The sequence below is a fragment of the Archocentrus centrarchus genome, chromosome 24, assembly GCF_007364275.1.
Source record: "Archocentrus centrarchus isolate MPI-CPG fArcCen1 chromosome 24, fArcCen1, whole genome shotgun sequence".
Classification (NCBI taxonomy): domain Eukaryota; kingdom Metazoa; phylum Chordata; class Actinopteri; order Cichliformes; family Cichlidae; genus Archocentrus; species Archocentrus centrarchus.
Window position 1 is genome coordinate 17,659,153 of NC_044369.1, and position 71,312 is coordinate 17,730,464.

General features: G+C 40.0%; 4 protein-coding genes across 10 annotated transcripts in view; 2 read left to right on the forward strand and 2 right to left on the reverse strand.

The window, feature by feature from the left end:
- Nucleotides 1-5,168: 5,168 nt before the first annotated feature.
- Nucleotides 5,169-10,898, reverse strand: fam167ab (family with sequence similarity 167 member Ab). Of its 4 annotated transcripts, XM_030721787.1 has the most exons (4): nucleotides 10,737-10,898; nucleotides 8,619-8,702; nucleotides 8,132-8,510; nucleotides 5,169-6,041 (listed from the first exon to the last, which is right to left on the reverse strand). In XM_030721787.1, exons 3-4 carry the CDS (start codon nucleotides 8,504-8,506, stop codon nucleotides 5,778-5,780), a joined length of 639 nt encoding a protein of 212 aa, XP_030577647.1. In that variant the 5' UTR covers nucleotides 8,507-8,510; nucleotides 8,619-8,702; nucleotides 10,737-10,898; the 3' UTR covers nucleotides 5,169-5,777. The 4 variants fall into 4 exon arrangements, with proteins under 4 accessions (XP_030577647.1, XP_030577645.1, XP_030577648.1 ...); XM_030721785.1 differs by having other exon boundaries at nucleotides 8,132-8,702; XM_030721788.1 differs by lacking the exon at nucleotides 10,737-10,898 and adding an exon at nucleotides 8,995-9,129 and having other exon boundaries at nucleotides 8,132-8,702.
- Nucleotides 10,899-12,415: 1,517 nt separating this feature from the next.
- lca5 (lebercilin LCA5) lies at nucleotides 12,416-18,252 on the reverse strand. Of its 2 annotated transcripts, none has more exons than XM_030720860.1 (9): nucleotides 18,086-18,252; nucleotides 15,972-16,381; nucleotides 15,569-15,810; nucleotides 15,068-15,373; nucleotides 14,651-14,788; nucleotides 14,447-14,543; nucleotides 14,153-14,289; nucleotides 13,897-14,059; nucleotides 12,416-13,787 (listed from the first exon to the last, which is right to left on the reverse strand). In XM_030720860.1, the coding sequence occupies exons 2-9, from the start codon at nucleotides 16,354-16,356 to the stop codon at nucleotides 12,907-12,909; spliced, it is 2,349 nt and encodes a 782-aa protein (XP_030576720.1). In that variant the 5' UTR covers nucleotides 16,357-16,381; nucleotides 18,086-18,252; the 3' UTR covers nucleotides 12,416-12,906. The 2 variants fall into 2 exon arrangements, with proteins under 2 accessions (XP_030576720.1, XP_030576719.1); XM_030720859.1 differs by having other exon boundaries at nucleotides 17,968-18,252.
- A 2,184-nt stretch (nucleotides 18,253-20,436) lies between these two features.
- Nucleotides 20,437-30,866, forward strand: sh3bgrl2 (SH3 domain binding glutamate-rich protein like 2). Of its 2 annotated transcripts, XM_030721483.1 has the most exons (5): nucleotides 20,437-20,704; nucleotides 24,535-24,720; nucleotides 26,307-26,387; nucleotides 28,204-28,221; nucleotides 28,658-30,866. In XM_030721483.1, the coding sequence occupies exons 1-5, from the start codon at nucleotides 20,660-20,662 to the stop codon at nucleotides 28,670-28,672; spliced, it is 345 nt and encodes a 114-aa protein (XP_030577343.1). In that variant the 5' UTR covers nucleotides 20,437-20,659; the 3' UTR covers nucleotides 28,673-30,866. The 2 variants fall into 2 exon arrangements, with proteins under 2 accessions (XP_030577343.1, XP_030577344.1); XM_030721484.1 differs by lacking the exon at nucleotides 28,204-28,221.
- Nucleotides 30,867-53,683: 22,817 nt separating this feature from the next.
- Nucleotides 53,684-71,312, forward strand: part of LOC115774703 (deleted in malignant brain tumors 1 protein-like) — a 23,314-nt gene continuing 5,685 nt past the window's right edge. Inside the window, exons 1-11 of one of the 2 annotated variants that reach the window (XM_030722087.1) lie at nucleotides 53,684-53,793; nucleotides 54,772-54,849; nucleotides 55,162-55,188; nucleotides 55,295-55,606; nucleotides 59,275-59,565; nucleotides 59,682-59,996; nucleotides 60,080-60,367; nucleotides 63,726-64,040; nucleotides 65,448-65,747; nucleotides 66,887-67,186; nucleotides 68,388-68,702. In XM_030722087.1, the coding sequence (XP_030577947.1) occupies nucleotides 54,798-54,849; nucleotides 55,162-55,188; nucleotides 55,295-55,606; nucleotides 59,275-59,565; nucleotides 59,682-59,996; nucleotides 60,080-60,367; nucleotides 63,726-64,040; nucleotides 65,448-65,747; nucleotides 66,887-67,186; nucleotides 68,388-68,702 (2,515 nt within the window). In that variant the 5' untranslated portion in view covers nucleotides 53,684-53,793; nucleotides 54,772-54,797. Of the gene's footprint in view, nucleotides 53,794-54,561; nucleotides 54,657-54,771; nucleotides 54,850-55,161; nucleotides 55,189-55,294; nucleotides 55,607-59,274; nucleotides 59,566-59,681; nucleotides 59,997-60,079; nucleotides 60,368-63,725; nucleotides 64,041-65,447; nucleotides 65,748-66,886; nucleotides 67,187-68,387; nucleotides 68,703-71,312 lie in introns of those variants that run through there. The other variant, XM_030722086.1, reaches the window with a different exon arrangement.

The window sequence follows — 71,312 nt, forward strand, 5'->3', positions numbered from 1 at the left end:
TTTTTTTGGACATTGGCTGCTTTTTCACCCATTTTCAGGCCATTCCTGGTACGTGAACATTTTTTTTTTTTTTAACCACTTAAAACTAACTTATGAATCACTCAAACATAAAAAAGACACCTAACTCAAGGAATGAACCACTCTTGTGCCTACACGTAACAGTCAACTTAGCACAGAACAAACTTTAAATGGTATCTTAAGGCACTTTGTTACTGGCAGACTGTTGCAAAAACACGACTGAATCTGCAAAAGCTAACTGACAGGCATAAAATGGTATTTTTGCACCAACAAGATTTCTAGAGAGCTATTAGGCATTATTGTGACATATACAGTGCATCCTTTAAAAAAATGGACAAGTGGAGGACAAAAGCAGTGGCAACCTTAAAAACTAATTAAAGCAGATGAACAGCATCTGAAATTTGTGTCCTTAAGAAATAGGAAAGAATTCAGCAAAGACCTGACAGGACCTGAGAGATGCATCTGGCCTGTCAGTTGATCTACTGTTGACTGAAGCCTCATCAGAAGTATTGGACTGAAGATCAGTGGCAAGAGGTCTCATGGAGTGATGAATCCAAATTTGAAATTTTTCATTCAAATCATTGTCAGTATGTACAACTGAGTTTTATGGCTATCGGTAAAGTACTTGGAGGCTCTCAGGGTTTGGGACTGCATTTCAGCCAGTGATGTTGGGGATCAAAATTAATGGAATTATGAACGCAGAAATGTACAGCCAGATTTTGATCTGGCCAATTTTTTAATTATTCAGTTTTGTCAATTTACTTACTTCAATTAACCATAAAGACATGTATAATGTTTTATTTTATATGCTTAATTATTTTTTTTTTTTTTGGGGGGGGGGCATCACACCAATAAGTACTTGCTGCCTCCTATACTAAACCAATGGGAACATGCAAGTACTATGGCTTAGCAAAAACAAAGGTTCTCATTTACATTGATTAGATGAAATGCCCCTTCAACCTCACATCCCAATCATCCTTAATTCACTTGTTCAAGAAAATTATAATTCTGAAAAAATGTAAAAGTTTCTAACTTCTATTAAATAAAAATAATGACATACTAAAACCAAATAATAACCATCTTAGAAATTTAATTTATAATCCCAAAGCTTTTAACACACTCACCCATTCATATGAATGGGTGAGTGTGTCCAAACGTGTGTGTGTGTGTGTTTATACTGTAAATAAGGGTAACGGGGTGGATATGTTAAACTTTAACACATCAGTGAACCATTTTGAAGCATGGGGGGGAAAAGACTGATGAAATAGTGATCTTTACTCTGGTTCTTGTAGATGATTTCCTTCAAAAAAAAAAATTAAATAAAATACACAACTCACTTTAGTCATGTATTTGGAGGACCAATGAGGGGCTCGGGCAAATCAGGGACACAAATTATTTCAAAGATTTTAAACATTAAAAATGTATAAATGAAAAAAAAAACAGCATTTGGTGTGGAATATTACAAATAAGGCTATGCAACAGTAATGAAAAGTAAAAAAATGTTTTAAATGTTTACAACTTATATTTGTAACTGAACTCAAACGAAGGTGAACATGGCATTTTAGGCTACTTGTGCTAAAAAAAAAAATAGTGATTGTTGTAAAAATTCATAATTTTGGATACATAAAACTGTTTTCTATTGCACATGGGGGTTAATGGTGTAAGGCAGGGGTGGGCAACTCCAGGCCTCGAGGGCCGGTGTCCTGCATGTTTTAGATGTGTTCCTGAGCCAACACACCTGAATCACATATAGAAGTCATTAGCAGGACTCTGGAGAACTTGACTGCATACTGAGGAGGTAATTCAGCCATTTGATTCAGATGTGTTGGATCAGGGACACATCTAAAACCTGTAGGACACTGGCCCTCGAGGCCTGGAATTGCCCACCCCTGGGGTAAGGCATATGCAAATAAACTATTTTCTGTCATGGGAACTCAAATGGCACCAAATAGTAGGAATGATCCTGCTTCATTTTTCAGCTAACACACTACCACTGCAGTAAAAGCATACCTGGATAGAAAAACGCACAACTGAACACCATCAGTCATGCATTGGCCTCCCCAGAGTCTGAACCTCAGCATTACTGAATCAGTGTGGGATCATCTCGACAGAGAACAGAACAAAAGGCAGCCAACATCCAAAGAAGAGCTTTGAATGTCCTTCAAGAAGCCTGGAGAGCTACGTGGGTTCGAATAATGTCCAAGTACACATTCATTCTCATGCCACTAACAAGCACTTGCAGTATAGTTGTGCTGACTGGTGATAATGTTTTCATACAGAAGGGGAGCACTTGAACTGTTTTCTCACAGTAGGTGGAGGAATACTAATTGGCCTCCTGTAAATTCTCATCTTAATCCAATTTGTATTGAATAGTTAATTACTCAGGACAGCACCTCATTGAAGCAAGTAATTATTAAATAGATCAGCTGGTCTAATTAAGTCATTAAGCGATCCCATGCTGTTTTATAAAGAGTTTGCCAATTAACTGCACACAATAACAAAAGCCCCTGCGGTGCCTCTGTCAACCTTACCACATATAGAAAAATGAGATGATCGTAGTCATAAATAAGTATCCTCAACTTTTCAGTTTTGGTTGATCGTCTGCTTGATCATTCAATATTTTTTTATTATATTATTTAATTTTTTTTCCATATTAATAAAACATGATGACTGATGAATCCACTGGAAACTGCTACCAAACTTTGTTAAAGCAAAGTTAGGATTCTTTTAAGCCAACCTTCAAGAATTAAAAAAAAAAAAATCTTAGAGGGAGATTTTCCAAAATTAATATTCCACAAAGGAAACTGCTCCTGGACATGTTTTATACATACCTCAGTCCAAGTGTTCCTCTGACAAAATCCATGGATTTATTAATGCGGTCAAACTTAAACCCAGTTAGTGTGCCCTGCTACTCATCAAAACCACCTGATTCAGCTCTTACTTTGGCACTATTCACTAGTAAAAAAAATATCATTACTTGCTAGATATTTCCAGTAAATCTGTTAAAACAAAGTTTTTTCAAGTGTCAAAGTAACTAAATGGGACTTACATGTCATGCAAGTACTTTGAACTGTCAGCATCCAAAGAAAGAGTCAAATTGATGGCTAACCCATCATTTCAAAGACTATATTCCCTGTTAAAGCCGCATACTTCACTGGACTGTGGTGGTTTGAAACCATCTCATTCTAACAGTAAATCTTTGAGATGAAATATACTTAGACACTCCTACACAAAGGCTCAACATGAGATGCAGTCTGGGATTCGTGCCAGTCTCGCTCTGTGGTTCACCTTGGCGAGATCTCTCTTAGCTGTTCATGCTTGAGCGTGCAGTGACTCTCTGCGGTGTCACATCTGTTACGTCCATAGAACAGGATGGCGGCAGTTCTGATAGAGTCACTCCTCTTCGATATACATAAAATCAAAGTCGAGGAAAGGATCACAACTTTCTTGAAGTAGAACAGAGATGAAACATCTATCGCAATCATTCCAAAACAGCAGATTATTTAACCCTCAGTGTGGCCTACTTTTTTACTACATCCCACACTGGGTCTTTATACTTGAGATTTTATGCTTGTCAGACTTATAGTGAATGATTATATGCCTGTCATTTTGTCATGCAAATGAGATGGTTTAGGCATGAAATTATTAAAAAAAAAAAAAAGGCCAAATCTGGGGACAGCTGTTGCACAGAACTCAAATCCATCCATTTTCTTCAGCTTGTCTGATTCAGGGTCGTGGTTGGAATGGAGCCTATCCCAGCTGTCATTGGGTGAGAGGCGGGGTACAGCCTGGACAGGTCACCATCTCTCACAAGACTAACACAGAAACAGAAAAAAATTCACACCGACAGCCGATTTAAAATCGCAAGCTACCCTAACATGCATGTTTTTGGACTGTTGAAGGAACCTACACAGACACAGAGAGAACATGCAAACCCCACACTGAAAGGCCCCCAGCAGCTAGTGGATTTGAACCCAACACCTTCTTGCTGTGAAGTGATGGTGCTAAACTCCAACACTGGACTATTTTTCCCCTCTGGATCCAACTGTGTTATTCATTTGTTTCCAGTATTTTACTTAAAAAAACACAAACTATGGCAACTATTAAAAAAGTCTTGGATCACCTTGGTGGTCAGGAGCCTGTTAGAAAATACATGTGATGGCCCTTTTGGCAGTCTTTGATGCAGAAAGAGTTGTGGCTTTCATCTGCAATAATCCCTAATAAAGCTGGAGCTCATGCATAAAAATCTCAGGCTCAGCACAGTCAATCATGACGTGCCACTTCACTCCCTTCAAAAGGAGAGACACGGGGCCCAGGGAATGGTGTACATTGACTCTCACATGCAGAACTCATATGATCCCATTGATCCTTGTCTTCACACATACCATTAGGTGGCAGAAGGGGATTTTTGAAGCAGTTAAAAGAAAGAGAAATTTTAATAAATACATTTTCTGGCAGCAATCGATGAGAAACTGATACCATTCTCAAAGCTGCCTGTTAGCACAAGGAGAGGAAAAGGCAGGCTGGCCTTTTCAGAAGATAATTTTTGTAGCCTGTGAACGGACTAAACAAATCCAACACATTAGATGAGGTAATGAGGTGAGAAGGTGCTCCTAGGCACAGTCAGGCCTTATTTCCTTCCTTCCTTCTTTCAACTGTTTTTTTTTTTTTAAGTAAGGCTTGACATGAGTAGGTTTGTAGCAGAACATGGAGTTCTGATACTTTCTTGAGTCAAGAATCAAACCCCTCAGACACCTCACACTGCTGCTTAAATAAAGGCATCAGTGATGTAAACAGCATCCTACCTCCATCTGGTTCACTAGGTTTTGAAGATGGGTCTTACAAGAAAATATAAGATGCTACTGGTGAGATTTTCTTGTGAAGGCAGCACATTAGATGGTGAAAGAATAATGCACTCAGTGCATCCATCTCTTGATGAATTACATCTTTCCAGCACATTGTTCAATGGGACAAAAGAGTATTGAGCTAATCTCAGCTGTAGTAGACACAGTGGTCTTTTTCATAAATTCAGAGGTAATCTGTTCTACTAGTGCTACTGCTGTAGACAAATTAAGGTAAGGCACATGAAGAAATGAAATCTCTGATATTGTGTTTGTAGTATATCAGAACCATAAGAAAAAAGCAGCCAATGAAAACAAAGCATGTTTCTGTTTCAGACACACAAGAGCAACTGACATGGTTACTATAAGAGCAAAGGGCAAAGCTCCAGTCAGGTGTGCAAGACTAAGCTCAGAAATGAGTGCAATTTGACAATCATTATAAAGAATAAGCAATTACATCCATGATATTCTACAAACAAAAGCTGCTCACTCCACATAACCACTTGCTAAATCAAAAAAAAAAAGGCAGCGGCCATAGAGTGCACAATCTGAATAATATTAAGGCATCTTTTTGAAAACAAAACAAACAAAAAAAAAAAAACATTCGGGGTAAGTTACAGGATAGAAACAAAATTATTGTCTGCTGAAAATGTCCTCCAGAGATCTGAATTAAATAAAACCATTTTAAATATCAGATCTGTGCGTGATAAATCTTGTCCTATGGATAGAAATCATGAAAGTCCAAGAAAGCAGATGATACTACTTAATGTAATCAGTACTGATATGGTTTTAAAAGACAGAAACATGCCTGAGGCTGCTTTACATTAGTTCAAAAACTGCAAAGTTTGTATTAAAAGAATGTTTTGTATTCAGGGTTTATTTATTTAATTATTTTTGCCTGAAGCGCTATCATAACCACTAGCACAGCGAGAATCGGCGTGAGTTAATGTTCATCTTGGTCACTCCGATAAGTCTCAGTGGGGCAGAAAGGCCGAGGCCCGGGGTGACCGGGCATTCGCACAGCAGGTCTGAGAGCTCGTCCCGTTCCTCGAGGCCGAAGGTCGCATCGTTGAGCATTCGGCGATGCAGATGGCACGCCTGCTCAATCTTCAGCTTGTTGATGTCACTCCGAACCCGCATGAGCTGCCTCGCAAGCTGCTGGTCCTGCAGGCGCATATCTGTCTGCAGAAGAGAAGGCAACAGTGAAGGGAGGGAAGGGGGGGTTGTTACTTTTAAACTAAGCTGAACGGGCAGGTCAAAGTGGCATTTTCCTAAAGATTAAAAGCTAAAACTAACCTATTCTAAACTTAACTATTCTTCTCATTTATATGACGGATGACTCAATTAGAACAACATACAGTATCATATGTAGTCCATATGTCAGGACTGACCAGAGGTGCTTCTGTGAGGTCCCTTTTGTCAAAAGAAAGCTCACGGTGGGATACCGTGATACTCTTCTTTGGTCCACTGTTTGTGTCCAAACTTCTGCACAGAGATCACAATCATCTCTCTTGTTTGAAGCCACATACTGTGGGTCTGCCTTTTATCAGTGCCTCTTTGTGTGCGCAGTCCAAGCATATGAACCATGGCTGAATGTGCAGAGTAATTGAGCAGAGTAAAAATGATTACAGTGGCAGAAATTGCATGCAACAAGCGCCAGAATCTATTGCCTGGGTCACAATCAATCTCGCTCACCAATAAGAATGAATGGGACTCTTCTGCCCTGTAATTAAACATCGCGTGTATTGTTAAACTCTAATTAGCTAAGAAGCCTGAATTTTCTACTTGAACTTCAAGTGTAGAACAATAGCTCCTGAACTATGCAACCAAAAACAAACATATAAGAGAGAATAAATAAACAAAAATGTAAAAAACAAATACTGCATTTAGGGCCATAATTTGTGAGACAAAGACATTTTTTGCAGTTTTGCATTTGTGCACCACCACTGTGGATTTTAAATCAAACAGTCAAAGTGTGATGTAAGTGCAGACTTTCATGTTTAATTCAAGGGGTTTTTACAAACATTTTGCATTAATTTTTTTTGGAATTACATTTTTATACACAGTTCCTCATTTTCAGAGACTGAAAATTAAGTGGCCAGTTGACTGACTGACAAGCAGTATCATGATCAGGTGAGGCCTGTTCCCTTGTTATTCCAGGATAAAATGAAGCAAACATAACATCTGAAGCTGATTCAAAGTGTTACATTTCTATTTTTTATTTTATTACAATGAAAAGCTATAAAATAGAAATGTAACACTTTGAATCTGAAGCTGATTCAAAGTGTTACATTTCTATTTTATAGCTTTTCATTGTAATTTTAAATATGAAATGTCAGACCAAGTGATTAGGATGAAAAAAATGAACCTATCAGAGAGACAACAAAATCCTTAAGAGTGGCCAAATCAACAACTTGGTCCATTCTTAAAAAGAATAAATGCATTGACCTGCTCAGCTACACCAAACAAACTGAAAGACCACAAAAAACAACTGAAGTGCATGATGAGAGAATTATCCATGGTAAAGAAAAACAACATGTAACCCAGTCAAGAACACTCTTGAGGAGGTAGGCGTATCATTGTCAAAGTCTACAATCAAAAGATGCCTTTAAGACTGGAAATGCAGAGGATTTGCAACAAGTTGCAAACCACTGGTAACACTCAAAAAACAAGAAAGCCAAACATGATGGAGGCGATGTTATGGCATGAGCATGTAGGATTGCCAGTGGAACTGGAACACTATTGTTTACTGATGATGTGCCTGCTGATAGAAGTAGCAGGATGATATCTGAAGTGCACAGGGCTGTGCTTTCTGCTCAGATTCATACAAAGGCTGCAAATGGATAATGATCACAAGTTTCTTAAGGCAAAGAAATGGGATATTCTTCAATGGGCAAGTCAGTCACCTGATCTCAACCCGACAGAGCAGCTTTTCAGTTACTGAAGACAAAACTGAAAGCAGAGAGCGCCTCAAACAAGCAGCTACTGAAGGCGGCTGCAGTAAAGGCCTGGCAGAGCATCTCAAGGGAGGAAACACAGCATTTGTGATGTATGATGTCCACGGCTTCAGGCAGACACTGACTGCAAAGGATTTTCATCCAAGTATTAAAAAAACAACCTTGTATTTAAAATGATGCTAATTTTTTTCCAATTAATTTTTGTAATGTGTTAGTACAAAAAACATGCTGCTAACCGATTACACTGTAACTCAGAGTATTACTAAAAATGTCTTAGAAATTAGCAAAAAATGAAGAATTTAAAAAGTGCCTCACCAGTTCTCTTCTGAGCCACGTGAGAGCTTCGTCAATGCTTTCAAATCCCTGCAGTCCACCTGAAGGCAACTTGCACTGAATCACATCTGAGTCCGCTACACTCACAGTCGCCTTGGGCCTAACTGCTTTCCCTTTGGGCTCAACTGTGATTGGTTCTTCCCCATTTTCTGAGTCTCCCAAGTCATCTGCTTCTAGTCGGGCTTGCCACTCCAGGTAGGAGGGCCTCCTGGTCTCCAGTCTTAGTTTCTCTGTCAAGGCCTTCAAAGACATCAGATGATCATCTGTATGCAAATCTACATCTTCCCCACAGTCTGCTTCCTCCCGGCCATTTGCCCTGTTAACCACAATCTGTGGAGCTGAGTGTGCATTCATCATTAATCTGTTAAATAAAAAAAAACAAACAAATAAAATTGAAATAAAACACTATCTGGCCTCTTTCATTGTTGTAAATGACCGCAGTCATTCATTTTGTCCACCCAGCATTCACTTTTCTGCCCTTTATATCCTTCAGGAGATCCAGTCTTTAGTTTTAAGTGGAATCAGGCGTTTCAAATGCAGAATATCTTTAGATCTGTAGAAGGAAAAAGGACACAGGTTATGAACCATTTGCTGCCAGTGACAGGACAAAAGTACCAACAGAGAGAAAAGCTTCCCCTCAGTTTGGCCTCAATAAGATTAAAGTCTAGAAAGCCCTTCATTGCATTTCTATAAACAGGATTTAGCTGAAGCATGTGGCCTCTCTAATATCAAAAATAAGGCAACGGTACACAGAGGCAAAACACCTCCTGGATTTTCATTTAACAGAAACAAACTGTTTCCATAGCAACAACAGAGGTGCTATAAATGAATCAGCAATTTTCAACCTCTTGTCCACAGTGCTTATTGCCTTAATAAACCTGAAGTCACAGTGGACGTGGACAGGCTTCTTCAAACCTTCTCTACACCTGTAGAGTCGGGATGCAAGACCAACAAAAACTACTCAGGAAATAAAGTCACCAATGTAACCCAGCCTTTCAAATGATGCAGCACATGCACACATACTGGTACAAGGGGCAACAGGCAGCAGAAGCAGTCTTTGTGCTCAGCGTCCTATCGAGTCTATAAGCACTCAATGAGCAGTTAGTGCGCAGTTATTCCATAATAGCAGCAGACCAGCAGTGAAGTCCCTGCTCCTGTATATAGTCAGCTTGGCTGTTTTGCAGTGGAAAATTGACCTCTAACTGTGGAGCTGACTTGGATGCTGTCTTTATTATCCACAGGAATCAGTGTATCGCTGCAGACCGCACTGTTTACAGAGGGCATTAAAGCTGGAGGCAGGCATTTTTAAATACTTTGTAAAGACTGTGCATTTGCAGCGAGGAACTGTTTAGATTGTGAATAGGAATTGCTGAGCTAGAAGATTTACAAGGATGTAGAAAAAAGTGTGTCTATATTATATAACGAGCAGTGATCACAATTATAATGAAATAATGGGTTTTTAAAAAACCCCAAACCCTTCTTTACTGGCAGGTCTGGTGAAGCCAGACACTTTTGAATAGGCCAGCAGGAAATCTGCTTCTCAAGGAAGCCAATTTTTACATCCTGAATATCAAATTCAGCCAGGGCATCCAAAAACACTGTCAAATGTTGGGGTGGTGGGGGTGGGGGTACCATCTGTCCCTATTATCCAAATGTCCTAAGTGAATCACCACACATCACCCATACATTCCTCTGGTTTCAAACTCCAGTTGCCACACTAATAAAATAGATTTTGTGGTGTTGGACTACTATGAGATGCCAAAACCTGGTCTGGCTGAGCAGCTTAGGAAGTCTGGCGCTCCTATCTGGAACATGAGGTCATGTCTACATAAGAAACACAACCACAGAGTAACTAAATAAGGCTTTAGTGTACAGCTCTCCAATGTATAATATAACCTGCCCGAGTCATTTACACGGTTTTCAGTTTCAGCATTGCTACTGTGCATATGAGAATACCAGAATACCAGCATAATCGAAAGAAATTAAGTTCACGTTAGCAGTGTAAACACTACTGCAAGCTTATTGATTCCCCTCCCCCCAAACCACCCTGTTGTGGCAACAGAAGCCTAATAAAACAGTGTGTAGATCAAAGTGAACTAATCTTTACATTATTAAACAATTATGAATATAAACAAAACCCCAGATTAGATATCAATGCATATTTTTGTTCTGATTGGATTTAGAAAAGCCATCAACTTGATTAAAACACAAATTTGAAGGGAGATACAGAATCTCATCAAACATAATTACACCATCTTAAAAAAAAGAAGATAAAACAGGGCTTGTTATTGTAGTACTTTTTTTAAAAATGAGAAATTAACCCACTTAACGTTCTCTCAGCATAAAGTTAACTACTGTGTCTCTCACTGGTTTCATCTGAGGGGAACAAGCAGCTTATGTAAACGAGCGAAATTTTAGGAAGCATCAATTTTACTTCTTTTAATCCCGGTGCGCATCTTGCACGGTGCTTTATTTTGCATGTGATTCATTTCAGCCCTTTCCTGCTTTTCTGGCAGCGTGCTGCAAGGTGACACCCTAAGGGGATCACCTGAAAACTCGGCTCCTACGTAGGCTATGACTCGTTTACCTTGCGGGAATCTCCCAGCGGCGGTCCAACTTGCCATGCTTTGAATCCTGGCAGCCACACCGGTGCAGACCATCGCCGCCAGCCTCTCTCTGGTAAGCTCCCCTCTACCGCTCTGCGGCGCACTTACTTTTGAGCAGGGAGCAACCGGAGGAGGGGCGGGAATGTTGCGTCAGGCTGTGGTTGCTTGGAGACGTCCAAGGAATCTGACTTCCCGCTGGATGAATATTACTGCAAGTGCGCCACAGTCTGATAACCAGGAGACAGCGCCACTGTTGTACAAACCTTTTTTCATTTAACAAAATAAGCTACGACAAACTTTTTTTTTTTTTTTTTTTAAACGATACAAACTGATAATAATCACAAAATGTAACTGGTTACACATTTCATATCGAATAAGCTTTATGGAATAAATACAAAGTGTTTCACAAGTAAATAGAAATATTAACTTTAGACAGACTGAGGGTGCCAGCTTTGTGCCACATTTAGAAAGTGCGGTGTGAATGTAGTCTAAGTTTTTAAGAACTCAATATATAATAAATAAATAAATAAATATTAAAGGGGCATCACGGTGGTTAGCACTACTGCCTCACAGCTAGAATGACATCTAGAAGGCCTGGGTTCGATTCCACCTTGGCCCAGGCCACTCGCTATGTGGAGCTTGCATGTTCCCCCTGTGTCTGTGTGAGTTTCCTCCCACACTCCAAAGACATGCAGTTACTGGGGTTAGGTTAATTGGTCACTCTAAACTGCCCATAGGTGAAAGTGGTTGTCTGTTTCTCTCTGTACCCTGCCTCTCTTCCCATGTTAGCTGGGATAGGCTCCAGCCCCCCTGCAACCCTGAACAGGATAAGCAAAAGAGGATGGATGGATGGATAAATATTAAAGTAGAGCATTTTGTCTCTTCACTTCAATATAGCCTTGAGGTTGTTTGTTATAGAGCTGACTGCCTTTGGAAAGCAAAGTGCTCCCATCACAAGACATATAGTGCAGGAAACAAAGAGAGAAGGACCTGGAAACATGCTGCTGTTGTAACATTGAGTGTTATAGGGCATGGACCACACTGGTATTGGTGGGGTTCATACAGAACATTATATGCACAACCTTTCATTGATTACTGAACGTAATTCATGTATAGGGGATTCATTTTTTCTTTTTCACCAGTGAAACCAGTGACAAGATGCCCATGGTCAGATGTATGGTCAGGAGACGGTGGCACTGACTTATATATACTTAGAATGATCATACTACTGATAGGTTTTAAGACTGCATAAAAAATTTTACCATATAGTAATGGTCAGTCATTCCACAAGCAATCGACAGAAGGAGTGATTGTTGTGTCATTTAGGGGGTCAAAACTCCAAAATACCTGCAAAAGAATTAAAGGGGGGTGGGCAACATTTTTTTGGCACCACTGCACAACAAATCCATTATGGCCTTCAAGCATATTTTAATTCAAGTGCTCTAAAAAGTAGCTAGACTTCTGCACCTCCTCCGGGCTCTGCTTTAGGCTTTAAAAATGAATCCAGTCCATGATTGAAAAATCTGTCCAGTGATCAGGTCTGCTGGGCTGTGTAAAAGCAGAGGACTTTCACCTGATATAGTAGGGCTTGAATCCAGTGTGAAGCCATGTGATGGGAAGGGTTTTGATAGGAGAAGGGGGAACTGTAGGAGGAGAGTTGTCAAGTTTCAAACTCTGTTTTTTCCTTCCTCTCTTTTTCATATTTCTGCCTACTGTGGTTTTAAATTCAGATTCTCAGAAAATGTATGATCACAAACTATGTGACAAAGGCAGAAAATCAAAATGATACAAAACCTGGCAAAGCACTAAAGTACGAAACTGGAATAGGAGGGTGAGTCATACTCTGCCAAAAACACTACTCTTCAAATTTCATAAGTGCAATAAATGAAAACCACTGTCTAGAGAGTCAGATGTTCCTTGTGATCAAACATTAACCATTTGTCCATCTTAGGGTAAAGAAAATAGACTGATGGATGAAACATAAACATTTCCTGAAAGTTTCTTCTCTTTAATGTTTGGTTGTTTTGATTATCTTGTACTTTTAATGGCTGGTTGTTAATCTTCTTCTATTTCAGAAATAACTTCATTGTGCTGTAACTACCCAATTTGATGGCCTGCCATGACCCAGAGCACTTTTAATCTAAATTCACTTCATAGCGCGAGTTCCTCGATGTCATCTTCAAAAGAGGTGACGGCACGGACGGCAGGTCTGCTCTCTGCAACATGCAGAGTGTTAAAGGAGGCTGCTGGAGGAGTAGAAGACCCTGAGTTAAAGCTGAGCAGTCCCTCTCTTCTTGAACGCACTCCATTGGTTGTCGGAGGACTATTAAGGAGCTCCGGTTTATTGGAGGTACTCACACCATCATGGCCACCAAATAGCTGCTGCATGAGGCTTGACTTTTTGTCCTTTCTCTGAGCTTTTTGTGTGTCCTTGTCTTTCTCTGTGTCCACCCCTCTGATATTAAACACCCCTATTCCTTCTAACGCAGATTCCCTGTCGTCTTTGGGTGGAGGTGGCGGAAAGCCAGAGGAGCCTCGGGAAGTTGAATGTACAAATGAAGGTGCATAGCCTCCAAATGCCAAGTCGTCGCTGGAGATTTGAGACCGAAGCGCTCTTCTCCCTATTCCTGCTGTAACCGCTACACCCTCTATCCCCGGTCTCTTCCTTCCACCTTCTCTGCTCCCTCCACGCAAACCATCTGGTTCTTCTGGTTCAGTGAGGCTGAAAATTTGCTCAGGAGGGCGTGGAGATGAGCGTTCTCTGATACCCTTATTGGACTCAGAAGGACTTGATGCAAACAAGAAATCCTGGGCTCTCTGGTTCTGATTGTCTATTTCCTGCATCTTCGCTAGCAGCTGCTCTTTTTTGCGTCGTGCTTCCTCTGCTGCTTGTTGATTGGCCAGGGCTTCCTGATTCCATCTCTCCACCTCTCCCTGGACATGACCATGCTTCTTGTAGTTATCGTCCCCATTCCGGTTTAACAGGGAACTCATCCTTTTTTGGTGTTCTTCATCCTTTTCTTTCTCTGAGCCTGTTGACATAGTGTGTCTCAGATTTAAGTACAAGTAATATTGCTTTCCCACGCTTTTTGTAAGTGATGTATATACTCTATAACTACTGTTTACTAATCCTTGGCTTACCATCTCTTAATATCTTTGCTTTTTCTTCAAGCACACTCAGTTCTTGATCCAGTTGCTGTTTCACCTCTTTCTCTTCCTTCACCACCTCCTTCTCCTGGTCTCTTTCTCGCCCCTTTGGTTCCCAGTTTTGAGTCCTGTCTTCTACCTCTGCTCTGGTAAGCTCCTGATGACACAAATGGGTACAACATGTGAATGACAAGAATGGGTGGTACAAGATGTGGACAAAATTAGTACAAGGAAAGTGTAGACACTTCACCTTAAGTGATAAGTATTCATCAGGTGGCTGCTCGCTGTACTCATTGGCATCTGTGATAGCAGGGGGAGGCGTGGGGAAATCCAGACTTGGCATCCTGTCATCAGTCTGTACTGCCTTGGTGCTGCTCCTGCTGGGAACTATATGTGGAAAAAGTAGAGTCACTTTTGTTAAACACGTTCCTAACCATCCCTTTACTCAAAGCACAATCATTATGACCAGTCCTCATAACATATTTAATAGTGTGGACTACAACAACAGCTAAGGAAGTTGCGGCAAAAAAAATAAAATTATTACCTTTTTGCTTTGCGCCACTTTCAGCATCTTTTTTTTGTGAGGGTTTCACCATGCGGTTGGCATAAATGTTCTTAGCATCGAGTTCTCTCTCCTTCTCCTGAAAATGAGAAAGAATAAACACACACACAATTAGCAATCTGTTTTTATGCTCTGTTCCACTTTTGATTCCAGTGGGTATTTTAAGTTTATTTTGTGTACATGTACCTTGAGTTTATTGGTCAGTCGTTCAAGCTCCTCGTGGAGAGTCCTGATCTCTTCCTGGGCACTGAGCGTCTTCTTCTTCTCTGCGACCAGCTGCCTCTGAAAACTGCTACTGCTCAGCTCCATGCTACGCTCCACCTCCTTCAAACACAAACACTCACTGAAAGCTGCTGACTGAGAAAAGGGAACCCTAAACTCCCTAAACTTACAATTTTATTTTTTTTCACTGACAAGATATTCACACTTATGAACTGCAAGTAACTGTATAACACTCATTCGACTCATTGATATATGCAGTATGCAGGGTTATCGAAAACAACTTTAATAAGGTTCATTTTAGGGCAAATTCTATTAAATCTGACAGCACTCAGGACCTCCTCAATTTAAAGTTGTACTATTGTTTTTTTTCACTGATTTTACCTTAAGCTTGCGTTCTGCTTCTTGGGCCCGTGACTTCTCTTCCTCTAGCCTGCAGCTTAGCTCCTCTCTAGCTCCTAAATCCTGCTGGTCGACCAGCTTCTTCAGCCGTGAAATGGTAGACTGACTCCTTTGCAACCGCTCCTGTGTGTCCTTCAGCTGTCGCTCAGCTGTCCGTTCCCGTTCTTGGGTGCGCCTGAGACGTTCGCGCAGCACGTGGATCTCGTTGGAGTGCCGGGACAGTAGCTGGGAGATCTCGCTTTCTGTGTCATCATAACGCTGCAGGGCTTTCTCTTGGCGTACCTGAAGCTGGAGCATGGAGATAGTTGTTTTGAGGATGGTGAAGAAAAAAGGGAAGTTTAATGTTTAGGATTGTGTGACTGAGTTTCATGCAAACTTGTATGTTTATTCTATTGATAATTATTTGAATACAAACATGACTAAAATCCATTAAATTATTAAAGAATTCCCTTGCTTTAATAACCTAAAATTTAACAGGCCTACCTGTCTGAGAATTCGATTTTCTTTCTGCAGTTCATCAGTGCGCTGCTGTAGCTCAGCAAGAGCATTGCGCAATTCATTGATTTTTAGAAGGCGGGCTGAAAGCATCCGCTTGGTCACCAGGTCCAGGTCTTTAGGTGGCGTGGACTCCTTGCTTTGAGAACGCACTCCCCTGCGATATTGCTGGGCCAGGGGTTGGCCACCTGGTCGCTGTGGGTGTGACACACCACGGCGCCCCACACCACCTGAAAAACAGTGAAAGACACATCATATAAAACCATGAAAGGATTTTTTTTTTTTCCTAGCTCAATCAGAAAGTCAAAATGTGCTCTGCACTGACATCACCTAAACATCATTCATTCATCAGTTTAACCCCACTCAGCCACTTCTGAGTTTCTTTACATACCCGTCTTGTAGAGAGGGCTGCCAGAGATTTTCTTTGCTCGCACCCCTCTACGTGGGGTGGGAGAAGGAGTCCGGGACTGGGAGTATGGTGAGATCGAACGCTCTGAAGGAGACTCATTCTCATAATCCTCAGAATAAAATGACCCACCACTTTTCCTTCCCTCTCCTTCTGATATCTGGTCCCGATCCGGATCCGAATGCCAAGTTCTGGTTACGGATCTACCACCAGAGTCGCCTTTTCCATCCTCACTTTGGATCTTGTCCCAAATGTTTTTTTTGTGTTTCTGGACAGATGAAGTCCGAGAATCTTTCTTTGTGCTATGGTGGGACTGGCGGCTTAAATCCCGGCTGTCTTCATACGGGTCAGTTACTTTTTCAGATTCCATGATGTCACTTTAAGACATCCTGAATCTAGAAAATAAGAACAGGTTGCGATTTATCAACACGTTACCTATACACAATGTAGTGAAATGACCTCTAAATTTATGATGTGCAACCAAGAAAAATATTCTTAAAGTTAAAAGAAACTAAGTCAACTGATTTCTCTCAGGTGTTCAGTGTTATGTATCTTGGTCACTAAGCAACAGCATGCATGAGACAGAATTTTCCATGAGACTAAATCAAGCATATCACTCGTCCACACACTTCTACAGAAAAAAAAAGCTACACTGCCCCCATCTGCCCTTGTGACTTATTAAAGAGCCACATTATTTCTGAATGCAACACAGTGCACATGTCACAGTGCCTAACAGTTTTTAAAAAAATAATGAAACAACAATAGCCTTATTTACATTTGCATTAAGCAGATATGTTTCACATATCATTTTTTTTTTTTTAGAATAAGAATTTGCTAAATGTTATGAACAGAAATATATTTTCCTTGCTGTCTGTTGAGATCAAACATCCTTAATTAGTTTGAAGAATTCACAATTCCAAACTATTGCAGCGGAGGAAGAAGACTAATTATTCAAGGGACATAAAGGCCATGCAGTCATTTGGTCCTTTTTATAACCCCTGACGATAACAGGATCACCGGCATCTATGGCAACACAAAACAACATCACCATAAATGGAAAATCACTGTAGGTAAAGATGGCAGAAAGGTTTGAGTCATTCTTTTCATACTATTCGCCTAAATTACATCATAATCTAGCCTAAAATTATGCCTATACCACTACTACTACTACTACTGCTAATAACGTTTTACAAGGGCAACAAAATAAACCATACAAGTCATTAAATTATCATAGGGATTCTTAAAGAAAATAAAAATTTAAAGCAAAGTAAACCTCGAGCAAAATTTAGGGAAGCTCACCCATCGAAGTGTGCTTTAGGATGGCTCACGACAAAAGTGTGTAACTGTGAAGGTCACCGAATCGAATTAATCGAATTCCAATCAGCTTTGTCATTTTCATCATCACATCTTCTGCCGCAGGAGGAATCTGGAGGAAGTGCCAGCTCATGAATGGCTTTTCCTCCAGATTCCAGAGTTAAATCTCCTCTCAGTATACAGTGAAGACGTATAAGGATGCTCTGGCTTACAGCAGCGGCACTGCCCTGCTTTTTATGACACCAGCTGATGGGATTAATGTAGACCGTGTGCTGCTGGCAGGTAGTGTGTTGTTGACAGACTGCCTGTCAAGTAAAAGAAACCAAATGTATGACTTGCAGTTTAGCACATAACTCACTGGGTCCTCTGCTAGTTTATGTATCTTGTACATTATCAATTATGTGCATACAAAAGGCAAAAGAGATTTTAAGAGGCGCTTCGGGGACATAATATCAGTGTCTGCAAAGATAACGGTGCCGCTGGGTGGATGACAGATGGCTATAGCCACCTAAAATTAGCATAGCAACACGAAGCCACCATCATCATCAACAGGTGGAGTGTGTTGTAGCTGTAGCTCTCGGAGTCTGTTGGCACAAATCTGTCTTTTAACTAACTTAAAACAGTGTGTAAATGTTGTTCGGTTTCCGCCTAAATGTGTAACACTTACCCGCGTTTTGTTTTGATTCGATCGGATATTGTAAGCTAAAGAGCTCCTAGCAAGCTAGCTTGAACTTTAGCTAACTTAGCTGCCGTTAGATATTAAAAAATGGCTATGGGTTATACACCTGTTTTGAAAATAAACTGTCACGGCTGTCCTTTTATCATCAATAACAACAACAACAAAAAAAGCAGCAATTTTAAAGTAGTCCTTCTCGTCAGTGGTATAGCATTTCTTTCCGTCCACGTCTAGGCGTTTGCTTCAGAGTAGCTGCTGACGCCGTACCATGGCAACCGCAGCACTCCCTGCAATGCCACCCTACCACCAGAGTGGCGCTGTTGTACGTGTTGCGATCATACAAATTGCTATCCGATAAAAATACGATATTAGGTAAATAACGATGTGGCAATGCGTTTACTTAATTAATAAATAAGATAATTATTAAATATATAGAATTAAAAGCAGTTACTGAAGGTTTTATTACATATACTGCACAATATTTATAATGTACAAGATATTTAGGATTAAAGCATTGCAAGACAAAATCAACACAAGACACAAAATATGCCCTCTTCTACCAACGGAGGCTAATAAATAAATAAACACTGTCTAGATTATTTTTAATATGTATTTGCAGCTACTTTTCTATGAAAATCAAAGTATATAAATGGCCTTAAAAATAGGTGATCCATAAATGGATTGAGCTGCCTCTAAACCAGTAAACTGTTGTGCAGTGGCAAACAACCTTAGTGTTCAAAGCAATCACAATATGCATTAAAGTATGCACTCATCTGTCTTCACACGCATATGAACTTGAGCGAAATCCCATTCTTAATTCATAGAGATTCATATGATGTCGGCCCACCCTTTGCAGTTATAACAGCTTCAGCTCTTCTGAGAAGGCTTTCCACAAGGTTTAGGAGTGTTGATGGGAATTTTTAACCATTTTTCTGTGAGGTCAGAAACTGATTTTGGATGAGAAGGTCTGGCTCACAGTCTCCTCTCTAATTTATTCCAAAGGTGTTCTTTTGAGTTGAGGTCAAGACTCTGCGGGCCAGTCAAGTTATTCCACACCAAACTCGCTCATCCATGTAGTTTCTTGGAGCACAGTCGTGTTGGAACAGCCATCTCCACATTGTTCCTACAAAGTTGGGAGTGTGAAACTGTCCTAAATGTCTTGCTATGATGAAACATTAAGAGTTCCTTTCATTGGAACTATGGAACCTGGCAACCGCTAAACCCAGACTCATTCATCGGATTGCCAGTGTGATTCGTCACTCCAGAGAACATGTCTAAACTGCTCTAGGGTCCAGTGGCGGCGTGCTTTACAACACTGCATCCAACGTTTTGCATTGTGCTTGCTGATGTACAGTACACTAAGGCTTGGATGCAGCTGCTCGGCCAGGTCTGATTGATTCTGCAGCAAGTTGGCGACTTCGTCGCTGACTTGTCGTCGTTCCCAACCGGTCCCACTTTGTTATAATAGCACTAACGGTTAACTATTTAATAGTGAGAAAATTTCACATCTGGACTTGTTGCACAGGTGGCATCCTATCACGGTACCACGCTGGACTTTACTGAGCTTCTGAGAGCGACCCATTCTTTCACAAATGTTCGTAGAACAATCTGCATACTGTAACGTCTGGGTTGTGTTCGGTGGTGAAGAGGAGGCGGCGGGCAGCCAAAAAAAACGCACAAGCACACTGGCACTGAGAATTTCAGTATTGCCCTTTTAATAAATGTAATCTTCAAACCTTATGAAGCCCGGTTGAACGGCTGCTACATAAACACACATGAAAACGAGCAGTGTTCATACAACCTATGACGGTACAAAAAAATAAGGAAAAGGAAAAGGTCCGCCTCAAGCCAAAATGTCCATCTGCAAAACACATCTCCCGCGCTCTCTACTGAGGAGCGGTGGGTGCACACTGGTGACATCATCAACACAAAAAGACCAGACTGTCGTAAAGAGACATCACAATTACGACTGTTACAATACCTAGGTGCTAGTTTTTATAAACCTTTCGCCATGGAAGTAATTAGAACACCTGAATTCAATGATTTGGATGGGTGAGTGAATACTTTTGGCAATATAATGTATAAAAAATATTTTTCTTTTACAACGTAGCCATCTGAAATTGGGTAGAGGATAACTTTCTTGAAGTTGACAAAATCCTAAACAAATCAGGCGCAGGAAGTACTATTTCTTTCACAATAATGAGATAATTTTCTATACTTCACACTTGTTTCCTGAAATCGGAGCATCATCTAAACTTTATGTCTTACTTAATAATAAAAAACATTAATTGTCTGAGACATATAGGAAAACACTGACTCGACTTATCCAATTTGCAATGTAAATAAATAAATTAAATTAAATTAAATTTCAGATTAAACACGAATCTTTACCACAGGGTTGTTTTACATTGAAATTTGTGCCCGGAAGTGAAGTGTTTTTTTGTATGACGTGCATTACGTCCGCGCTATGAGCGATGTGGCTGCTACAGTCAGGACGAGCGCACGCTGTTTTATTATGACGGCTCAGTTTAAATATTGGAGCCGGGTGGCTTCGCTCATCTAAAGCACATTTGCATAGATTTCAAGTATTTAGAGGGTTTTCTTTGTTTTTTGAGGGGGAAATAAACGAGGCGCGCTGCCACCAAACTGTTTGCTGACTGTCTGACATTAATTTGGGATTAAAATGGTCATCAAGGTTTACATCGCCTCCTCAACCGGCTCTCTCGCGGTGAGTGTTTGCAAATGTGCCATTGAACTTGTCGACAGGAGCTTAGAAAGAATGCATTACAAAAAATGTAAATTTTTTAAAAAGCCGTGTGTAAATCTTTAGGGTTACGCTTTATCGGCTGAACGTAATTATGTAAGCGGTCTAGGAGTGCGCCTGTTTGCGCTCATCCACTTTAGTCAAGCGGTGACACCAGTCAGCATCATCAGACAGGTGAGAAGGCTGCTCACGTCCTTTATTTCTCTAAAACCACAGTATATGCACTAGTATCGCAGTTGATATTACAGTTTGGCTTGTGGCCTCATGTAGTTTAGAGAAGATAAAGAACCTGAAACAAACTGTTATTAAACCTCTCATCTGTGGGCCAAACAAAGTATAAACAAGGCATGATAGTCCCATTAGGCTCCATCAAGATGTACACAGGGACTGACAAAATAACAAACATTAGATTTTTGTCTGATTGACCCAGTATAAACATAAAGGGCATTCAGTGCCCCTTATTTTATAAGAAAAAAAAGTTTTTCAGCATTATCAGAGTTTAGATTAAAACCAGCAGGTTCCTGTATTAACCCAAAAACAGTCTCTTTTATTTTGTGCTAAACAAACATCAGTGGATCTGCTGACAGCTGGAACATGATTCGTACCAGTCAGTCTTTGTTGTATGTTTATTTTAAATGGGTCATCTCCTGCATAACTGTAGTCGTTTTTAAATTTTTAATTTCTTGTAGTTTTCAATTGTAAATTAAACACAATTTGGATCTCACTTGTAGCTAAGTGTAAAAAAAAAAAGATATTTGCTGAGATCATGATGAGCTCAGGGATGTGATCAATTGTATTTCCCACATTTTCTAACATTTTTTCAGAATTTCACAGATTCATTTTTATTAGTCAGTAATGTCATGCACAACGAGAAGAACTGGATGCAGCTGCTGTCCTGCTGCGCCTTTTGGCAAAGTGCAAACACACGCCACAGAGAAAGTCCAGCTGATATTGAGCGTGGGCAGAAAACCATCACGCAACACTCCTGCAAGAATGCTAAAAGAGTTAGGTAATGGGACAAATGAGTAATATTTATGTTATCATGCTCTGTCTCTTGAAGAGAGCAGGCCAATCTTTGAGTGTTTACAAAGGAGTTATTTTTAACCCTATGACACATACATTTGAAACACCGTCTCCCAATTTTTTTTTCTTTTCACACACAAGCAAGAGTCATGCTCGCTTGAACAGGTCCGCCATTTGGCGAGTGGTGAAGTCATGCAAATGTAATTTACTCTGAATGCTTTTGAATTGAGTTACATGATTGAATAAAGAGGAAAGGTGAGGCTGGATCCTAGAGATGATTTAAAGTGAAATAGATGTGTGTGCGTGTATGAGTGTGTGTATACCAGGAAAAATATAGCAGATAAGTTCTGAAAGCTGGAGGCGTGGGGGACGACGCGAAAGGCTGCAATCTTTTTAATGAATTTGGAGAACACCAAAATACAAATGCTGCAAAATAGGAAAAGCAGGGATCAGAAGACTAGTAGTAAAAAAAAAAAAGTGCAGCTCACAGTTTAACGGCAGCAAATTAGTGGAGCGGAAATATAATGAGCACAGAATGAATGGGATATAAATTAGGTTATCCCCCACTCTTTAGGGAGATATTGAGTCTCACCCAAATGTCCCGTTGTGAACGTAGGTTTTATCAATAAAATTGGTCACTATGACATCCTTGCATAATCTGACTTAATTTTGAAATACTGGCTTTGGGCAGGCATGGAAATCCATTCTCTGAATAAAAATCTTTGTGTACTGCGTGATTTTAGGTGTAATATTATAGCAAAAAAAGCTTATTTTTAAAACATTTTTTGATTTTTCCAATTCCCCAATAGTAATTTATTATTAGTAGTATTTTTCCATTGCATGCCTTTCATATTCCTTTCCCTGACTATAACTGAAGGATAAGTCTCTTAAACTAATCCCCATATTTCATTAAGTGCTCTCAAACAATTCATGTTTACTCATGTGACTTCATTGTTTCTATGTCTTAAATCCTACATGCACACACACATGCGCAGACACACAAAATCTGAACTCATCCATCCCACTGACACAGTATTTCGCTCACACTCACAGGGGGCACTTCTTTCATTATTTAGACCCACGCTGCCTGTCTGTCACCTTAAAGGACAACCATCTCATTTATACTATGCTGTCCACTAGCACTGTGACAAACAGTATGGACTGCTCACAGTGATTCTAAGTGAAGTTTGAACCTCTGAACTGTACAAAAAAAACATTTGTCTCTTTAAAGATAGTAACCATCATTTACTGTCGTATAAGCTTTATAAGTCCAGATAAAGTTGTTTTATGATCACACACAGAGGAGCTTTTAGAGCAAGACAACAGATGACTTGAATCTTGTTTGGATGTGTTTTTGAATAACAATCCCCTGCTGTCCTTTAAGGCAGAACAATAGGATCATTGTGTCTCCTTAAGTTGAATACATGTACATGTAAAGACACACACAGCACAGCACAGACAGCTTTTATCTTTTGCATTAACGACAGATTTCTGAGGACAACAATAAGGAAATAGATAATTGATAATAACATCTGGTCATAAGAAAGCTTTGTTTTTTTCTTCTGCCCCAAATTGTTTCAATTAATCTGCTTTTTATGATGTTAATGAGTGTTCAACAATGCAATCTATTGTTGTGCGTGCACACACAACAATAGATTGCATAGATGATAAAACTGAATGAATGTATAATGTTGCAAATAGAAACCAGTTTTACATTATATTTGATGTTGCTACGCATGTTAAATGAATTCAAACTCTGAATGATCGCATATTCTGAAACAAGAAAAGACAATCCATCAGGCGGGGAAGCAAAAGAGACACACATGCCAACAGCTGTAGGTCATTTGGACTGTGTATCTAATGAGTGTTTATGACCAAGTGTGGGAGTGTTCTGTCTTCTAAATTTATCCTTGGATTTTGCTTTCCCACAATTCACAAACACACACTGTCCCAGGGTGCTTGAGTCAGGACTATAGGGAGCTGTTGCATCCATCCTAGACCACAGCTGACAAGGTTTGCTCCACAGGGCACTTCTAAGAATGGGGTAAACTCTTGCATACACCCTGTAGTTGTAACCTGCCTATACAAGTGTCCTTCATTATCTCTTGAAAGGTACTTGCATACTCATACTTTCTGTACCGCCGCCTGCAGTAATGGCTGAGCCATGTCTAAATGATATGAAATATTTTGTTACTTAGATAATAGAATAATAATGATTGTAACTGACAGGTTCGTTGATGAATAATTATCCTTAACTGCAGCCTGTAACCTCTCCTGTAATTCAGTAATTGTAGCGATCTAAGATGAGGCCTACAGTAGAAAAGGATGTCAGGATTTCGATTTCAAACACAAGCCCCTTCACTAATCTAATCAATAATCCTCCGGACTACTACCAGAATCAATTTGCAGTTAATGCATATACTGCATTTCCTCCATGTGTATGAGTGGGCGCGAGAGCTCCATTCGCTCTTATCAGTGTCAGTTTACCGTTTGTCATTTAAGGACTGGATTCATCATCAAACTGCTTAGCGAGGGCCACTGTACAAAGGCAAGTGATATGACACACAGAGGGAGAAAGTACCATATTTAAACTGCACACACGATGCATGAAGGCAAAAGATTTAATCATGATGACTGTGTGTAATGCAGTTGTTTGCGTTAGTTTTTTGGTTTTATAAAATCCTGTTTTCTTGTCACTTCTCTATTTTGAATTCTTTTAAACATACATTTTCAACACCCCTTTTCTTTCTGTTAATTGCTGACCCGTCCAGGTAAAGAAGCATCAGCAGGCAGTGGTGGGTTTCCTGGAGGCCAACCGAATCGACTTCCAGGAAGTAGACATTACCATGCTGGAGGAGCAGCGGCTCTGGATGTACCGCAACATCCCCAGGGATAAGCAACCAGAGAAGGGCAACCCTCTGCCTCCACAGATTTTCAACGAGGATCACTACTGTGGTGTATGTGGTGGTGATGTGGTGATGGGTATCACATTATTTTTTTATAATTATAGACAGACGTTTTGAACACATCTCCCAGTCCAATGTTTTTTAAAAAAAAAAGACACTGATGGCTTTACCATCAGTGTCTTTCACTTGTACCCCCCCTTCATCGGGTAACATTGGTTATGATCTGGTGATCATTTGGCTTTTTATTCAATTTATCTGCATCTGTAAATGATAACTGGTTGTTGGAAAGAGAATACTTGGTTCAGCTGATTACACTGGAAGCTCCCAAACACTACTCTCTGCCCCCAGAGGCTGATTGATTCTCTTGCAAAATGCAGTATAGATAAATCTGTCAAAATAAAGATCTGCAGTTAAAGTCTTCAAATTGTACCTTGTAACTTGTTCTGTGTTCATTTACAAGGCACAAAATTGGGGAGTGGGGAGTGTTTGGCAGTAAAAATGGCCATATTTGGACGAGATAGTGGTTCCAAGTAGATAACACTATCGTTGCATCCACGGGTGAAGTTCACTTGCAAAGCTGGAGCACAGCCTTCTAGGGTTGTCTGTTAATGCAGTTAATCACACCGCAGGCAAATGCAGTTTGTTAGATATCTTCATTAAAAAGCCTCCAGCTGTCACGTTCCGCTGGTGCAGGCAAGGCAGAGGACCCCAATGCAGGACTCAGAGGCAAGAGCTTAATTTAGCTTGTACTTTAATTTAACAAAGTCTGGACGGGTGCCAGCAGTACCAATTACTAAACATAAACATAAGCATAAGCATAACTATGGACATAAGAACTAAGAACATGGCATGAGACGTGAAGCACACAGCAGGGCAGTGAAGACAACACTGACCATACAGAGACGAGGACGCGACAAAGAACAAAGCAAACCCAGGGGCTTAAATACATACAGGAGGTAATGGAAAGACAAGAAATTTAAGGGTGCCACTACCTATATATCAGCAAATAGCTAATACTGTCCAATAAATTGGCCCCATTGATATATCGGTCCAGTTTCTTAACTTGAATAAGCAGAGATGAGGTCTAGCAGCCAGCTGCTGTCCATTTGTAAATGAGGGGTAGCATATGTCCTGTTAGTTACCACCACAATAGCCTTACCGATGTTAGATGCTGCTTTGTGTTTGTTTTATATGACAACACTAATCATCCAAACCACATACACATACATACATTGATCATGCTGAGTTAAACATTTTGCAGGAAGCACCATGGATAGAGTTGGATTTTGCCAAATATATTTAAGGGTATGCCATTAGCTTACACTGATGCATGTCAATACAATGTAAGCTACCTATGTGCTGGTGATGTTGATCAGTTGGATCTTGCCAGTTTATATCCTCCACTGAGATTGCAGGCTGCTCTGTAATCCTGTCGTAATCCAGTTTCACGGATGGGGCAGATTATCTGCTCTGCGTCCCGTCACTCTCATTGGCCAAGGCTCTCCAACATTGCTCTGCAATGTCATGGAAATATTTTAAAAGCAGAATCAGAAGGCCTGTTTTTCAGGGATGCGTATAACTATCTTTCAAACTTGAAACAGTTGCACAACACTTAACATCCTCCTCTTCTCCGACAGGACTATGAAGACTTCTTCCTCTCTAAAGAGAACAACACTGTGTTTGCATTCCTTGGGCTCTCTTCCCAACCCTCTGTTAAAGTAAGTGAACGTGCATACACAAACACTGAAAGCCAAACCACTGAAATGGTTTCCAATCACACTCAGCTTCATTTTTACTTCATTTTGCAAACCTGCAAATTTCATCTATGTACTATTTAATTTGAATTTCATGCACATCAGCTTTTTTGGAGAAGTTGAAAATGGAGAAGTGGGATTAAAGACTTCAGATCCCATAGATCTAGATTCTAGATTCCCCTCAATATACACTGCTCAAAAAAAAAAAAAAAAATCAATACTTTTAAAACACATCAAATTTTATTGGGGAAAAAATCATGCTGATATGAACTGGATAATTTAGAAATGAAAGGATGCCACATTGTTTGATGGAAATGAAAATTATCAACCTATAGAGGGCTGAATTCAAAGACAACCCAAAATCAAAATGAAAAATGATTCAGCAGGCTAGTCCATTTTGCTGAAATTTTATTGCAGGAACTCAAAACGGTAGTCAGTAATTTGAATGTCCCCCACATGCTTGTATGCATGTCTGACAACGTCTGGAGATGCTCTTAATGAGACAATGAATCTCCTCCCAGATCTGGACCAGGGCATTGCTGAACTCCTGGACAGGTGCAACCTGGTGATGTAATGTCTCAGAGGTGTTCTGTTGGATTTAGGTCTGATGAGCATGGGGATCAGTCAGTGGTATCACTTAATTCATCCTCCAGGAACTGCCTGCATACTCTCACCACATGAGGCCAGGCATTGTGGGTGGCTGTAGCTCAGTAGGTAGAGCGGGTCACCTACTGATTGGAAGGTCAGCGGTTCGATTCCTGGCTACTCCAGGCTACATGCCAATGTATCCTTGGGCAAGATACTTAACCCCAAGTTGCTCTCCGACCGTCCCGTCGGAGTATGAATGTGTGTGAGTGTTAGCTAATTAAAAGCACTTAGCTTACTAAACATGGAAGTGCTTGTATGAATGGGAGTGCATGGGTGAATGTAAACATGTTGTATAAGCGCTTTGAGTGCTCTGACTGAGTAGAAAAGCGCTATATAAGAACTAGTCCATTTACCATTTACCATTTGTCATGCACCAGGAGGAACCCAGGACTCACTGCACCAGCATAGGATCTGACAATGGATCCAAAGATTTCATTCCACTACCTAATGGTAGTCAGGGTGGCATTGCCTGACATGTAGAGGTCTGTGCATCCCTCAATGGATATGCCTCCTCAGCACCACCAAACCAGTCATGCTGAACAGTGTTACAGGCAGCATAATGTTCTCCACTTGTCAATTCTGGTATTCTACGGCAAATCCCAGTCAGGCCCACTACTGGATGTCAGGCCCTCAAGCCACCCTCATGAAGTCTGTTCCAGATTTTTTGGACAAAGGGCTCTGGCAGTGCTCATCCTGTTCCTCCTTGGCACAAAGGAGCAGATATCAGCCTTGCTGATGGACCTTCTACGGCCCTGTCCAGCTCTTTAGAGTAACTGCCTGTCTCCTGGAATCTCCTCCATGCTCTTGAGACTGTGCTGGGAGACACAGCAAACCTTCTGGCAATGGCACATATTGATGTGCCATCCTGGAGGAGCTGGACTACCTGTGCAACCTCTGTAGGGTTCAGGTATTGCCTCATGCTACCATTAGTGACACTGACCCTAGCCAAATACAAAAAACAGTGAAAAAACAGTCAAAAGATGAGGGAAAAAATGTCAGTGGCCTCCATCTGTAAAACTATTCCTGGTTTGTTTGTTTTTTATTGTTGCCCCTCTAGTGCAGCTGTTGTTAATTTCATTAACACTTGATGATGTGCTCTGATTTCAATGTGTTCCTTTAATTTTTTGAGCAGTTTGCTAACATTAACCTGGTAAGTCTTCCACTTAGACATCCTCTTAGAATTTATATAACAATTATTCCTATTTTTCGATGATGAGTTAGGTTTTGTGTTTAGAGTTGCAGGAAAAGTCAGTCAGTACACAGCAGAACAGCTACAGTGGTTCTTTTGAAAGAATTAAAGGACCATTCAATGATTTAGTTGTCAAACAAAGGGAGCTATATTGAAGCATTACTGAAGAGGATATATATTTGATTTCCACAAGTCACACCCTTCCCTCTTCCTCCTCTAGATCTTCATTGGATAACTGAGTTACAAGTGATTTGATTAGATCAGCAAAATATTGCAGATGCATTCAGTTTGGTGTTTTGTAGAGATGTTTGGCTTTAGTCTACAAAAAAAATCGTTACAGTGGATATAAGAAGTATTTTTTTCACACTAAGCTTCTTTTTTTTTCTCCCCCCAACAGGATTCAGAGTCATAGATCAGACTGCTGATATTGGTTATCCACAGTTAGTATCACCTTCTGCATTTTGCCGCCTCCTTGTCCACGCTTCTCCTCCTTTGCTGGAAACTGGCCCACATGGACTTGCTTTGTTTGACCTCTTCTGACTTGAAAAACTCCTTAAACAATATTCCACTGTCACTGAGTCTCAGGCAAGTGTCTGACTCTCAAGAAGCCACAGAGACTTACTCACAGATGCAGGAGATTAGCTTAATGAAGGATGCATTTGTCTTTCTTTTTTGTGCTTAACACACTGTGATGGAAAACCTTGTTTCAGCAAATAGTAGCATAAATTCTGAGCTATTAGACGAAGTAGCAGCTTTTGCATCAGCAGACCAGTGCCCTTTGGATAACCTAAATGCAGTAGGTAGGGAAGAAATAGATCAGGTGAAGCAGTGTAGAACACATTATTTGAATATGTAGTGTGTTTGTGTGTGTGTGTTTGTGTTTGTGTGTGTTTGTTTGTGTTTGTCTGTGTGTGTGTGTGTTTCTGTCTCAATCAGCAGCTGTTAATGAAGGCCGTGTTAAGTGACTAGAGAGGGAGTGCTCAACACAGCCTGAAACAACCTAAGGCTTCGTCTTTTGCCTGACTGTGTGTACTTGTGAGACAAAGCAGCTGAAAACGCAGCACTTGAGACCAAAAGCATTAATAATTGTGCTGAATATTATTACTCAGATTTGAGTTTAGTTTCATCCAGTAAGAAACACCTTGCCCTTATGATTCCACTGTCAAAGTAGTTTCAGTAAATGATTTGCCTGGGATTAAAGACTAAAAATGATAGGTTTATCTTTCTGACCTCCCTACACTGTATGACACTCAGCTCAAAAAACATAACTCAAAGAGTTGATGAACAAGTGCATGTGATCTATTTTAATATGGATTAATATAAATTTGGTGCTCTAGTGAGTTTTTACAGCAGGATGATGTTGTGTTGTCTCAATCTGCAGTTCTGTTATTATGGTGTTATTGACACCATTATAACCAAATTCTATTCTTTAATCAAAATTTGCTGCACAAAAGTATGATTAGCATTAAGGCAGTCGTCTGAGCTATAAGAGTACACGTCATCCTATTACTCCACAAGTGCTGCTCATCAATTATCTATCTCAGTGGTTCCCAAAGTGTGGGTTGCGGCCTCCTGGTGGGCTGCTACGGTACTGCAGGGGAGCCACAGTAATAACAGAAATTCAGTTTGAAATTACAAGTATGAACAGTTACATATTTATATAAATGTATTTACTTATATAAAAAGTGAATTATAACTGGTAATAGGAGGTGGTTAGTTAGTGATATTGCTCAATACTCTCACTTAAATTTACTGCTCTTTGATTGAAGTTTATGTCCCAGTGGTGAGTGGGTCACTTATTGGTATTAGCACTTTACATACAACGACTGGGTAGTATTAGCAATTTATAGCCAACAGCTTGTGTTGTTTAAGTTTTTGAAATCAAACTTTCATGGTAATACATCATTTTCTCTTGTATTTTGATGAGAGTGAAGACAGGATTCTAGCCAGGAAGATTTCACAGGCCGGTGCTATCAGACGACCGCAGCACTCTTGACTTTGGGAACCACTGATCTATTGGCAAAGATTTTGTACTAACATGTGCCTCCTTCTTTCTGTATTCATGAATAGCAGCTGAAATGTGAGCAGACTGTCCTCTGTGTGTTTAAAATGAATATACGTAGTATATCAGGGCCAAACCTTTTTCCTGTTCTTTAGTCTGTATTCTTTGTTACCTCTATAAAATACCAGTACTAATCATATTCTATTTTATTAAATGATCTTGGATGGATGGCTGGCTTTATGTTTATATGTGAAGGAAAAAATAGACATGGCATTTTTCCCCCTAAATGTTGTGCCATTGTGTGAAAGGATATGAAATTTTCACATATATCAAACAGTTTATACTCTTATCACTGATGACAATCACAGCATTCCTGTTTTGCTGGTTTGTGTAAAGAATTGTAATACTTTGTGGTAAATTTTTTGTGAACAAATCTGTTAAAAAACAAAATCACTAAATGTACTTTGTTTCAACTCTGTGACTCTGATGTGATTGTGTTTTCTTTTTTACTGCTTGTAGCACACTTGTTTGATTTGTACTAATTTGACGCATCACTGTAAAGCATATTTTGCACAACAATGCTGATTACAATGTTTTAAGTTAATTTGCCTCTCTGTTTTTCATATACATATTAGTCTACTGTTTCCAAAAAATATGTATTTTTAGAGAGTCACTTTGTGATAAACAAAACAAAACAAAACAAAAAAACAAGACAACGTTTATAAAATCTATTTTCATGAGCTCTGTACTGCTTATGTGGTGTCATGCCAATCATACAAATTGTCTGAACTTTGGATCCACCTTTCTGCTGTTCAGCATCACAGATGAAGGGAAAGAAAACAGGTTTTACATGGTTGAAAGATGTTCGTGCTTCAAGTAAGAAAGATCAGAAAAATCAGATAAAGTTTTCTTTAGGGTTTCTGAAACATCAGACATTTAAAGGAAATATAAGATAACGTGGCAAACTCAGGCAGAGAATGAGTGTCTTCAGGAATGGGGAGCAGCTATGCAGATATACTCACTGTCCACTTTATTAGGTACACTTTACCAGCATCAAGTTGAACCTCTTTTGCCTTCAGAACTGTCTTAATTCTTTGTAGCATATATGCAACAAGGTGCTGCAAACATTCTGTTGGTACCACTCCCTTCCACTAGGCAAAAGCTGGTTCATCCCAAGGACAAACCCCCCAAACACAATATCAGCAACGTAGTGTATGCTGTCCAGTGCAGTGAAGAGTGCTCGGACCGCTACATTTGAGAAATCAAATAGCCTCTTCACAAACAAATGGCACAGCATAGAAGAGCCACCTCGACAGGACAAGACTCAGCTGTACATCTGCATCTGAAGGAGAAAGGGCACTCTTTTGAGGATGCCAGTGTTCACATTTTGGGCAGGGAAGACAGATAGTTTGAAAGAGGAGTAAAAGAAGCCATCTATGTCCACTGTGAACAACCATCATTGAACAGAGGAGGTGGATTACGTCTCCAACTTTCCCCCGCTTACAGTGCTGTCCTGAGCTCCCTTCCCAGACGTCTCAACCCCCATTCACACCTTTGTTCCAGTGACCTCAATGGGTCACATGAAACAATGGAGAAAAGTCCTAAATTGGTTTAATCTGAAACCACTGATTGTAAAGACCCACGCCTCCTTTCACACCTTGGCACATATGATTATGCACATGATCAACAGAGGGTCATAACCACCTCCAGGCTACGCCCACAGGGGTTTAAATACCTGGGTCTCTCCACCATTTGGTTTGAAAACTGAAGAAGCCTTTTGGATGAGAGAAACAAAAAAGAAGAAACAAAAAAGAAGTCCAGTCGCCTTTTTTCAGCCTTCAGAGACTACTATGACCTGGATGACTGAGAACCTACACAGACAAAAGTGAAATACGTTTTCCTGCATGGGTTTTCAAATGAGACACGTCACTGTATTCAATCAGAATGTCCATAAAATGGATAGATTTGGTTTAATTCTGTGTTTAGATCTGTAAGATCCTTGTAATATGTAATCTGATGTATTTTTGCATTTGTTAAGAGCATAAGCTAAAGATTTGTAAGCAGAGTGATTGATAGAGTATAAGGCTAAATTTACTGACGATTTATCAATCTGGAAAATAAATGTTGAAGATTTTAATGTGTTTAAATGCTGGATTTGAATCTCAGTTATATGTGATTAATCTAGCACAACCTTAATTTTGACCTATTCAGAAGATATATTAGGAAAAGTCTAAATTTGTGTTTATTTTGAATTATGATCCTAAATATTGTAATTTCATTTTATTTACAGTTTAACCAGCTGTCACTATGCTGTGTGTAGCCAGAGGGAAATAAACAACAACAACAAACAACAAGTCTATGTTTTTCGTAACACGTTCCTCAGAGATTTTGGTCCATATTGACATGATAGCATCACACAGTTGCTGCAGATTTGTCAGCTGCACATCCATGATGAGAATCTCCCACTACATCCCAAAGGTGCTCTATTGGATTGAGATCTGGTCACTGTGGAGGCCATTAGAGTGCAGTGAACTCACTGTTATGTTCAAGAAACCAGTTTGAAATGATTTGAGCTTCGTCAAACGGCACATGCTGGAATTAGCTGTCAGAAAATGGGCACACTGTGGTCATAAAGCAATGGACATGGTTAGTGACGATACTCAGGTACTCTGTGGTGCTTGAAAGATGCTCAGTTGTCACTAAGGGGCCCAAATTGTGCCAAGAAATTATCCCCCACAGAATTACACCACCAACAGCCTGAGCCACTGACACAAAGCAGGATGGATCCATGTAGAAAGCCAAGCCAAGCCAAGCCAACTTTATTTATATAGCACTTTAAAAACAGCGAGTGCTGACCAAAGTGCTTAACATTAAAACACAATAATATATGAAAGCATTAAAAAACATTAAACATAATTATAATTGATAAGAAAAACAAATGAGTAAAAGTTAATAAAAGTCAACTCTCAGACTGTTTCCAATGAAAAAAGATGGGTTTTAAGAAATGACTTAAAAATAGACAGTGAAAAAGCCTGTCTAATATGCAGCCTAGGTGCTGCCACAGTCCTCGGCACATCCACGAGCAGCTGATCAGCCGACCTGAGCGACCGGGAGGGCAAGTGTACATGTAGGGGGGGAAAGACCATTTAATGACTTAAAAGCAAATAAAATAATTTTAAAATGCACTCTAAAATGAACAGGGAGCCAGTGCAGTGAGGCCAAAACAGGAGAAATATGATCTCTCTTCTGTGTACCAGTTTAAAGATGAGCAGCTGCGTTTTGCACCAGCTCAAGACAGGACAGGAATGACTGGGTAACCCCATAATAGAGAGAATTACAGTAATCCAGTTGTGATGTAATGAGTGCATGGATTACGATTTCAAAGTCCTGTTTTGAAAGGATCTGTTTGACCTTAGCTAATTGTCCAAGTTTAAAAAAAAAACTTATAGTCACTAGATATTTTCTCTTTTTCAGACCATTCTCTGTAAACCTTGGAGCTAGTAGTGTGGGAAAATCCCAGTAGATCAGCATTTTCTAAAATACTCGTACCAGCCCAATTTTAAACCATGCCATGTTCAAAGTCCTTAAATCACCTATTTTCTCCATGGTCATTGGTTTAAACTTCAGGAAGATGCCTAAATGCACTCAGATGTTGCCATGTGATTGCCTGATTAAATGTTTGGATTAATCAGCAGTTTAACTGGTGTATCTAACATAGTGACTGGCAAGTGTGAATTTTCTATGGGGAACTGCAGTGGCAACTAGTGGACATGTGAAGAATGGTAGAACAATTCATGCTGAAGCAGGGTGAGGGATTGGAGGTTGAAAACATTGACTATACAATATTGCCTTTAACAGATGTATAATTTGAGATGGCTGAAATGGCTTAAGGAAAGAAGAAATCTGTTAACACTGAATTGTCTCCACAGGTGGATGGATGTTTGTAGGCCTAAGAAGTTAAGATTAAGATTAAGATTAAGATAGTGTTTATTTGTCACATGCACAGTTATACACAGTACAATGCACAGTGAAATGTATTTTGTACCTGCAACCATATATACACACACATATAAATAAGAAGAATAAAAATAAAAAAAAAGTAATTCACACTATACACTATACTCTATATACTATACACTATACACACTTTTATAAATTATAATATTTACATTGTGCAATAATGGTCCAGTTAGGGCTCAGAGTTGAGCAGACGGATGGCTTGTGGGTAAAAACTCTTCTTCAACCTTTCAGTCTTAGTCCTCAGGCAGCAGTAACGCCGGCCTGATGGGAGCAGGGAGAAGAGAGAGTGTCCGGGGTGGCTGGGCTGTTTTAGGATCTTCATGGCCCTCAGCCTGCACTGCTTGGTGTAAATGTCCTGCAGGTTGGGGAGGGTGGTTCTGATGGTCCGTTCAGCTGAACGAACCACCCTTTTTAGGGCCATGAAGTCCTGCTTGGTGCAGTTTCCCATCCAGGTGGTGATGCTCCCACGCATGATGCTCTCGATGGTGCAGGTGTAAAAGTTCCTGAGCACCTTGAGTGGGAGCTTGAAGTCTCTCAGCCGCCTGAGGAGGTAGAGACGCTGTCTGGCCTTCTTCACAGTGATGTTAATGTGATGAGTCCAGGACAGGTCCTGTGAGATGGTCACTCCCAGGTATTTGAAAGTGTCCACTCTTTCCACCTCAGCACCACTGATGACAAGTGGATGGTAGTCCCTCTGCTGCTTCCTGCTGAAGTCCACGATCAGTTCCTTTGTTTTGCTGACGTTGAGCAGGAGGTGGTTCTCCTGGCACCAGTTCTCCAGGCGGGAGACCTCTCTCCTGTAGGCTGTCTCCTCATTGTGAGAGATTAGTCCCACAACAGCAGTGTCGTCAGCAAACTTGATGATGACGTTGGACTCTGACGTGGCCTCGCAGTCATGGGTGTACAGTGAGTACAGCAGAGGGCTGAGCACACAGCCTTGGGGGGATCCAGTGTTGAGGGTGAGGGAGGATGAGGTGAGGTGACCCACTCGTACCACCTGTGGTCTGCTGGTCAGGAAGCTGTGAACCCACCTGCACAGGGATGGGCCCAGGCCCAGGTCCAGCAGCTTAGAGACCAGCCTGGAGGGAACTATGGTGTTGAATGCTGAGCTGTAATCTACAAACAGCACTCTCACATAGTTCCCCTTACCAGTGTCTATGTGTGAAAGGGTCTTGTGGAGGAGGAAGGATATGGCGTCATCTGTGGATCTGTCTGGCCGGTATGCAAACTGTAGTGGGTCGAGGGTGGTGGGCAGTGAGGAGGTGATGAATGTCTTGATGAGTCTCTCAAAACACTTCATCACCACAGAGGTGAGTGCTATGGGCCTGAAGTCATTGGGGCTGCTGGGGTGTGGTTTCTTTGGGACAGGGACTATGATGGACTTTTTAAAGCAGGTGGGAATCACACACAGTTTCAGTGAGAGGTTGAATATCAGTGTAAACACAGGTGCCAGCTGGTCAGCGCAGGTCTTAAGGACACGTCCACTAATACCGTCTGGTCCAGCCGCCTTCCTGGTGTTTACACGTCTAAACGCCCTCCTCACGTCGCGCTCCGTCACAGTGAGTGTCTCCGCCCCTCCGGCCGGGAGCGCAGCGGGCTGTCGGCTTCACGACTCAAAGCGCGCAAAGAAGATGTTGAGTTCATCAGCCAGAGAAGCGTCGGCACTCACCGGGTGTGTGTGGTGCTTTGTAGTCCGTGATGGTGCGTAGTCCCTGCCACAGTCCCCTGGGGTCAGACTGTTGTAGTTGCTGTTCCAGTCTGCGGCCGTAGCGATGTTTTGCCTCTTTCACCGCTCTGCGGACGTTGTATGATGCAACCTTGTAGTCCTCCATGTTCCCAGAGGCGAGGCCGGAGTTGTAGGCAACGGTGCGGGACCTCAGGGTGTCGCGGACAGATTTATCCACCCACGGCTTCTGGTTGGGAAAAGTCCTGATGGTCCTCCTAAGTGAAGTGTCATCAACAACTTTCCCAATAAATCCCACAACAGTTTCCGTAAACTCCTCGATGTCTCCGCCCGCGCTGCTGCGAAACATGTCCCAGTCGGTTGAATCCAACGCACCCTGCAGAGCGGCCTCTGTTTGATCAGACCACCGGGTCACTTCTCTCACAGCAGGGGGTTCCTGCCTGAGCCGTTGTTTGTATTTCGGCATGAGAAGGACAGCGGTGTGGTCAGACTTCCCAAAAGGCGGAAGAGGCTTTGCTTTGTAGCCATCTTTGAATGGAGAGTAGCAGTGGTCTAGGGTCCTCTCTCCTGTGGTGGGGCAGTCTATGTGTTGAATAAACTCCGGTATCAGCTTTTTCAAGTTTGCACTGTTAAAGTCCCCGGCTACGATGAGAGCCGCATCACGCTGGTTAGCCTGATAGGTGGAAATAGCCTCATGTAGCTCGGATAGTGCAGTGTTTGTGTCCGCCTGAGGTGGAATATAGACGGCGCTGAAGATGACCGAAGTGAACTCACGGGGCAGGTAGTGGGGGCGGCATTTCAGGGTTAGGAGCTCCAGGTTAGGTGAACATGATTGTTTCATGTTCACTTTTTGATCCAGCTTATAGTTAGGGCTGGATCAGGTGACCCTGAACCCTCCCTTAGTTATGCTGCTATAGGCCTAGGCTGCTGGGGGGTTCCCATAATGCACTGTTTCTTTTCATTCACCTTATTTACTTTGTTTATACACCACTCTGCATTTAATCATTAATTGTTATTAATCTCTGGCTCTCTTCCACAGCATGTCTTTTTTTTCTCTCCCCTCTGCTCAACCGGTCGCAGCAGATGACTGCCCCTCCTTGAGCCTGGTTCTGCCAGAAGTTTCTTCCTGTTAAAAGGGAGTTTTTCCTTCCCACTGTCGCCAAGTGCTTGCTCGTAGGGGGTCGTTTTGACTGTTGGGTTTTCTCTGTATTAGTGTAGGGTCTTTACCCACAATACAAAGCACCTTGAGGCGACTGTTTGTTGTGATTTGGCGCTATATAAATAAATTGAATTAATTGAAACACATTTTTCAAATCATCAAACATAGTTTATTATTAGACATAGATAACCCAAGTAAATACAAAATGCATTTTTTAAATGATGATTACATTTATTAAGGGACAAAAGTTATCCAAACGTTTAGCAATTCCAAGCAATTATCTAAATATACTTCATTTCTATAGTCTAAAGTGGCATACAGGTGTAAGAAAAAAAGTTTTCAAGCCCTTGGAATTTCTTATATTTCTATACAAGTATGACCTAAATAACCTCTGATTTTTACACGTCATGAAAGTATATAACCCATCTTGGAAAATTAAATGAAGATGTAAGAATGGGCAGTGAATTATGTAGGGGAATTATCCATTATTACATATCTGTGTGTGTGTGTGGGGGGGGGGGGGGGGGGGGGGGTGCACCCAACCCAAGATCACTCTTGAAGTGATCTTAGGTTGGGTGACCTCTACTGTAGAAACTAACAATGCTCTTGAATTTTCTCCATTTCTATTCAGTATGTCAGCCTGTGAATTGATGAAGTCTAAACTTTTAGAGTTTAGACTAGAGTTTTAGAGAAGGTTCTAACCTTTTCCATTTTAGCCCAGTACATGGCTAATCATCTGCAACCAAAATATCATTATAAACAAGTACTGTGGAATGAATGAAAAATGAATGAATGAATGAATGAATGAATGAAATGAATGAAAAAATTGGTCATTGTAGATTATTGCTATCATGTATGGGAGAATAGGAGCTAATAGCAGTGCACATATCATTGTTACTACAGTCTTAACTACTGCTTGTATTACCACTTGTATAACACATGTGGTATGTGGAAATCGGTAGTATCAAAGCTTCTGAATAAGAAAATACTTGTTAAATATTAAAATGTCTATTTGTTTAGTTTTAGTTGCTTTCCTACATGCCACAAGGATCTATCAAGATTTAAAGTTGGTAAAGAATTTGTTCAGTCTCAATCAGCTGAAGAAACATGAATGATACTTCAACAGAAGATGTCAAACAGCTCCCTGACTCCTAAATATACTGGAGAATATTCTTCACTTGATGTATGATAACACAGGTGGTTTACCTATCTACAATTAAGATGGCATCTACTGATAACAATGGCTTATATCTGCTGTGTCACAATAATTTAGAAATGTCTGAATGTTAAAATATACAGTAGTGTTACTTTAAAACAGTTCAGTTATTGTTTGAATAAAGTGGAAATTAATTTGCATAGATCAATAATAAGCAAAAACAAGAACAACTTCAACAAGTTCTTAAAAGACAAAATGCAATTACCATTTTTAATAGGCTACATTTGATTTCAATTACCTAACCTTTAATGCTAACCTTACAAAGTTCTGAAAATTTATTCTATAAAGACAAATGTGTAACAGCGCCACCTGGTGGGGGTCTTTTATAGGGCATAAAATAGGTGTCCCTACAGAGATAGAAGAACCTGACAATAACTTAAAATCCCAATTTGAGGAATGCAGATTTTGAGCATGTAGATTTCTGGGATCCAAAACAATTCCTGAAAAATTACAGAGGAACAGCCATGCCTGTATTTCACTATAAACATGGGAAGTCCCTGAAAGACACATTTCTTTCAGGTGCAAAATTCAGGTCCCCACGGATCTGTGTTTATAAGTGTGTGTGTGTGTGTGTGTGTGTGTGTGTGTGTGTGTGTGTGTGTGTGTGTGTGTGTGTGTGTGTGTGTGTGTGTGTGTGTCTGTGTGTGTGTGTGTGTGCGTGTGTGAGTGCCAGGAAATCCATCCATCATAGTCATTTTAATAAATCTGAAGAACACAAAAATACATATGCTGCAAAATAGGAAAACAGTGATCATCATTTGTGCGTGTACATATTGTAAATATCCTTCTTTAATAGGCCTGGTAGTTGTAGGGGTGGGGAGCCTTTTACTTTTAATCTTTTCTCCTGTTTTGGCTAGGGAGGCAGGTAAGAGGCCTGTAGCTTTTGGATTTTTATATTGTTAGGTAAGCTAGTTGTGTTTCCTTTCTTGAATTTTTGTTGTTGTTGTTGTTGTTGTTTTGGCTGTGGCCACCCTGAAGTTTTCTATCTCTAAAAGAAAAAAAAAAACTATCCTGTTTGGGATTGCAAACCTCGCTATAGTGCTGGTTCTTCTTGGGAGCAGGGAGCAAGGGAGTCATGCTTGTGTTGCGTTCTGGTTTCCCCCTAGACTAGGGCATAAATATTTAAATTAAGCTGTTCATTATGAGAAACTGTTGTCCAGTTAAGGAAGCCTTTTGGTATGAAACATTTTTCTCAAACCTTTGCTTTAAATTCATAAGCTAATGTTTCCAATTTAGTGAGTGCTTTTATAAAAGTCATTGCTATAGTATTGCTAGGAACAAATGTACAAGTATCACCAAACATCACACACACACACACACACACATACACCGCTCCTTTTTCAGCTACCAACAGACTAGAGAAAGGGTTAAAACCTTTCTCTGGGGAGGACCTTGAGTGATTCAGGGAAGTTTTTCCTTTAATGTGATGCTTGGAGATTCATGTGAATGTTTATCATGTGTAAAACTGCTCAGAAGAGGCACACCAATGGCTACCATAACTAAAAAAACATGCTGAACCTTTCAGGCCACACCAGCCTTGTTGTTTAAACTGCTACCATTGCTGATCCCTTGTAGGTGACAGAGTCACATTCTACATATCACTTAGTTGAGGCTTGGCATGCTCTTGTTGGAGCATATGTATTTTTTCCAGGGCGCCATTTTACCCCTCATTCTTTCGTTCCAACGCAGCTGTAGGTTGAAAGGGAGCATGCTGGATACCCTCGTCTTGTTCTGGAGTCCTTTTGGCTAAGTGGCACAACCTTTGACATTAACCTCTGTCTGGGTTGTCAGTAGTACCTGGAATGTTCTCCGCCACTGTTTCTACTTCCAGCTGATTCTCTGGATTCTCTCAGATCAGTCTCCTAGTTTGCGAGGGTGTAGGTTATTTTGGGCAGGTTGTGGAAGGGCTGCTTTAACCTGCTTATGGAGAGAGGACAGAGCAGATGAGAGATTTGAACAATAGCATAACATTTCATCCTCACAGTGTTCTGTGATTGGAAGAGGGCATCCTGGGGGCCCTATCCCCCCTAATTGGATGTTCAAACAAAATTTCAGAAAGACTGAGGCCATGTTTAACTCTTTCTCTGGATAGCCTGTAAATCTGTGTTAGAAGATTAAGTTGCTGTGGTTTTAATGTCGATGCTGTGTTCTGGTTTCACGTTCTGTTTAGCTGCTCTTCTTTGCTGCTGCATCCACTCTATAGTTGCCTAGAGAAATAGATTCTTTTGAGCTAGTGTTAGCTTCATATTCACTGTGGTTTTGGTGAGTAATAAGATATCCAGCAATGCAGCCACAAGTTTGTGATGTGCAATGGATTTGCCTGAATCCGTTAAAAAACATTTTTTTTCCATAATGTGCCAAAATTGTGTATTACCCCATGTGCATATCTAGAATCAGTGTAAATGGTGACAGTCTGATCTTAAGTGAGTTTCACATATTTGTGTTAATGCTACAAATTCAGGTACTTGTGTTGAAAGGTGAGATGGTAATGATCCTGATGCTAAGATGTCATGTTTTGTGACCACTGCATATCCTGCTTGACTTTTATCAGTGTCTGGGTTGCATGAATGTGAATCATTTGCAAAGACCACCGGATCAGTTAACCAGTGATGTGTCCTGTAGGTCAGGTCTGGGTGAACAGATTTCAGAAATGGCTGCTTTACAATCACGTGGTTCCCCATCTGCTTCTGTGGGGAGAAGTGAAGCTGGGTTTAGCATAGTGCATCTTTAACTGTGATATTTGGGATTTCCAGTAAAGCAATGTGATACGATAACCAACAAGCTAATAAATATGTAGTTTTTTGCTCTAGAAGGATCAGTAGGACAGAATGTCCTACTGAGTATGGGAATGAGAAATATGCCACTGGTCTTTGCCATCCCATGCTCCTGTAACAGAACAGAGATCATGTATCCACCCTTACGTCCACTGTCTGGGCAAATGATGCCAGGCCTGTTTAGAAAGATAATAGATCAATAAATCACTGGCGTGTGCAACATTGTTGGCCCGTCCAGAGGGACGAAAATGGACAGGGTTTCTTTCAGTACGCTGTTACACATCATCTTGCTCATCTTGTTCAGCTTTTGAAAACATGTATAATGCATTATGGGCTGTTTCTGTTTTGTTCAACAGTGAGAAGCCATAAGGCTGCACATTTATCTTTTGTTCAGTATACACTATCTGTCCAGACCTCTTCAGTTTTCTGCTTCAGCTCCCTCAAACACATGCACCTTCAGTGAGTTTTCGTTCTTGTAATCAGATGTGTGTTGTTGTGCTTCCCCAGTTCATCACAAGCACCAAACACAGTTGTCTGTTGAAATAAATATAAGCATACAGCATTGAATCCAACTTGATTTTAACATTCTGCTGACTTGTGTTATACTCGAGCCATCTTTCCCAACTAGTTCACGTGTCAAATCTCAACCCAACGAGTTGACAGGACAGCATGGTGACAACAGAAATGCACGTTTAAAAGATCAATATTCATCGTCTTCACATTGTAAATCTCTTATCATTCAATCATTAGAAAACATCTTACAGTATATCAACCATAAGTTTATTGACTACTCATTGATTCAGTAGCACCAGTATCTATTAAAGTCAACCTGGAAAGTTAATCATAGCAAGTGTCTGTAAGCAGTGGATGAACTCAGCATTTGGGAATAAGTGTGTCTGTTGGGTTTTTCAGTTTTAGCAGTGATGAGAGATATGACCATGTTTATGAGTGTAAGCTGGTCTTCATTGCCTGTCTGTGTCTGTCTTTATTAAATTTTTACCATTTGTTGTGATGCTTGAGGACTATTCCCTTTCTTCACCTCCACCCCGAGTCAATTGGCCTCAGTTTCCTGCTTTTCAAGACAAGCCTTAGCCCAATGTCCCGAGTCCCTGTAATGAAAACAACCTTCATTATTTCTCCATCCATGATATCTGTTCTCTCTGCTGCTGTCAGCCTCTCTCACAGCCTCTCTCTGTGAACTATCCTGAAGTAGTTCACTTGCGACTTGTACACTGCCAGCTGTGCCATGTGGAATTTCCTTGTTTTGTCTTGTTTTTCTCAGTCTCTTTTGCTATTTCAACTCCATGTGTGGCAAATCTCAACATCAGACAATCTTACTAAGTCCAGCTGCATATACTGCTTATATACATATTTTGATACTTCAGGTCTTAGTTCTTTCACAAAGTGATCTTACCAAGCACAAAACAATTTCAAATTTCTTAAATCAAATTATTTGTCCTGAAAAAGTTACAATACTATTAGAAATTCAAGGCACCAGACGAATAATGAAGACACAAAGTGTGTCATGACATCAACCACAACAGAAACTTATAATTGCATACAAAGATGAGTTGAAACACAAAGTTTCCATTACAGTTCCACCCTTTCCATTATTTTTATGGTTTTTATTGTATAAAATTTGTATGCAAAATAGTAAAAATAAAAACCTCCAAAAATATCAAAGAAATTTACAATTATATACCAATAGTACATAGAGGTTAGATGAGTCAGGGTTCTAGCCAGAAAAAAATTTTCAGCCTGGTGCATGTGACTGGGGGATAGCAGCATTAGCAAACTAATCTTAAACGCTAAATGCCAGCCTGCTTGCTAATTGAGTGATGGTGAACAGTTAGAGTGATAAATTATTTTGCATAGAAACAGAAAACTTAAACTTACAAATCACGCATTCACCGTGTCCCAGAGCGCCGTTTTCTTCCACTAATAAATATATGGTGAAAGGAGCATGTATTTTAGAACATTGCAACAGATTCATTACAAAATCTTTGCTCCCGTGTCAGTTGGGCCTGAGATGTCCAGTTTTAGGTGGGTGGGAAAATGTCAGGGTCTGCCACACGACCATCTTCCTTCTCGACATCATCATCATCATGATGGCAAGGTGGGCTAGCATGACGACTGTGTCCCTGCCCTTGCCATAAACCATCTAAACAGACATTTCCAAAAATTAATACAAATAAAGTTCTTTCTTTTTAAAAGCAGTATCTGAAGGCCTAGTTTCTTTTAGGGATGTGTTAAACTATCTTTAAAACATAAAGCAATTGCACAACACTTAACATCCTCCTCTCCCCCAACAGAACTGTGAAGACTGCTTCCTCTCTAAAGAGAACAGCACTGTGTTTGCATTCCTTGGGCTCAGTTCCTAACCCTCTGTTAAAGTACATCAATGTGCAAAACCACTGACATGGTTTCTAGTCACACTAAGCTTCCGGTTTCACTGCTTCATCTTTACTTTCTTTTTAAATTTTCTGCAAAATTTGGCTGATCACTTATGTGCTACTTATTTTGAATTTCATGCACCAATTTTTTTGAGAAGTTGAAAATGGTGAAGTCAGCTTAAAAACATTGCATAGCCTTCACATGTTTTTATTTTTTTTTAATACATATGTTTATTGAATAATGGCAGCGCCTCCAGAAGGGGGCCAGCATGGCCACAGTTCACCTATCTCCCCATGTTTGGATGGGTGTTCTGTTAACTGTAATTTCCCCATTGTGGGATCAATAAAGTATCATCATCATCATATTTCCATGTATTAACACAAACAAACATAAAAAGTAAAGTACAACAACAACAGCATTAACATCGACATTAACCTCAACCTTACCCTGGCTCAAAAAAAAAAAAAAAGATTATCACATTATGTAAAGCCTTCACATATTAACATTAACCTGGTATGTCTTCCACTTAGTCTTAGTCTCTTAGAATTTATATAATACTAGTTCCTACATGTTTCAATGATGATTTAGTTTTTAAACATCAGTCAGTACACTGCAGAACAGCTACAGTGGTTCTTTTGAAACAATGCATTCAGGACCATTCAGTGATCTAGTTGTCAAACAAAGTACTTATTTTGAAGCATCACTAAAGAGTATATATTTGATTTCCCCAAGTCACACCCTGCTCTGTTCCTCCTCTAGATCTTCATTCACTGGATAACTGAAATATTGCAGATGTATTCAGTTTGGTGTTTTGCAGCAATGTCTAGTGTTAGAGTATAAAAAAATTGATACAGTGGATCTAAGAAGTATTTTTTCCACAGTAAGAAAACTACCCCCCCCCATCAAAAAAAGAAAAAACCAAACAAACAAACAAACCAAAGAAAAACCCCCCAAAAAAGAAAAACAGGACTCAGTGTCATAGATCACACTGCTGTTATTGGTTGTCCAGAATCATCACTTCCTGCATCTTACCAAATCCTCTTCCACACTTCCCATTCTAGAATTTTGCCAAAAATTGCCCACACTAAATGTACTTTTTTTCACCTATACCCGTGACTGTAATGCAATTTCTTTTTTTACTGCTCGTTAAAAGATTTACAAAAATTTGTATTCATTTGACACATAACTGTAAAGCATATCACTGTTCAACAATGATTTTGCTACCTGGAGAAAAATATAAGGCATTTCAGGTATGCTGATTCCAAATCTATAATGAGAATTTCTTTAGCACGTCAGGTTCTTGATTTATGCACATGTCAATATTTAGCTAATGTATTGCTGTACTGATGCTTCTCACGCAAATATAGAGTGTGCTAAGATTTTCTAATTTTAAAATTGAACAGAATCTAGGAATAATTTGGGTGTTTTGGGGGTGCTGATTCCAAATATGATCATTAAAATTCAATCTACTAAAGTTTAACTGCGAATATTGAAGATCAACAATGCTAGAAATGTGCAATTTCTTATAGTGACTGCTTTGATCTGTCAGTAGATAAAAGCAAAGTTTTAGCGCTACATCAAGTGATGGAATAGTGTTTCTGGGGCCATCCTAATGCCAAGCTTAAAGCTGGGATCTTTGATGGACCCCAAGTCTGTGAGCTTATTAGAGACAAAGACTTTCCACCTAAGCTCAGACCTCTTGAACTAAGAGCATGGGAATCATTTGTTCAGGTTGTACAGAATTTCTTGGGCAACCACAAAGCCACAAACTATGAAGAACTAGTTGATGACATGCTCATATTATTCAAATGCATGGGTTGCAGAATGTCACTTAAGATTCACTTCCTTCACTCTCATAATGACTTATTTCCACCCAATTTGGGTGATGTGAGCAAAAATCTTTTTTCATAGGCTCTCTACTGCTTATGTGGTGTCATGCCAATTATACAAATTGTCTGAACTACCCTTCAGATCCACCTTTCTGCTGCTATATAACAAAAGATGAAGGGAAAGAAAACAGTTTTTACTTGATTGAAAAATGTTCATACTTCAAATAAGAAATATCAGAAACATCAGAATAAATTTCTTTTAGGGTTTCTGAAACATCAGAAATGTAAGGGAAAATATCAGATAACAAATTGCAAACTTAGGCAGAGAATGGGTTTCTAATGGGAGCTATGCAGATACTCTCACTGTCCACTTTATTAGACACATTGCTATCACCAAGTTGAACCCCTTTGGCCTTCAGAACTATCTTAACTCTTCATGGCATATATGCAACAAGGTGCTGGAGACATTCCTCAGAGATTTTGGTCCTGAGATGATAGCATCACACAGTTGCTGAAGATTTGTCAGCTGCACATCCATGATGTGAGTCTCCTATTCCAACGTATCTCAAAGTTACTCTGTTGGATTGAGCTCTGGCGACTGTGGAGGCCATTTGAGTGCAGTGAAATCATTGTCATATTCAAGAAACCTATTTGAGATTATTTGAGGTTTGTCACATGGCACGTTAACCTGTTGGTAGCAGCAATCAGAAGACGGGCACATATGTGGTCATAAAGGGATGGACATGGTCAGCAGTAATTTTCAGGTAGTCTGTAGTATTTAAAAGATGCACAATTGGTACTAAAGGGCCAAAAGTCTGCCAAGCAAATATCCAATACACCATTATACCACGAGCACCAGTCCGAACCACTGACACAAAGTAAGATGGATCCATGGAGAGAACTGCCAGTCAATGGATATTTTCTCTTTTTCAGACCATTTTCTGTAAACCTTAAAAATGGTTCTGTGGAAAATCACGGTTGATCAGCAGTTTCTGAAATACTCATACCTGCCTATCTGGCACCAACAACCACATGGCATCAATTTGAACGTACTAGGTCACATCGTTCTTGAGTAACTGCATTCACAAGATTTTCTGATTTGAGATTTTTAATAGATGCATAATTTGAGATGATAAAAATGTGTTGAGTAAAAAAAAAAAAAAAAAAGAAATGTACTGAATAGTGTCCACAGGTGAATGGATGTTTGTAGAGCTAAGAAGCTCTAGTCTGACAGCATTAAAACTATTATACCAATTTCTACAGGTCCATTAAGTCATTGCTATTCACACTGTGGCTGCTATGTTATTCTTCTTTTTAATCTACATGCTTTCAAGAACATTATGAAATCAAGCAATGTGCTTTTTTTTTTTTTTAAAGAACATGCTCCCTACAACATATACCAGCATATGTGCCAATAAAATGATAATAGTACTCCTAGCAATATAATTGCTATTGCATTTGCAATAGTGCTTTTCTGTGTGTTAGACTAACATCCTGTTTGTGACATGATCACCCTGTTTATCAGGCCATGCACAGTGCATTCTTTTTCAGGTAGATTTGTGATGTAATTTCCCATCAGAGAATCTCAGATCTTATAATGATTTACCCAGATGTCAATATGTGTTTAACCTGATGTCCTTTCCAGACACCAGCGTTCTCTAACATTAGTTTATTATTCTCCCATTCATAAAGACTGGTCATAGAAGATTGCCAAGATTCAGTTCAATTCAATAGGCCAGTTAGGACTTTCATGTTCTTTGTACCCTCTGGCTGTGCTGCTTTTGGAGACTAGATCACTAGTTTCCAGTATTTGTTAGTGCAACCTTTTTTGTCAAACAATGCCTAAATGGAACCCTTCACTACATGGTGCAGTAAGGTTTTAATAGATGAAACAAGTACTTCATCAGAGGATTTTATCATTTTTTAGCTGGCCTGAAGCAATAAGACTTTGTAACAAATAATATGAAGTTTAATTTATTTTTATTTATATATTGCCAAATCACAAAAAAAGGTTGCCTCAGGGTACTATATATTGTTAGGTAAAAAATCATATACCACAGAGAAAACCCCAACAATCAAACGACCCCCTGTGAGCAAGCACTCATGGAGGGGCAGTCATCTGCTGCTGCCAGTTGGGGGTGAGGGGAGGGAGACAGGATAAAAGACATGCTGTGGAAGAGAGTCAGAGAATAATAATAACTGATTAAATGCAGAGAGGTGCTGAAACACACAGAGAGTGAGAAGAGGTATGTAAAGAAGAAACACTTATGGGAAGAATCATAGTGCTTTCAATGTTGGCGTCGTAGTACCATATTGCCCCAACAGGGATTATATTCTACTATGAGGTCTTTAAAATAAGATGGGGCCTAATTATTCATGTGACAAGAAATATTTAAATTTTTAAATTCAATTAAAGTTGCAAGCAGTGACTATAGGGCCCTCGCACCCGGGTGCGCATTGAGCTGTGCTACACTACGGTCAGGAGTGTCATGGGGTTATATGAACATATTTGAGATGTGACAATTTGGCAAAATATCAAATTTTGGCATACTGCCATTAACACACCCTTGGACAGAAACTTAAAAGCTTTACAATTTAACATCATCAATTTCTTTAAATTGAACTTATCAAATATCATGTGGATCTGATGAAATCTGTATGAGGAGTTAGTAAAAGTATACAGCACGAAAATGGCGATAAATTCCCCACTGAAAAGAGACCCAAAATCAAAGTGTTGCTATGTCAACGCCATTTAATATTCTAAGAAACCTTTAACAACTTTTGATGGTCCACTTGTCTCAACTTGTCTGTTGAGCAATTTTGGTTTCACTGGGTTGAACACCCCAGGACAAGTATGTTAAAATAAAAGGCCTGAAAATGTCAAAATATAGATGCAAAGTCACACCTTAAATTCTAAATGGCTGACTTCCTGTTGATTTTTGGGTATGGGTGCAAGAGACTCTTTTGCATATCTCAGGATGTTACATGAGTCTGCAAAATTTCAGATACATAGATGAAACGTAGCCCCAGGGCTAATGTGTTTTGTTTCTGACGTTTGCCATTGAAAATTGGAGCATTGCTATGGTAACACTGTTTAGTCTACAAAACCTTCAACAATTTTTAATGACCCACTTGTCTAGATGATGTTGAGTAATTGTGGTCATTGTGGGTTGAATGCCCTAGGATGAGTTTGTTCAAATACAAGGCCTGAAAACTGCAAAAATCACACTGGGTTCAAGAGAATTTTTTTGCATGTCTCAGGATGTTACACGAGCCTACAAAATTGCAGATACACAGATCAAACGTAGCTTGTGGGTTGATGTTTTGAAATATAGTAGGTGCCACAGTGGAGCCATTTTACCACATTCTGTGAGTAGAGCAATAAAACCTGAAAAGCTTCATCATGATGGAGGTGTGTGGCAAATTTCATGACTTTTTGAGTTTTCCAAGCTCCTGAACCAACACTTCCAATTTCATGGTGAATCAACATGCCTACAAGGGGCACTGTTAAAGTAAAACTCACAATTTTCACACTGAATCATCAACAAGGTCTGATGTTCATTCAGACCACTTTTGAGGTGGATTCGGAAAAACTGGGAGGAGCAGTACATCTAAGTGTAAAACATGATATTTCGTGATATTTCCAGTTTCCTCTAACTACAGTATTAGAGATTATGTGCATATTCAGTTCAGGGCAGGAGTCCTATCTAACCACTGAAGTTTGGCGCAGATTGGACAATGTGGTTTTGAGTTACAGCCATTTTGTTCTTCATGGCAAAACATAAAAATTCGAAATACAGTAATCCCTCACTTATCGCGGGTGTTACATTCCAGGACCACCCGCGATAAGTGAAAATCCGTGAAGTAGGGACGCTATATTTATTTTAATACTTATACATTATTTTAGTAGTTATACACTATTTTAAGTTTTTATAAACCCTCCCCACACACTTATACACCAAATATATACATTACTGTACAACACGTACTACGCATGTGAAGAATGAGTACCGCAAAAACCCGCGAAACAGTGAAAATACCGCAATAAATATTTTACACTAATACTGATTGAAAACCCGCAAAGGAGCAAGTCTGCGAAAAGCGAACCGTGAAGTAGCGAGGGATTACTGTATCACCAGGGTCACACCCTTTGATGAAGAGTTAAACAGTTTTTAAAATAATATAACACCAACTCCTTAAAGCTTTCCTGGCCAGATTTGATATCGGTCTGCTCAACCACCTTAAAGTTATACTTCAAAGTGTAAAAGGAGACATATCCTGTTCCCACTAGGGTGCGCTGAGACTATCATTAATTAAACAATGCCATATGTTTTCAGGGACTGACCCTTATTACACATGTGATGTTTGGTCCTGATTATATAATGTATGTGTGAATGACAGCCAATCAAAATTTCATAGAGAATGATTGAAATTCACCATGGCACCATGTACACATCCTTCCAACAAAAATTCACCAGTCTCACAATTTAGATTCACATATGCCTGTAGTTTACACTGACCAAATATGATGTCTATCCCATTATAACCCTAGCAGTAGTTAGGATTACTTTATCCACGTTCCTGGATAAAGGACTTCTTAACCAACTGGCCCCAGACTGTGAGACTTGGTCCGCATCTCTCCTCCACCCGCACACTGAGCACTTGCTCCCCACAGGGCTGTGTGCTGAGCCCCCTCCTGTACTGCCTCTACACCCATGACTGCAGCCCGGTCCACAATAACAACCTTATCGTCAAATTTGCTGACGATACCACAGTGGTCGGGCTCATCTCAAGGGGAGATGAGGCAGCCTACAGAGAGGAGGTCCTGAAGTTGACAGCCTGGTGTTTAGAGAACAAGCTGGTGCTGAACACCATGAAAACCAAAGATATTATCATCGATTTCAGGAAGCACAGGACTAACCCAGCCCCCCTCTACATCAACAGCGAGCATGTGGACAGGGTCCACACCTTCAGGTTTCTTGGTGTCCTCATCTCTGCTGATCTCTCTTGGTCAGATAACATCACAGCTGTTATCAGTGACATCCCTTCCTGAGGGTCCTCAGGAAGAACAATTTGGATTCAAACCTGCTGCTGACCTTCTACCGCTCATCCACTGAGAGCCTGCTGACGTACTGTATCACAGTATGGTAGGGCAACTGCACCGAGGCAGACAGGGTGAGGCTTCAGAGGGTAGTCAAGACAGCACAAAGAATCGTTGGCTGCCATCTCCCCTCCCTGACGGACATCTACACCTCCTGCTGCCTCAGCAGAGCCAAAAACATCATCAAGGACAGCTCACACCCTGGCTTTGAACTGTTTGACCTGCTGCCCTCTGGCAGGCGATACAGATGCATCAAAGCCAGAACAAACAGACTCAAGAACAGTTTCTTCACCAGATCAATCACCACCCTGAACTCACAGACTCACCCACTCTGTGCAATACCCACATCTCTGTGCAATATTATATTATCCATACTGAACAATATCTATCACTCCTATATTGTGTAATATCCAATATTCATTTACCAAGTGCAATACTCACCATCTTCATTATTATATGTATACACTCATTTTATTTTTTACAATAGAATAGAATAGAATGCCTTTATTGTCATTATACAGGATGTACAATGAGATTGGAGATGTATATATTCTTATACATTCTCTTATTTTCTGTATTTTAATACATTTTATTTTCTGTATATATTTTTATACATTTTATTTTCTATATATTTTATACATACTGTTTTATTTTCTGTACATGTTATACATACTGTTTTATTTTCTGTATATTTTTAGATTATATTAGATTATTATATTTTTATTTTAGAAAGTTCGACTTTCTATTGCATGGCACTGAACAGGAGTGGCCCTCCAATCTCATTGTACATCCTGTATAATGACAATAAAGCTATTCTATTCTATTCTATTCTATTCTATTCCTTTAAAAAATGCACGAGGGCTGGAAATGGCAAACTTCCTGTTGGTTGTAGAGCAATGCTACAGGGATATTTTTTGTGCATCTTCACATCTTGTGATGGGTCCCAAATTTCATACATGTACATGAAACACAGTGGTGGGGCTCGAATTAAAGGTGGCTGCCCTAATTAAGGATTTAACAGGGAGTGAATGAAGGGAAGCCAATTTGGGGGAAATAGTTCTCTCTTTCTGGTCCATCAGTACTCTTGTTATAGCATTTTGGATGAACTGATGACTTTTCAGGGAGCTTTATGACAACCTGATAATGAATTACAATAGTCCAACCTGAAATTAATAAATGATGAATTAGTGTTTCAGCATCACTCTGAGACAGGATGTTTCTAATTTAGAGACATTGCACAAATGCAAAAAAGCAGTTCTACGTATTTGCTTAATATGTGCATTGGACATATCCTGGTCAAAAATGACTCCAAGATTTATCACTGCATTACTGGAGGCCAAGGTAATGACATCCAGAGTATCTGGTCAGACACAATTCAATCTCATTGTACATCCTGTATAATGACAATAAAGGCATTCTATTCTATTATTCTGTACACTCACATACACCAGCACATACACCCAACACATGCCCCCAAACACGCTGAGAAGGAGGAGGGGGTGGGCGGGTGTTCCCGCGCCCTCGCTTCCTGGGGGCTGCTCATTGCCTCTGGCTCTCTGGGGCTCTTGCCCTTTGGCTGTGGGAGCACCATCTAGGATCTCCCTCCTTCCTTCGCTGGGGTGTGAGGGGAGGGTTATCATCAGGATGTGTAGCCACAGGTCTTCTGAGCCCCTGGTGGGCTGTGGACTAGCACACTGTTTTCCAAGATGTCCAATCTCAACACCTGCCAGTGGATTCATGATTTTTTTTTTTTTTTTTATTATTATTTACTATTTTGTGTGCACTTACTCTATTTTCTTAATTACTCATTCTATTTCTTTTTTCATTACTTATCTTTTTTTGACTGCAAGGAAAAACAATGAATAAACAACTTTTTCCTTTAACTTCATTCCCATGTAGCCCACTGAAGATGCTGGAGTTTTCCAGTTTGAATTATAAAGAAATTGAGCATATTATAGAAATACACATGAATTTCAAAATAATGCAGCTATGTGGTTCAAATTAATGTAAAATAGTAGTTTTAGTAGGCTTCTACTTAGAGAGATATTCCTACACAGTCAATTTTTAGCTAAATGCTTCCTCCCTGCCAGCTGATTTCAGAGTTTGCTGGTGATCCATGAGTGGAGTAATCACAGCTGTTCCAGTTACAGATCACATTTTATTTTCTACACAGCTCCAATACGATCTGCTGATGACAGCTACCGAACAAACAGAAACATGTACTTACTGTACAGTAAGTATCTGGTGAATCCACTGTGATTTGTTCATCTGAGCCAGCCTTGCATAGCAACCTCCACCAGCTAATGTGAGGCTGGAAGACAAAGTAATACACCACCTGGTGGTACGTACTGATCATGTGAGAAATCCTGAGCCTGTGAGCCTGAGCTCAGAGTTAATGAGCCCTCGATTATACACAAATCGCTGTATTTTCAGTGATTCAAGCAAAACTTTAAGCCTTTTCAACCATTAGTATCTACGCATGCTGCAGATTTATTTACACATTTACAAATCTGATTACACACATGGATCTGAACACACACACACACACACACACACACACACACACACACACACACACACACACACACACACACACACACACACACACGCACACACACGCACACACACACAGAGATCTCAGTGCACACACACAGAGATCACAGTGCACACACAAATCTCCACACAGATCTCAATACACACAAGCGCACTGAGTTACACACACACGAATGCTTTGCTACAATAATAGTCCCATAGAATTGGGGTTGTGAAGTAGGAAAGTGAGTATGTAAGAAAAGTGAAGAATATATGATGAAATTACAAAATGAGAAACTGAGGAGCATAAAGGGGAAGTTAAGATGTTTTAAAGGAAATTGCTGTGTGAAAACAGATGGCAAAATCAGCCAAACCAAAATGCTGAATTGACAGATTAGTTGGGCAATATCACGTAACTTATGATGCATCCTCCATGAACAAAATGTCCTTATTACATCTCAGAAAAGAACAGACCACAACATTTCAGAAAACAGTCACTTAAAAACAACAGTCATCAATTTATTTTTAATCTGATTAATAATAATAAGAATTATATATATAATGTATGTTTACATATTAGTATTTACAACTAAAAGAGGAACAGATTTCTAAAACTCACTGAGACTCAGAGTTTCACAACAGGAAGTGCTTTGCATACCCAATCCCAGATGAAAACGCCTTGGATAATAAAACACAGGACAAGAACTGGATCTGAAGAGTTTAGTGAAGGAACAAACTTTAGTAAGCTGAGATCTGGTGCCTCAGACCAGAATAATTCTTTGTTATTCAGATGAGCAAAAACTGCATGAATCAATATTAAAGGTAAGAACATTATTTGTAAAATAGATTCAAATTACTAATTTAAAGAAGGGTTCATCTAACACAAGACATTTCTTATTCTTTTGGGATGGTGTACAAAGCTGAGAATAGAGATATTTTGCAGTATAATCCAGGTCCAGAATATCACATTGTGAGTACAACATGCCAAATTATTATTATATATATATATTATGTATGAAAATTGAAATTCCACTAACTTATGTAAAGGTTCCTGTGACAATGCAGAACAAGTACAATTTAGTTATATATTCAAGAAAAATATGTGAGTCACCTGTTCTTTCTAAGAGGTTCTGTGATGTTGTAGAGATTATTAAAGAAAAAAAGAAAACATTACCTCATCCCGCTTTATTGAATTAAAAAGAAGGGTGGTTGCATTATGTACAAATGAAAGATAAATACACTGCTGTGAATGATAACCAGAGATGGGAGGAGGCAAGGGGTTTAGCACAGAGGGAGGTCAGTGGTCAAGTTCACCTCCGATATTTGCTCACAGCAACAGTTCTTTTGATCTCAAGTTCCCAATTATCTATGTGGTGTGCATAAATAATTCTTACTTTTATAACTCTTTTCTAGCATTGTGTTCATTTTGTTTTCTTTTTCTGCTGAATATCACACCTGTTTTTCAAATAGTAATCTAGGCTTTGTGTAAAAAATAAAATCCCCTCTAATCATCCTGTCTTTAATGATTGATCAAAATGTCAACATGTGTCAGTTTGCAGTCCAGGTCCAGGCGGTCCTTTTTATTCATAACAATTACTGGATCTGTTCATGGGGCTTCTATTCTCAGTGTATTTCAAACATGAGCAAATTCTCATTGTAAATTCTGAATTAATTTTAATTATAAGGTAAGAGGACTATATGATCACCTATTCTTTAAAACAACAAATCAAAAAAAAGGCTCTTCTAAAAGCCGGGGACTCAGAGACAGACACCTTTTAATTTTACGTTACTGTTTTACAGCATTTGACCTACTCTGAAGACACAATATGATCCTCATTTCAGATGAAAAACGACATTTTACTTTTTACTTGTCTCTTGGTGAGTTCCTGAAATTTTTTCCTCAGTTTTTCTTGAGTGGAGACTAGTGATATAGTTTGGTTGTGTATTAACATCATAAGCGAGAAGTGGGAGTTTCAGTGTTTGCATCAAAATAACAGTGTAAAATATCCTCCACCGGATCGATTTGAAAAGATTTGGGACCCTCATTTGTTCCAGATTTGTAATATATTTGACAGATTATAGCTCTGACTGCAGTGCCGCCTATTAACTGGAGAATGCTTTTATATCTACATTCACATTTCTGTGCTGTTGTACTTAATCAGATCATTTTTCTATATATTCCTGCTGTAGGTCTGTTGAGTCTGCTGCAGCTTACAGGTCAGCAAGTAATACATGAATATTCAGTTCATTTCATTTCTGCATAAAAAATGGCTTTATGTTGTTGAGGTCACGGTGACACCCTTTATGCTTTTCTCATATCCAGAATGTGAGAAATTTAGGCTGGTCGGACCTTCACGTTGTTCTGGCAGAGTGGAGGTCTTCTTCCAAGACACCTGGGGAACTGTCTGCGATGATCAGTGGAGCATTGCAAATGCAGATGTGTTGTGTCGAGAGTTGAACTGTGGGACAGCTATGGAGGCCAAGAAAGGTGCCTTCTTTGGACAGGGAAAGGATGAGATCTGGTTGGATGATGTACAGTGTACCGGGCAGGAGTCTTCCATCCTTAAGTGTCAACACAGACCATTTGGGCAAAATAACTGTGGCCATAGTGAAGATGCAGGAGTGATCTGTTCAGGTAAGTCTAAATAATGTTTATTTTTGTTTTGCATTACAAATTTCATCACATAGCACATTTCTCAAAGGAGAGGAAAGATAGTTGTTTATTAGTTAATTTGTTTTATTTACCTCATATTACCTAAATGAATGCAACATGTTTATGTATGATGTCTTTAAGAAATAAACATGCAGCCCATAAAAAGGATAGGTAGATGGATTTTGTCACTTTCAGACACTCTGCATGTTTCCACCACTTTCCAATCTTTCTGCCAAGCTAAGCTAACACCATGCTGACCATTATCATTACTGTTATCAGCATTAAGGGAGAATTCTTTCAAATCAGCAATTCATGTCAGCAATATCTCCAACTGTCCCTTCCTGTGAAATGTGGAACTGCTGTTGAATTGAGAAATATTGGAGAAAACCAGCTAACACAGCAATTATGTTAACCTGTCACTATTGTATCTTGTGTAAAAAAAAAAAAAAGTGGTGTAGGTTTCTCTGTGATTGATGTTTGTTGCAGCAGTACAACAGCAAGGTCAGTGCACTGATGTAAATTTGAAGTCCAAAGTTCATGAGTATTGATTTTTTTTTTCACAAGCACAAAGCACATGATTCAAAAATAGTTTTGATTATTACAATTTTACTTGACTATTAAACGATCTTCCTTAATGTGCAGACAAAAATGTACAAAAACACTTATAGAACTGAATTTGAAATATTGCTGTAGAAGCCAGTAGAAATTATATGAACTATAACCTTTAAAGTCCTCATGCCGTCATGCATTCACGTTATTCTTTAACCCAAATCAAAGCAGCATGTATTCTATGACTGAAGTATTTGACAAAAGTGAAAGCCTGCTTTTTTGAGCATATTTTACAATAAGTGATGCTATCCAATAAATCATCCAGTCAATTGATATCCTATGAAACAGCTGGGTGATTTTACTGAGAGATTAATGCATCTGTATTTTTTTTTTTTTATTAGCTCCCTCTCCTGTTTTGGGATGTGGTTCAGCTGGGAATAAAGAATCTCACTTACGTGTCAGTTAAGAATACAAGCCAGCATATTAAAAAAAATTTATTGTTAATGCATACCTATTGCTTTCATTGATTACTGAGTAAGTCAATTTAAACAAACAAGGTAAAACTGTCTGATGGAGCTAGCTGACTCCAGTTCTGATGCTGGCCTTAACTAACCATCATGTCCAGATAAGCCTTAAAACTAGTAAACTTACTTACAGAGAGACTAATTTCCCGACACCCCCCCTCCAGTTTTACTCAGATCCCAAAACTGGAAAAATCTTGCTGTTACCAAATGAAAATATATTAATTCACAAGATCTTGTGATCTTTAAAATTGAGATTTTGTTTCTGCCAAAATTAGCAAGGCCAGTTTTTCTCACATGTTTTTAGTCTTCAGGCTATTAGATTAGCAGATACTTATGAAAGTAGAAGAAATTTATCCAGATTACACAATTTTTTTAAACATTCTTTGATTTTGTTTGTTTTCTCTTGGTGATATGTTTTAGATGCCAGTTTCTTCCAGTTTGGTGGTTCTGCAAAAGTGCAAACCTTAATTAGGATTTGTAGAATTATTGTATTTGCAGGTTTTCACATTGTTTTGCATCATCAGTTACAGAGGTGGCAAAAATACAGACATTCTGTACTTAAGTTGAAGTTCAGATATTTGTGTTAAGAAATACTCTGGCAAAAGCTGAAGTACTGATTCAACTACTGATTCAACTTCTGTACTCAAATATAAGTAAAAAAAAAAGTACAGGCTCTGAAATGTACTCAAAGTAAAAGTAACTCTTTGGAGGACGCTTCCACCTGCTATTTTTGTGCAAAACTAACTGAACCTTGTGCTATATTAATGTAATAATAAAAAATTACATGAAAATACAAAATTTATTTCAATCTAAATTCAAATTCTAATGAATGCACTCAGTTTGAACACTGTTATGTAGAAGGCATCCAGGTCATGGTAGTCTCTGGAGCTTGACAAAAGGTGACTGGTCTTCTAGGCCCAGTTTCCCGTACAGGGATTATGTCTAATCCTGGACTAAATATTTTTTCCTATTTTGGTCTTCATTGACTTTTTCTTTTTAGTCTAGGACATGCTTAATCCATGACTGGGAAACCGGCTGCTACAGTCCAATCCAGTCCAGTCGCCCTTTTTCAAGCTACAGAGACTATTATTTAGAAAATGAAAGAGGATTTTTAAAAAGCTCTATTTGCTGTTATCTACTTTGTAGAGGGTGACTCCCTAAGATCGGTTGTAGTGGCTCAGCGTGCGGAAAAGAGACCCTCCTCACAATAATTTCTATTGTGAGCTCCAGTAGATTTTTTTGGAATAACAGTCACCCTCAGTTTGTTTTGCAGGATGTTTCACAAAATGAAAAAAAACATCAACTTCACATCATATACAGATCTAAGATCTGATTTTTAAAAATTAAATTTCCAGTTTATTAAATGCCACTGAGCTATCCTTATCTTTAAATCTAACCTCTCTTCTTCCTCTCCTGTCCTCTCTTTTCTGTCTTTCTCTGAGTGAACCTCTCTCTCATTCTTTTCTCTCCTTGGAAATACAGCAGCTGTTCTTTTAGCTAGCGGACACACTGTGTGACAAACTGCAGACACTTTTTGTGTTTGCTGATATTTGTTGGGCATTCAGAAACACATTTGAAATTACCAGCAACACTCTTTATTTTCGCTCCTCTTCTGTAGCGCTAGCTGAATTGCTGCGAATACACCTTGAGGACATCTGCACTCCATCCGGCCTGCTGCAACCCCTGAGCACAGTGCTATAAATGATACATAAATTATATGGTTTTAATTCTTTCATCTCCTTGAATGCGATATGCCCCGGGGATGGATAAGTCGACATTATTTCGCCTTTATGTGGTATTATCCTGTCATGGTGTTGCTGTGTGGCTGAAAAAAGGTAGACCCAGAATGCAGGACTCAGAGGAAAAATTGAACTTAAAGCTGTTTTATTGAAGGAAAATAACATGAAATACTAGATACAAATAACTGGGCTGGACAGGTGCCAGAACTAAACAGAAACTAACAGGCAGGAAGCTACACAACAGGAAACCAACACCATAAATAACAGAGAAAAACTGAGGGTTTAAATACACACACTAAATAATCAGGGCAAGTGGAAACAGCGGGGACCAACAGGTGCACCAAATGAAACTAACAACACAGGGGAAGCAAAAATAAACACAAAGTACAGGGAACACGAGACTGTCAAAATAAAACAGGAAGTAACCCAACATGGTACACACAGACTAAACACCACAGAGGACTGGCACATAGAGGGAACTAAACAGGGATCAAGACATGGGGAAACAGACAAATAGAGACACAGACACAGGACAGAGAGAGACAGAGGAAATTAAAATGTAAACAACAAATAACAAGACTGTTTTGAAAATGTAAGTAGAAAGTAAAGATATTTGTGTAAAGATGTAGGTAGTAAAAGTAAAAAGTCAAAAAAATAAACACTCAAGTAAGTACAGATACATGAAAAATCTACTTAAGTACAGAAACGAGATATTTGTACTTTGTTACTTCACACCTCTAGTTATTTATCAGAGGCTTACCATTTAGTTTTATTTTTAAGAGATATTTTTTGATTTTATTAACTGCATTTTTTTTTAATTAAATTTAAACATTTGCAGAACATGTGCGGTTCATCAATGGAACCGCTCGTTGCAATGGCAGAGTGGAAGTCTACCATGATGGTAACTGGAAAAGAGTTTGCAGTGACTGGGGCAAAGAAGCAGCTCAGGTGGTGTGCCGAGAGGCTGGCTGTGGCGATCCTGTCGCTCAGACTGAAACACTGTATTTTGGAGAAGCACGCGACCTGTCTGGAGTCAAACCCACCTGTTCTGGAAATGAGACCTCTGTTTCACAGTGCTCACTTCTAAAAGTCAATGGAAGTTGTGATGATGCTACTGTTGTCTGTGGAAGTAAGTCATGCATGTGCCCACACCACTATCAGTAATACTGTTAGACCATCACCTTTCTGGAAGATTTCTGAATAAATGTGCCCTCAACATTTTTTTTTTTTTTTTTAATTTAACAGGCAGTCAACCCATTCGGCTGGTGAACGGGACTAATCGTTGCTCTGGTAGAGTGGAAATCTACTATAATGCACAATGGGGAACAGTATGTGATGACAGATGGGGGATGCAAGAAGCAATTGTCGCATGCCGAGAGATGAACTGTGGGAATGCTCTTGCAGTTAAGTACAAGGCTTACTTTGGGAGAGGTCAGGATCAGGTTTGGTTGGATGATATCGAGTGCACTGGTCATGAAAAGTCCCTTGCTCAATGCCCTCACAGAGGTTTTGGAGAACATGACTGTGACCACAATGAAGATGCTGGTCTTGTGTGCTCAGGTAAACACGGGCTCTATTCTATTTGTTGCTCAAAATTGAGTTTTAATGAAAATCCTAAGCAGACACTTAATTTTGCTTTGCAGAGACAGTCAGATTGATCAATGGCACTGACGGCTGTTCTGGCAGAGTGGAGGTTTTCCACAATGGCCGATGGGGGAAAGTTTGCAAGAGTAACTGGGGCCTTAAAGAGGCTACAGTTGTGTGTAAGGAGCTCAACTGTGGAGCTCCCCAAAAAAGCCAAGACACCTATTTTGGAGAGAGCTCACTGCGAGGCTTTACAAGTAGATGCTCTGGTAACGTGAGCTCTATCAGCCAATGTCAACTTCAAGAACCCACAGGATCATGTGAAGGCGTTTCTCTTGCATGTGCAGGTAAGAGACAAAAGGTACAGATATGCTCTGCTACTGCTTGCCAAGAATAACAAAGACTACGTTTGGTCATTAAAAAAATGAGTTAGTATTATTTACTAGTGAATTAGTTCAAAGGACTGAGGCTCATCAAAAACATTAAATCTAAACTTCTGAAAGACCAACACAGTGAAAAACACTGACCCCAATTAAAGATAATATAATGGGTTACAATTGGCAGTTAACATTTATATATATATAGGCCTAATTATAAAAAATTATTAAGATTCTAACATTGGTTGGGTGCAGTGTAAATGTGGACACAAAGTTACACTATATAGATGAAAGTACTGGGTCACGCAGACATTACATCTACAGGAGCTGCTCAGCCATGGAAGCCATGCCATGAAGCTCCTGGCTCAAAGCTTTTCTGCTGAAGTTAATGCCAGAGGAGGTTTGGAACAGTTCTGAAGTTAGGAGGGCGTTGGCAGCACTATTCCAGAAAAACATTACCCCTTGTGGACCTTGTGAGGGCAAATCCACATGGCCCAAATTGGGATGCCCACTGTCCATATAGTATGCATGTGAAATATAGGGCAGTCTATCAAGTGGGCGTTCCACAGAGTGGAATTTATGTATATATATTTTTTTGCCCACAGTGGCTTTTATCGATAGTGGAGAGAGACAGGAAATGGGGGAAAGATACGCAGCATGTGTATGTGGTTGCCGGCTTCACCAGTAAGCCACCCAGGCACCCATCATTATATTCAATTCAATTTTCTTTATATAGTTGCCACAGTTGCCACAAGCCGCTTTAGATTGTAATGTTAAGTGTGGGAACCACATGTGCTCTATGATAGGCACATTGGCCTGCACACACAGTCCCACAGTTCACCCACAACTACCCACTGTGAGCCCACACAGGAATGATTGCAGGAATGATCGCTGGAACTTGCCTCAGCACTTGGCAGCCCTACTCTGTAACTTAACATGGTCTGATACTTTATGGCTGACTCGCTGTTGTTCCTAAACGCTTTGCAATAATACCACTTACAGCTGATCGTGGAACATTTAGGAGGGGAAGACATTCATGAACTGACTCTTTGCTAAGGTGGCATCTTATTACACTCAACAAAAATCTAAACACACACTCAGTATCATTTCAGGCTTCAATAGCAACCAGTGTTTCAGATCTTTATGCAACAGTCCATGTGTTATCACAAAGCGAATACGGCGTGGTCAGTGTTCAGAGTTCACAGCACTCAGTACCGAATGTGTCCACAGTTGGCGTCATGCATCTGTGGCGCGTAGACATCGCCAGATTGTCAATAGTGGCCTGTGGGATGTTGTCCCATTCCTCCTGGAGTGCATGGGCATGTTAAGGGATAGGTCATTTTAACTTAACCTTTTGAGTTTGTGAGTTTATATTTTTGTTGAGCTCAGATCAAGCTCAGTGTCATGGTCCTGGGTCCTTTTGACCCAGTGTGTTTTGCTTTTGCTTTGTTTTTGTCTGTTCTGGGTTTCTTTTGTTGTGGGGTGTTCAGTGTTGAGTCCGCATCTTTGTTCCCCCATCTGACATCCTGCTTTATTTTGATAGTCGTCTAGTCCCTGTACGTTATGTTCAGTTTTGCTTCCCCCTGTCTCCTCAGTGTAATTATGGCCATCTGTGCTTCTCACTTGTTTTCACTCCCCTCATCAGCCCTCTTGTGTATTTAAGTCATGTGTTTTCTCTGCCTGTTGATGTGTTCTCATCGGTGTCTTGTCAGTTTTCATGACTGTGCTCCCCTCTTGGTTTTCTGCTGTGTGTCCCCTGTATTTTCCCTTTGTTCCTGGAAATCTAGTCAAGTTTATTTTTGTTTGTTCTGAGCTGATGCCGCTGGTCCCGTCAAGTCCTGCCTTTTGTTTGCACTCAAGCCAATAAAGCTGAGTTTAAATTTTACTTCCGTCTGGTGTATCCTGCAAGCAGATAACAAGCAGATAATGTTGTTAAACTATATTGTGGGACTCACATTTAAGAGTATGCACAAGTGTGGCTCAGCTTATTTGTAAATAATTTTCTTCTGGAAATGAACCTGGGTTTTAGAACCACAACTTCTTGGTTACATTGGTAAAAGACCATTGCTGTGTCCAGATTCAGGGGCTGTATTCTCCAAAGGATGCAGTCTATGTAGGCTTGATCCTTCGGAGGCCATGGAGACCGCAAAGGCTGAAAGAGAGAGGCTGTGAAATGGGATGGTCTAGCCTTCATATCGGCCTCACCAGCTATCCTGCTGTTATTGTGTTTTTCCTTTCGCCTAGCAACCATGACAGCAAAGCACAGCTGTGGAAAAGAGGTTGTTAAAATAGAGCCCGAGCTTTTGCTTGTCTTTTTTTATTTAATGTCAGCTTTTATTCAAAGTAAGCTGTTAAAGCAAGTATAGCACATTTCTACATTAAGAAATAAAGATGAGTGAATGATTAATATCTAAATATACTGACAGGTCTCCAGTAGAACATTAAAGTTAAATAAAACTATCTAGTTATGAAGCTTAACATTAATTTCAGCCAAATTGACTTGCTCAGGAACAAATCAAACACTGAAATAAACTAAACATCAATCGTTGGAGATCATCTGAGTGAATTATATCTGTGTTTAACTTTCACTCTGTGGCTAAAGTCAGCAGGGTTTTGAAAACAATGTGCCAGGAGTCAGGCATTCTCTCCGGGTATAGTGAGCCTCGACTGCCCAGTCAGCTGACAGCTGGCAAGGCAAGCTGACTGTTAGACCAGCGGGAATGGACGTTTTCAAAAACGTCGGAGCACTTTTGCAGTTAAGCAATATGTTGATATTTGAGGTTTACGCAACTTCCTTCGCCTCTGAAAACATGATAAAAGTTTATTTTGAGTCCCAGAGTGATATTTCAAACTTTTTGGCCACTCTCTTCCTCCACTGCTGCATTCGAAGTTTGCTGCACAGTGAATCATGGGATAGGATGGGTAAATAAGGAGTCCTGTCCTCCAGGGAAAAGAAGGATACATTTTTCAGCCTCATTTGGAGGAGCCTTTGAATTTGGACAGGCTTTTTCACCTGGCTTGGACGCAGCCTGTGTTTTGAGTTAAAATACACCCATAGCTAAAGTTAACCATGTGTTATGTTTTCTTGCATAATCAAGTCATGACCACTCCAATGACAGCCACTACCCTTTCAGATAATGATGGAGTCTTATGAGTTGAAAATCCTTAAAAAAAAAAAAAATCAGTGAACACTTGTTTTTGAAAGATTAAAAAGTCTCTTTTTTTACAATCTACATGGAACTGTTAGTTGTTATTTAATAAACTGCTTAATAGGATCAATTTGACAGCTTGTAATATTTATTGTTAATGCTTTAATGTGTATCCACAGGTCAGCCACCCCTAAGGCTTGTGAATGGCACTGACCGATGCTCTGGCCGAGTGGAGATTCTACATGACGGCCAGTGGGGAACAGTGTGTGATGATGAGTGGGACTTCAGAGATGCTCAGGTGGTGTGCAGAGCCATGGACTGTGGAACACCTCAGACGGCCAAATCTGGTGCCTTCTTTGGCGAAGGCCAAGGAGTGATCTGGCTGGATGATATGAACTGTTTGGGTAATGAGACGTCCCTCGTACACTGCAGACGACCCTCCTTTGGAGAAAATAACTGCGGTCATGGTGAAGATGCAGGCGTGATTTGTTCAGGTAAAAACTATTGTTGTCATTTCATACAGCGCCTTTTTTAACTTTCAGATTTTTTTTTGGATGATTATTGTGCAAATTTAAATTACTGATTATATTGGAGTTACACCATATATTATACACCAAGTATTCACTCACACATCCAAATCATTGAATCCACTTGTTCCAATCTCTTCCATGGCCATAGGTGTATAACACCAAGCAGCTAGGCATGCAGACTGCTTTTACAAACATTTGTGAAAGAATTGGTTGTTCAGTGAATTCCAGCGTGGTACTGTGATAAGATGCCACCTGTGCAACACACCCACTTGTGAAATTTCCTCACTACTAAATATTCCACAGTCAACTGATAGTGGTATTATAACAAAGTGGAAGTGATTGTGAATGACAGCAACTCAGCCATGAAGTGGTAGGCCATGTAAAATGACAGCGCGGGGTCAGCAGATGCTGAGGCCCTAGAAAGCAGAAGTTACCAGTTTTCTGCAGAGTCTCCAAATTTCATGTGATCTTTAGATTTGCACAAGAATAGTGCATAAAGAGCTTCTTAGAACGGGTTTCCATGGCTGAAAAGCTACATCCAATCCTTACATCACCAAGTGCAATGCAAAGTGTTGGATATATTCATATAAAACACCCTCCCACTGGACTCTAGAGCAGTGGAGATGTGTTCTCTGGAGTGATGGGTCACACTTTTTGTCTGACAATCTGATAGCCGAGTCTGTATTTTGGGGTTGCCAGGAGAACGGTGCTTGTTTGACTGCATTGTGTGAGGTGTGTAAAGGTTAGTGGAGGGGGGGTTATGGTGTGGGGTTGTTTTTCAGGATTTCAGCTCCTTAGTTCCAGTGAAATGAGCTCTTAATGCTTCAGCATGCCAAGACATTTTGGACAATTTTCATGCTCATTGCATGCTCCTAAATTTGGGGATGGGCTCTTCCTGTTCCAACATGACCAGTGCACAAAGCAAGATACATAAAGCCAGAGACGAGCAAGTTTGGTGTGGAAGGACTTGACTGCCCTGCACAGAGTTCTGACTTTAATCAAACAGAACATCTTTCGGATGAATTAGAGTGGAGACTTCGAGCCAGGCCTTCTCCTCCAATATCAGTGTCTGACCTCACAAATGCACTTCTTGAATATGTGACACACTCTTAAACCTTGTGGAAAGCCTTCCTAGATGAGTTGAAGCTGTTATAGCTACAAAGGGTGGGCCAACACCACATTAAACCCTTTGGATTAAGAATGGGATATCACTCAAATTTAAATGCATGTGAAGGTAGACAAGTGAATACTTTTGGCAATATAGTGTATTTCCACAATAACAGTGAGAATATCAAATGCATTTTAATTAATATGCTTTTTCTTTCAGATGAACACCATCTAAATGCTGATTTTCTCTACTTTGTTTTCTAGCTACCATTCGACTGATCAATGGGACTGACATGTGCTCAGGAAGAGTGGAGGTCCACCGTGGTCAACACTGGTCACCGGCATTTAGTGTTAACTGGGGAAGGAATGAAGCAACAGTGGTGTGCAGAGAGATGAATTGTGGAGATCCTGTCAAGACCTCAGGATCATTTGGTCAAGATGGAGTTCTGAGAGGGTATGAGATCCGCTGTAATGGTAGAGAGACCTCTCTCTCACAGTGCACATTTAGAGACTACACCAGATCTATCACCAATCGTATTGAAGAAGCCTCTGTGGTATGCTCAGGTAAGATTTGATGTCAAAATAAAATTAGAGTTTTTAAAAAAAGTAAATGAATCCATGATATTCTTCCTCAAAAAGATCAAATATTAATGTGTTCATGCAAACCACCAGACTGATAATTTTGTAGTCTAAACCCATGTGTGGATGCACCGATTACCAGACTACTTACAAATTTGGGCACTATGTTTACTAAGTGTGCTATGGTTGTGCATGTACTCTGAAAAGGGCAGTAGGATTAGGCCAGTCAAAGGACACACTAATGTAGAAGCACACAAAACAATAAGCCTGCATTTTGTAAAACAACAATGAAATACAGTTATCTCATGTTCAGATGATTAATACTCATACTCAAGTATCAGGCAGAAGTATCATGACTTCAGAGGCACTAAGACAGTGTAAACAGACCGTATGTGTGTATGTTTCAGATAGTGTTTCTGACAGACACACTAGCTGAAATCAAGGCTCAAAGATGAATTAAGATTGATCTTTGAACCGTGAATTTTTTTAAATTGTTTTCCTCTCTTCTTCACCTTTCATTTTCTCCATTTTGCTAGTGAATTACTCTAAATTATTATTACACACCATAAAACCCTTTATCTAACCCAATATCAGAACAGGTCAGAACCTTTGTGTTTCAGTGACCTTTGGAGCACTTGGAAATAGACAGTCTGCTGCTGGTTGGAAAAGATGCATTATGGAAAATTATTTTATGCCTGGCCACACAGTTACTTCACCATTAAAATTACAGTAACAGCATTTAGGAAGCACAAAATGAGCATGACACAACAGATAAATATTGACCACTTACAGTGGTAACTGCAGTGTAACTTAATGATGTGCTGATATCAATGCCAATCCCAAACAGAGTAAGATGTTTGGCGTTGGCAGAGAAGATTTGGCAAGTTTTTTCATGGGTGCAACCCACATCCTCAACCCACAAATTCCTTTAAGCGGAAATAAACATAAACTTATTGCCAAAGTTTACAACAAAGAAATGATTGACCAAATACAAATGTTCTTACTTTTTACGCAAAGTTTATATCCCAGACAAAGTGGTGTAAGTAACATAAGTTAAATAAGCCCACACTAGTGTGGGCTAAGTTGGATTTCACTTAGATTAATATAACAATTATCATTTCCAGGTAATGTGAAATTAACTGGTGGATCCACTCGTTGTGATGGAAGAGTAGAGTATTTCGATAAAGGCCAGTGGGGGACTGTGTGTGCTGAATCCTGGGACATAAATGATGCAACAGTGGTGTGCAGACAGTTGGACTGTGGGAGGCCTCATAAGCTTATTCAGCCTGGCCCTGGTAGAGGACAGACCTGGACTGATCAAATTGAATGCAATGGAATGGAGTTTACACTGACTCAGTGTCCACAAAGACCATTTCCAGACAGAACTTGCAACAACACTGTAGTTGCTGGTGTTTTCTGCACAGGTAAGAAAAAACGTACAAACCCAATTCCAAAAAAATGTTGTGGCACTGTGTGAAATACAAATAAAAACAGAATGCATTGATTTCCAAATCTCATAAACCCATATTTGATTTGCAATGGAACCCAGAAAAACCATCACATAATTTAAATGTGAAATTCTTTATGGAAAACATGGAAGCTGCATCTTCTGAAATAAAGAGCAAGGGACCATCAGACTTGTTATGCATCTCTGATGGTATGGGGTATGGAATTGGCAGCTTGCACATCTGGAAACTCACCATCACTGGTGAGAGCTATATGCATGTTTTAGAGCAACTCATCTACATAATGTCTTTTTCAGGGAAGGGAAGCAATACAATGCTAAACCACATACTACAGCTATTATGACAGCATGGCAAATGCTGACAAGGCCTGCCTGTAGTCCAGACCTTTCACCAATTGAAAACATTTGGTGCATCATAAAACAAAACAAACAAACAAAAAAAAAACAATAACAAAAAAAGAGAGAATACTATATAAGACAAGAATGGAACAATATTACTTTTCCCAAAGTCCAGCAGCTGGTCTCCTCAGTTCCCAGATGTTTATCGACTGTAGGTAAAAGAAGTGGGGATGAGTATCAGTGAGTGTGAATGTTAGGTATGAAACACTTAAGCTTAGAAAGAAGTGATTTTATGAATGTGTGTGAATGAGGCATGTTGTATACTGTAAATGCTTTGAGTGCTCAAAGCAGAGTAGAAAAGCACTATTTAAGAACCAGTCCATTTATCATGTGTTATTGTCATCAAAGTCAAAAAGAGCTGATATTTTATATAAAATTGTACATTTTCTCAGTTTAAACATTAAACATGTTTTCTACATACTGTTGTGAATAAAATATGGGTTTATTATTTCTGGCTTTACTTACATTTCACACAGGATCCCAACTTTCCAGGAATTGGGTTTGTACATAAAATACCAAAATCTAATGTTGTCAGTTTCAGTGTTCTTCATAGTTTCTTTATTTTTAAAGATACTTTCCTCGGAATTTAAATAGTGTTCAATATACCTAAATATATATATATATATATATATATATATATATATATATATATATATATATATATATATATATATATATATATATATATATATATATATATATTTGTTATTGATCACTGTTCCATACCTGTGGCTACATTTTGAGTTTACTTGACTTCACAGGAAGCTTGGCAGTCCGGTTGGTTAACAGTAGTGATGAGTGCTCTGGAAGAGTGGAGGTCCGTCATGGAGACCGGTGGCAGACAGTATGTGACACAGACTGGACTCTAAGTAAAGCTGAAGTGGTGTGTGACTTGCTGGAGTGTGGACGTGCCGTCAATGCTCATGGTGGGGCTTTTTTTGGCCGAGGCAGTGGACCAATAGTGGAAGCTAGCAAGTCATGTTTTGACAACGTGACTTCTGTTCAGCAATGCTCAGTCAACGGTTTTACAAGAGCAACCTGCGAGCATGAACATGATGCTGGTGTTCTCTGTGCAGGTAAGGCCTTTTATATGTTCAAAAGTCTGACATATTTTTTCCTGAGATCAGCAAGAGTATAAAAGATGGTTGTAGCTACTGTGATATCATCAACTGGTTTGTGAAGTCCCATTATGGAGTCTTGAGATTAATGTTTTCACTGTCACCATCTTGATGATATAATGACAAACAGCAGGGTCTGACTGGGAAACCACATGCTCATTGGTTAACAATCACTAGTCATTAGCCACTGATTATACATTTATGATGAGTATGACCAAGATTTGTAAAATGGACCAAATTTTTTACATGGACATGGAACATCACTTAGCTGGTGGGAAAGGAGCCTGAGCTCGTGCATGAGGTTGAGTGGTACTGGCTAGATATTGTTGGGCTCACCTCAACGCACGACCTGGGCTCTGGAACCAGTCTCCTGGAGAGAGGATGGACTCTTCTATTCTTCTATTCTAGAGTTGCTCGCTTTGAGAGGTGGTATGTTGGTGTGGGTATCCTTGTTTGGTGCCTGTTTGGTGTACAAAAGGGTTGTCCACCAAACAGGCACCTTTGAGTCAGGCAACAGGTCCTGACTGTCATTTGAGCTTATGTGCCGAAGGACAGTTCAGAGTATCCAGCCTGTTTGGAGTCACTGGGTGGGGTACTCAAGGATGCTCTGTCTGGTGACTCTGTTGTCGTACTGGGTGACTTCACCGCTCAAATGGGTGATGATCGGAGGGGCGCAAATGGGGGTAATGGCTTGATCTGAACCTGAGTGGTGTTCTGTTATTGGGCTTCTGTGCAAACCAGAGTTTGTCCACAATAAACACCACTATATGATCTATGTTTTAATACAAAAATATGAGTAGAAAAAGACAGTCTGCACATCGGAACGCTCCTGGAAAAATATTTAATTGCCTTCAAATTGAAGTAACTCTTCGGGTATCCATGCCCTTCTTCAGACTTAATGACAGAATGAAGAACACGTTTTTTTTTTTTGTTTTTTTTTTTCTCAGCTCTCAGCAGAGACTGTCGCACTTTTCTTCTCTCCCCAGCCCTTCCTTTTTCCCCTGCTTTGCTGCTTGCTGCTTTAGAGCCTCTCTTCACACAACTTCCGAACTGGAATTTATAATTATGGATCTGGTCAGCTGGTCTCTCAACGCCATTGTTTTTGATCAATTTTTTACCATGAGGAGATTGGGGGAAGGAGAACCCTATTCCCTCTTATCAATTGACATTCCAGCTGGCTACGTTATAGATTCCTGTGTGGTGTGGAAGATGACGTGCCTGGCCGTATTGTCAATGGAATACACACACATGGCTTATTCAATTTTTCAATTCAATTCAATTCAATTTTATTTATATAGCGCCAAATCACAACAAACTGTTGCCTCAAGGCGCTTTGTATTGTGGGTAAAGACCCTACAATAATACAGAGAAAACCCAACAGTCAAAATGACCCCCTATGAGCAGCACTTGGCGACAGTGGAAAGGAAAAACTCCCTTTTAACAGGAAGAAACCTCCAGCAGAACCAGGCTCAGGGAGGGGCAGTCATCTGCCGCGACCGGTTGGGCTGAGGGGAGAGAAAGACATGCTGTGGAAGAGAGCCAGAGATTAATTGATATTAATCTCTGGCTCTCTTCCACAGCATGTCTTTCTGTGGAAGAGAGCCAGAGATTAATATCAATTAATGATTAAATGCAGAGTGGAGTATAAACAAAGTAAATAAGGTGAATGAGAAACAGTGCATTATGTGAACCCCCCAGCAGACTAGGCCTATAGCAGCATAACTAAGGGATGGTTCAGGGTCACCTGATCCAGCCCTAACTATAAGCTTTATCATAAGGGAAAGTTTTAAGCCTAATCTTAAAAATAGAGAGGGTGTCTGTCTCTATTGACACTGGGGTTTCTCCGAATTGGACCGGGAGATACCTGGTTTGTCGTTGCAATTCAGGAAGTCTAGGCAGCTGTCTGGCCTTGGTAAGGCTGCTTATGACGGGAACGCGGGAAGGGTACAGACTCAAACTCAGACTCTGTATATCTGGAGCTGATTCTGAGGGGTAAGATCTTGGAGATGTACGTATCTGTTACTGCACGGCGAAGGCACGAACCAAGAAAATTTGGATGAATTGGATTTTTTCACCACAGAGAGGTGCCAGAAAGACTGAAGGCTGTCAACAATTTAATCAGTACAGTCTGTACCAAAACAAGTCGTAGAATCAGGAATTTGGCTGCCTGGCGGCCTTGGACTGCCGCTTATCAAATTGTCTCCGGGATGTTTGTAAACAGATGCTCTACGCCCCCGCCGTCCTGTCTTCTTCTGACCTGTGTTGGACTGATCTCCCTGACCTAGCCGCTGATGAACTCTACATCTTATCAGAACTGTTAGCTGAGGAGGGAGTTTGAGTCAGCCCCACAGTAGCCCAACCCCCCCCCTCACCTCCGCTGGCTCCCCTGTCCATCCCTTCCCACCCTAGTGCTCCCATGCTATATGTTTCTGCTCTGTCGCAGAGGTTTTTGTAACCTTATACTGTGTATGTGCATATGTACAAAGTATGAGATGATTTTTTTCCTCACTCATCCCTATATGTTTTCACTATTGTTTCTGTCTTTTTAATGGCAGCGCCTCCAGAAGG

Bases quoted from the DNA above. Each gene is read 5' to 3' on its own strand.
- fam167ab (XM_030721787.1), bottom strand. From the start codon at position 8,506: ATGATGAATGCACACTCAGCTCCACAGATTGTGGTTAACAGGGCAAAT. The intron at 6,042-8,131 runs GTGAGGCACTTT...TCTCTTCTGCAG, and splicing joins CGTGGCTCAGAAGAGAACTG to ACAGATATGCGCCTGCAGGA.
- sh3bgrl2 (XM_030721483.1), top strand. From the start codon at position 20,660: ATGGTCATCAAGGTTTACATCGCCTCCTCAACCGGCTCTCTCGCG. The intron at 20,705-24,534 runs GTGAGTGTTTGC...TGACCCGTCCAG, and splicing joins CCTCAACCGGCTCTCTCGCG to GTAAAGAAGCATCAGCAGGC. The intron at 24,721-26,306 runs GTATGTGGTGGT...CTTCTCCGACAG, and splicing joins ACGAGGATCACTACTGTGGT to GACTATGAAGACTTCTTCCT.
- lca5 (XM_030720860.1), bottom strand. From the start codon at position 16,356: ATGGAATCTGAAAAAGTAACTGACCCGTATGAAGACAGCCGGGATTTA. The intron at 15,374-15,568 runs GTAGGCCTGTTA...TCCATGCTCCAG, and splicing joins AAAATCGAATTCTCAGACAG to CTTCAGGTACGCCAAGAGAA. The intron at 14,060-14,152 runs GTGAAGTGTCTA...TTGTGTCATCAG, and splicing joins ATGAATACTTATCACTTAAG to GAGCTTACCAGAGCAGAGGT.